The sequence below is a fragment of the Pempheris klunzingeri genome, chromosome 14 (assembly GCF_042242105.1).
Source record: "Pempheris klunzingeri isolate RE-2024b chromosome 14, fPemKlu1.hap1, whole genome shotgun sequence".
Lineage (NCBI taxonomy): Eukaryota > Metazoa > Chordata > Actinopteri > Acropomatiformes > Pempheridae > Pempheris > Pempheris klunzingeri.
In genome coordinates this window covers 17,846,553-17,912,568 of record NC_092025.1, presented here as the reverse complement: position 1 = coordinate 17,912,568, position 66,016 = coordinate 17,846,553, and the positions used below count along the sequence as shown (strand labels likewise).

Here is a 66,016-nt window from a genome sequence, read left to right as displayed (position 1 = left end):
AATTGGTACTGGAGAAAATATTTAAATTCATCTGAAGAGTTTGTGTCCTCTTTTGTTTTGGTCAAATGGAAGAAATATTAACATGCACATTTATTTTAATTAATTATTTTCATTTTTGATTAGTTTATCTTCTGTTTTATATTATGCATTTTATGGATTCTATTTCGCTTTTATGGTAATTTTAGGTCTTTTTTCGTGTGAAGCACTTGATGCATGTTATTCCTTTGTTCTAAAGCACTTTGCATTTCGTGTATGAAAGGTGCTACACAAATAAAGTTTATTGCTATTATTACATTTACTCATTTCACATATCAGCATTTCAAGACCAGGGTAAATGCATCAAAGGTTTAGTTTGCCAGGCTGGTGAGAGCATTGCTAAAAGGATAAAGATCAACAACACAGTTATCCATCAGCCAACTTGTAATTGAGCAGCCACGTTTAGTGACCACACACATGCACACTGACCAGATGCTAGCGATGAATATTTAATGTGGTGCTGAAGCAGTACTGTTGTTTGAATAACTAACAGATGTGGCTAGGTCTTCAAGCACCGTCCATTGATAAGAGAAGTTTTCACTCACCAAGAGGCGGTGTGCTTATGTGTGTTTAGACAAACCACCCATCATTGAGTTAAATAACAAGATAATTTTATTTCATTATGTTTTATGAAATACAATTTCTACAAGTGCTTATAAACGATTCTTGTAGCATGCATGTACAGTAACTGACTGTGAGAACTTCTCTCTCTAAGCATTTGACCACTGACTGAAAAACTGTCATAACTACAGCTGGAACAGTAGAGAGTCGCAAAGGAAGTCGGACATCACTGGAAACTGCAAAACATTCACAGACATAGACTGATCCCATTCTGTGTTTGGCTTGAAGGACAGGAACTGGATCTGCTCATTAAGTTTGGATAGCAGATTTTTCCTATAACACTGCCGAAGAATAACATTTTCCAGACACGTGCTTGCCGTAAAGAAGCATGAAGAGGCACAGTGCAGTAGGTGGTATGTGGACATGTGTTCTCGGGGTGTTTGCATGTGTCTAAAACATGGCTGTTATATAGTTTTTGCTGTGTGTCACATCTCATCTGGGGCCCAGCATTCCTGTATGGAGAAGTGGCAGACCTGTCTACATTATGTGTATATAGTAAAAATTCAAGACAGGTGAGTTCCTTATGAAAGATTTATAATTTTTTAGGGGATTTAAAAAAAAAAAAGACATGTTGTGAGTGTTAATTGTGTCTTTTTATAGAGCACAAACTACACCTGGAGGTAATACTGTCTTTGCAGCTTACTGACCAGTTTTATGCTATAAAGCAGGGGTGTCCAAACTTTTTTCACTGAGGGCCACATACAGAAAAACATACAAAAGGGCTCGGCCAAGCACTAGAAGTGAGCTATATTGCTAACTAGGTAAATTCCGCTTGATAACTGAATATGATTCAAGGAAAAAAACAGCCTTTCCATTAGTGGGCTTTCATTTATTAGTTGTGGTACAAGCTGGTCTTTGCCTTGTATGCTCTTGTTCAGTGTGTTAAGGTGATCAGTGAGATCCACTAAAAATGCCAACCAGAGAGGGTCACTGAGTTCATGAAGAGGTCCTTCTCTCTTCAACCCATTTCTGATCTCAGGGAATAAAAATGACAGCACCAGCACCAGCATCAGCATCAGAAAGGGAAGCTTGAAATAGTCTGTGCTAGAGCCCTGGTGCCAACAGCCTTACCTCCACTTTCTTGCCCCTCGGCGGACACCGTAGAGGCCCTTCCTTTGAGTTCGCCTGTTCCAGCTGGAGCCCCATTTCCTGCAGGCCAGACATATTTGCATTGCATACATTTGCAGACATATTGCAGCATGCCACGTCAATAGGCCCTCAGTTGATCTGCATAAGAACTTTAAAAAGCAGTGTTTGTTTTGTAATCATATAGTGGAACAAGCTAACTTTGTATTGTAACAACTAAACGTTCTAAAATGCATCTTTAGTTGCTTGTGGGATCTTATCTCACAGCGAAGACAAACTGTGACTTCCTTATTTTCTCACGCTTCTCTCATTCTTACACGCACTCTTTCTTTCTAATTCCACCGCTCACAGAGTATCTAATTAAGCTCCCCAGGATGAATCATCAAACCATTTCCACCAAACCACCCTCTAAAAACCTAAACAAGCTATAGATAACTTCTCTCCAGTGTCACAAACAAAATCCCACATTGACACCAAGCCCCTTTATTATACCAGTAAGTGAGCCAAATCTGATGCTGTTGCCAGTTCTGTCCTCTCTTATAAACAATCTATGTAACATGAGCAATCACTGGACAGGCCCACGACAGCAGGAGTGGCATGAGGAACGTATGTGGGGGTAGAAACCCACAACTTCTCTTTTTCTCAATAAAAACTGTATAATAAAAAGGACTTCTCTCGTGCTGTCTTCATGCAGTCAGGAGAAATGGGTCGTTATGATGGAGAAACATGAAGAATATAAAAGCTTTTGTTGCAAATAAGGCAAGACTGGAATGCTGGCAGAATAAGTTAAAATATTTATTTTACTACTCAATGCACCCTCAAATGCCTATAAGGCATCTCAATAAGTGCTTTTAGGTCAGACTCTGTCCTATAACGAAGGATATGTGTGGACTAGTTTTTGACCAAATCAAAGTGAAGTGAATTTTACTGATTGAATATCATCTGAGATAAATATCATACCAATTTTCTAATATTAGCTGCAATAATAGCAGTGTAAAACAGACCTGTCAGCAAATCAGGACCAAGAATAATCCAAAGTGGTAGATGGTTGCTGCCTTCATCATTCTTTTAGTGTATGGATGAAGTGCTGTGTAACATTGGTTTGCGTGTGTGATCAGATTTTTTGCACAAACAGCTGATTGCATGTTGGTTCCCATGACAACTCTATGCATACAGTTTGTGCTGCTTTGACTTTGTGCGGTGGCTTTAGTAATGTACTCTTCAACAAGCTTGCATAAATGACACGTTCCCTCAGCTAAGAATTGGCATCACCTGCAGAGAATATTGTTAGGGGAAAAGAGGGTGACACTTTTTTTGACACTGAAAACTCAACTCTCTGCTCTCGCTCAAAGAATTGCTATATATGGAGATCAAAGAAAACCATCACAGTGTTCATCAGAATCATGACAATACATATGACTGACTAGAACAACACTATCTTAACCTGTATTAGCCTATTCTTAACTTTACTTCATTTGTGAAGTTGATTGCATCGATTGGCTAAAAGGAAATCGTTGAGTCAGAATGTCAGTGGATGAATAGGTCAAAAAAGGTTAAATAAAGTCTTTGGGGAGCCAAAATGTGTTTGCTTCATTGAATCTACTGCCATGTACAGGATGGGATGTGGATACAACTACCTTACCGTCAACGAAAAGTTGGTCTTGAGCTTGTTTCTCGCTTCCGACCAACAGTCAGCTTTGCTTCCTTTTAACCATGACCACATTTGTTCTCTCACCATAGCCATGTGGTTATAACTGTAAGCATGATGATGAAGCTCTCCTGTCCTTAACAAAGTCATGGTAACCCAACTGCAATAATTTCCTAAACTTAATCAGGATGTTTTTGTACCTAAACCCAACCAAACCATAACCGCAGCATTGTAACATAATCAAACTGATTTATTTTGCAGCAGTGATTTGTCACAGTTCTGGTCAAAATACATATTTTGTCATATTCGTTGGAAAACTTATAGATGTATACTGGATCTTTAGTTTGGCTGTTTGTTAGATCTGAACAGCATGTGTGGCCAGGTTTCTGGAGATGATTCTGAACCAATAGATTTAGCACATCTGGTAACAAACTAGCCACACTCAGGATAAAACTTTACAACTTGTTTTCAGATTGTATGTGCCAAAAAAAAAAAAAATCATCACAATTGCATTTCCATGTGAAAGATGTCTGCCTCATGAATATAACTTTTCATTGTGCCGATCTTCATTTGTTTAACAGATAGAAAATAAGAAACCAATAAATGAATACCAGGATCTGAACCCCTGCTGCTACATGGAATTTAAATGAAGGGAGATGATGTTCCAGGCTTTGACTTTGGCTTTGGAAGTATGTGATTTCCATCCAGATCTAAATGAATCATTACTAAATACCCCCCCACACCCCAGACACACACACACACACACACACACACACACACACACACACACACACACACACAGATATTACCCCAGATCAACACTGCAACAATGCATTCTTTGTCCTGATGTGCTGGATGTTTCTGACCTGGGAAAGACACACAAATGTTTCCCACTCTTACACATGCCGGCTGCTGACAACTGAGTTCAGCACATTCACCGCTTTGTGTGTGTTTCCAGTTGATGTACAATACCACAGAGCTGAAGGCCATCACTGCTGCTGCCAGCTGGCTCTTGTATGTGACTGCTTGTCTGTCTTTATCCATATTTGGCAAGCGCTCTAATGTTGACACATATGCAAATACATAAAACACGAATGATTTCAAATCAATGACCCAACTGTGTAGTAAACAAACATGTGTCATTACACCTGTAGAATATTGCCTATGTTGTGTTGCATGCATTTTAATAGAAAGTTTGCATGTTAGCCAAGCACATATTCTTCTTAATTTCTACAAAAGCCACAGGTTTAATCCAAGCCAAAGACATACTTATTGCAAGTTTTGGACTGTTTCGACACAATACTTCTCAGAACAAATCACACAGCAGAACGCCCACAGTAGCAAATGTGGAAAGTATCAAAGTTGCTCAAGTACTTAAGCTCAAAGGTCAAAAGGGTACACTGTAAGCTGAACTAGATGTAATATTCCCATACTTTTACCCTCACTTTTACCTGTCCAAAAACAACCAGCAAAAAACATACTGCTAACTAGCCTCTCATGGTATCAACCATGTAGTTCATCTTTTTATTCCTCCAGTTTTCATCTTGTCGGTCTCTTAAATTTCTGCCTCTACCAAAATACAATAGAATCTAGATGATTCATAGATTTCAGTGTGCTCTTTTCAAAGATAAAATTTCTTTGGTGCTGGGTGCACCACAAATGCAATCCCATTCACCTGCATTGAATTGGGGTTTGAGGCAGACATCACTGAGACAAAGCCTGGAGCAATAAACCAAACCACATGGCTTCATACTACTAAGGGTAAGTAAGAAAATATGTCGATGAGCTGAAGATTTAAGTAAACATTTTTAGTGCAACACTTTTGATTTGTCTTCCAACTTTCACTTCTTCCACCGCTCCATACTGTAGTAGTGCCATTACATGAGGTATTTTACCGTGGCTGTGTGTTTGCATCCCTAAGTAGTAAATAGGTCTTAAGGGTTTTAACAAGCTCAGTTCTCTGTGGTCCCACTGTCTGTTAATTGTGGTAAGTAATTGGAAACTTCTTTGTTGGTTATGGGAATGATACGAAGCTCACTCTGTAGCTGTGTGCTGTATACTGGGTCTGAAGTCTCGTTTGCCCATAAAACTGGGCTTGTAACATGGATAGTGAAATCTAAATGAGTACACAGAGTTGCGCAGTGTTCACCCCACAATACATAAAATGACGGTTTTTTTTTTCTACTGTGAGAAAGCGTGTTCCCTGCAGTAAAATCCACATTGGCATTCACTTTGCCTTACTTCAAAGGATGAGCACAAAACCACCAAACACCACTATCTTTGACTCTGAGGCCTCACACGAGGAACAGGTGGTGTGATGCAGAGCTGAAAGATTACACACAACCGAAGGGGAAGTCCCTGACACATGAGTCATACAAGGCGGTCATAAATAAACTGCTGAAGAGATGACAGAGACGACAGCAGGAGGATTGAAACGTCATATGAAAGCATTTGTTGTTTTTGTGAGAGGACAAATTAATATAAAGAGAACTGTTGTAGCCAAAAAGTAAATGAACTACATTGTTTAGATTTTGGCGTTTGTCTTGGAAATTGGTTGCATCATTCATCTAGGGTGTGACATTAGTTGGGCTACCTGAAAGATAAAAAAAAAAATCCTGCATCATTCATGACCATGGATGTTTTTTTATGTTTACAGCACGGTGGCCCACTCAGCCACCTGAGCACTTTCTCTCAATTTGACTACCAGGAGAGTCTGATTTCAACACGACACCGGTACAGCTCAGCCACCTGTAGACACATGACCACCCACAACACACCGGCAAATGCACACACACACACATGCACATGCTTGCACTTCAAATGCACACATGATATAATGCATCAGCATCAAGGGGTTTTGTCGGACAGGTCTGGTCCTGAATTGAGACAAGCAATTATATGGTAGGCTTAACAACAAGACCAATAGGGAGGAGTACAACTTTCACAGGGACACGCAAGAAAAGTGTCCATCCACACGCGCACACACACACACACACACTGACAAAGGGTTTGTGTTACCTTGCAGGCACAGACATAACGGCCGTCAATGACCTAAAGCAATTCCTATGCAGCTTCAGGACAGTGATGACAAGTTAATCTTTCGGTGCTTAAAACCAACTGATTAATGCTTTCTATATCAGCCTATGAGGCCCAATAATTTAGACGAACACTGTCCTTTAAACCTGCATCTCTTAATTGAAACAAAACTATCCTCAGATTAGGTTTAACAGACTCTGAGCTTTGGAAATGTAATATGGGTTTGTCTTTAATTTTGATATATTTAGCTTGACAACGAGGTTTTGGTTGATTGTGTTAAATATTTTATGAGTCTTAACAGTTCTGTCAGGATCTGTCGGCCCAATTATCTGATTTATCAATTTGTTATTTTCTTAGCAATCCCCAAGAACTTAATGAATGCAAACGCTTGCAAGTTATACCAATATATTTTGAAAAATCTAAGTACAATAGCCATTTTACAGGATCACTGTATGGTTATTGTTCATAAGTAAGGTATTTTACACTATAATCAGTAAGTGTGCTTCCAAATTGTGACAAAAACTCACAAACAAACAACTGAAACTTTTGATTGATTCATATGCTATGTTAATATTACAATCATTTAAAGCAGATTCCTACAACAAATTCTAATTTTTGGATACAATGTTTTCCTGAGAGGGTCGCATTTATGTCTGTGTGTTACACAGTCTGAGACTGAACTCTGGCTTGACCTTCTTTGGGCCTGTAGTGGAAACCAGGAGTATTTCCCATAAGGCTCCTAAATCACTTTGATTTTAAGGTACAGTCACTAGTATGTTTAGCAGGAGCAGTGTCCACATCATGAGAGCACAGTGTTCCTCCGTGAGGAGCTCTGGAACATGGGATGAATTACAGCTACTGGTAAGCAGCTGCTGTTAAAGGTCTTCACCACATACACACATATGCACCCTAACAAGGAGACAACACACACTAACAAGTAGACCAGTTAAAGCACTCTGGGAGTCCTCGTTCAGACAGGGTGTAATGTCACAGTTAAAGAGTCTTGGCCTCCCATTAAAAACATCCCAACAAAAACACGTGAAAAAGAGAAAAAGAAAAGTACTTATGAGGGTTTGGAAGACACAAGTAGAATTTAAAATGGCTTAGATAAAAATGATTATATAAACAATTCTATTTTCTTTTTTCTATTCCCTATCCCTCCTGTTGTCCCCCTTTATCCTGTCTAGAGACGTTGGTCTAGCCCTGTACAGGAATGTCAAACAGCACTTTGAGAACGAAACCTAAAAGGGACTACCACACAGGACACACACACACACACACACACACACACACACACACACACACACACACATACACCCCCACCTTCTCACAAAAAAAACTTCTACAGCCACCCACTCACACACTCTCAGGAAATTACCCAGTGTCTGGTTTTTGTTTCATTTAACTTCTTGAGGGCTTGTTTACCTGCCTTCCTCTCTTTGCACCAAAAGCATTAGCTGAACTAAACAGTCACCCCAATCACTTTAGCAATAATGTGAAAAATGTCATACCGTACACACTTGTGTTTCATGTTGTGTTTCATGTTGTGTTTCACATTGTGTCATCATGTCATCACTAGTAGAGGATAAAAATCTTAGATGATGCACTTTCATTTGAAAAAGAAATCCTAAAGCTCTGCTCCAACTGTTGTTTCTCTGCTCCAAAAATGTGTTTGGAATAAACTTCTTTTTTTTTTTTAAAAACACAATTAAAGTCATCAAGGTTTTTCATATTCAAGAATCCCATCCAAACACAGGATGAAAAGCAGATCGGCTTCATCCCCTTATCTTTTCACTATTACCAGCTGTGAGTCCCACTTGTCACTTCACCGATGCACTGATGTACTGTTTGGACGAGGGGGGCTGAACATTTCTGAGACATCTCTAAAGAATGCTCTTAGAACCTGTTTACAGCCTTCTGGAGGATTCAGGGACTTCAGTGGCTTTAGGGGGACTAAAAGAGGGAGAGTTTAACCTCCTTTGCATGATGACTTCCAGACTATCGCGTGTTGATTCTCTTTTATGCTGCATACCCCTGTCAGAGTCCATCATCGAGTTCAGCCCCCTGTGAAACTAACTTTTTATGGTGTGGATTTAGACTTTGACTGATTTACATCTCAGACAAAACTACTTGGCCAAACTGAGACATTCAAACAACTTTTATTCGTGATATTTGCTTCCATGCTGGATCAGCGAAACAGAGCATGCACGCTGGATTTACAATCTGTCAGTGAAAATTTGATGGAGGTCAGAGGCATGGAAAGCAAAAAAAGACCTGCGTGTTTAAATCTTATCAGCAACTGAATATCTAACTGTGGAATTTACCAATTTACTTTGAAATACATGAATGGGTTTGTTCAGTTGATTGTTTTCTGATCTAAAATCAGGGTTAAGTGAAGAAAATTAAGTTGCTTTAACTGGATCTGTGAAATTCAGACAACAAAATTCAGTCATTCTGCCTGGTGAGGATTAGCAGTGAATGGAATAGATCAGACCCCTGTGTTATCATCTTGGTTCAGCCATATGATCCAAGACAGAGAAGTTCACACCAGCTACTGGAAACCCTGAAGCCTTTATGAGCCCTCAGAAAAAGGTTTTCGACATCGCAAATTTGAAATCACCCTCCAGATATTTAAGTGCAATTAATTCCGTAGGATGGTTTTCGCATTAATGTGCTTCCATGCAGGATGTGTTTCCCTTTTTGACTGAATAGGTCAGCGTTTTGTCAGTATTAGTCAGGAGTTAAAATGGGTCAGCTGAGTTTGGGTTTCGTGGCTGATCCCCACCTGCCAAGAGTAACAACATGTTTTCATTACACCAGCTCCCACTAGGGATGAAACTTTTCAAATTTAGGTCAGCTCCGGTTAAGTCTTACTTAAATAAAACTTATTTTCAAAGGACGTTTTTTACAAAATAGGTTAATCTCAAAAGTGCTTCATACATAAAACAACAAGGACAGAAATAGACCTAAAGGGGCCACACAGGCTGAAAATATTTAAGAAACCTCTCACTAGCTGAGCCTCAACAATCAGGCCACTGTGGGCCTGCCGCAGTCGCTAACTGGGCTTCTACTGAGATGTAATCATGTAATTGAATCTCCACTCCTTCTACCTTGAAGACCTAATTTGATTACAGGTGCCGTTTGGGGGGTTATTTCTTTTTCGCTACTTCAGATGGATCTGCTGATGCCAGTGACATCATGTCTGGTCAGAATATGTTTTAAATCTTTGCCTGGAACAACAACAAAAGAAAAAAAACTTCCACAGATGGACATGATATTTTCAGTTGTGTTTTGAAAGATCTACAGAATTAGATAAATAGAAAGTCCCTAAAATATGACTAACCAGTTCTTCTCGGTTTGACTGGCGCTGCTCCAAGCGTTTTCTTTCTCATTCTCTTTCCGCTTCTGTTTCTATCCGTGTCATTCTCCCAGGAATCGGCCCTGCTTCCTTTAACATGCAGTGGTTTTGAGACGCATGCGGTTTTGGGCCTGAAGTGATCATGTGTGATTCTGTATGAAATTGGAAGAAGACCTGAGGGCCTTCACTCCCTCTCTATCTCTCTCTATCTCTCTCTATCTCTCTCTATCTCTCTCTATCTCTCTCTATCTCCCTCTCTCTGTCTCTCTCTCGCTGTCTAAGCTCTTCTTTGAAAGGTTGCCATCCTCCCTCGGCTCCTTGATTGCTTCAGCACATGTCTGAGGGAGTGTATTTTTCTATGCCTCCCCGTGCTGTTACCAGTCAACCACCCTCTCCAAATGAGAACAAAGTGCTCTGAACGTCAATGTAATTTGACAGCGAGCAGCAGCACTACAAACCCAAGGTCACGCAAAACTATGCTTTTGTGGATTTGGAGGGCTCATAATTTACACAGCAAAGATGATTTGACCTCCTTCCTTACTGGGAACCTTTTGACTGCCAAACTGTGAGTCAGGTTTAGTCGTGTAGCCTGAAATCACAGAGGAGGTCTCGTAGGACTTTGTAGTTTACATATCATGAAACAATTCATGATGTAAAATGTGGTCAAACAACAGCTAAATGTTGAAAATAAAAAAAAAAAAGCAAACCAGACTAATGGAACAGACACATTAATAATGCACGAGTATAAGAGGCAACACAGCCAACTGTGTCATGGAGCACCACCATCCCTCACTACCAGGAGAGGAGGGAAAGCAGTTAGCCAGCGTCTGCTAATCTGCCTTTCTCATTTGCGTCTTTTATTGCTGTGGGAACTACTGTAACAGCAGACAGGAGGGAGGTTTCCAGTCCTTGTGCGGTATGAAGTCCACAACCACCACGACCCTCTCCGGACCGAGAGCAGCTCTCTCTGGAGACACAACCTCCAGGGTCGTGTTTGTAAAGGTTCTTGCTCTCGCTTGGCCTTTTGCCCCCCCGAGTGTCTGTCCTGTTTGTGTTATAAGCCAACTTGAGGCCAGTTCTTGGAAAGTGTTGGTTTCACTGTCTCTCAGATCATAATAGATGATGAATAGGTGGAGGTGACCTTGTCAGTGATCCTGGACTGTAAACTCTGACTCCAGTACTTCAGGTGAAAATAAACTCTGAAATGAAGTCGTAGATGTCATATGTTTTACACTTCCCTATTTTATGCATTACTCATATTTTGGGCTCCAACAAATTATTATCTTTTTCGTTGAATAGATTAATTATTGGTCTAAAAAAATTACAGAAAGTAATGATGTCCTTATCAGACTTACAGTCCAAAGCTAAAGATAAGATAGATAAAGTTTTGCATTTTTTCCAGGAAAAATCTTGGAAATAATTCATTGATTTTTAATATAAATACTGATTAGATTCTGTCTTTGTTTTTCACTCTTCTAAACAAACATCATTTCAAATTGTTAAACATCACTTTACAAATATTCAGTTCTATTTTTGGGTGCAGTTTCTCTTAACTGTAAGATCAGCAACCTTTGTATGGTACCACATGTATCATCGAGAGAGGATATGTCACAAATTCCCCAGTTTCTTTGAGACAAATGACCAGCTTGGGCCTGGCAGGTCAGGGACGAGCCTCACCCGCGTCCTTCCTTCTGTATTTCACAACCATAATAGGCTGCGACCTGTTTGTGCATCTGCTGGAGCTGCCTGGTCGTTCACTAGAAAGAGCTGTGTCAATATTGGTGAAGCCGTAACTCACTGATATGTTGAATGGTTAGATAATGCCCCGGTGACAGGAGCCTTTAGTCAAATGAGGTGTGTGCAAACAGATATACTTCCGCACAGTCACTCACAAACACACATGTACTTACATGCTTGTACACGCAATAAAAGAAGGGGAAAGGCTTATTGGAAAGAAACAAAGGACGAACCTACAGCAATTCACCATTACACTATTCTATTTACTGCAGTGATGACCCCAAGTAATAAGAGAATATGTAGAAAAACAAGGGATAGCCTTAAAAAGTCGGGAACAGTTCTGGGAATTTGAGCACAAGTTGTTTTTTTATTTTCAGCTTTTCTCCTGAATTTTCAAGATTATTTAAGACTTTGGCAGTTATGCCAGTTTTCCTTGGCTTTTGGAGGTTGCTTCAAGGTTTTCTTGAAACCTGAAACCGGCTTTTCAGGGTGGTTCCCAACTTTTGAAAAAACTTTTGCCAAAATTTCAAAGTTGTTTTCCTAAATGTATAGATTATTTTAGACTTTTCAGAGTTATTAACGTATTTCATGGTCATTCTAAACATTTAGGGATATTTTTCAGACTATTCTCTGATTTCTCCCGTTAGTCAGACGTTTTTGTGTTACACCATTAGACCGTTATTATGCAGTTGTTTGATTTTTTTATTGATCACTCTTGGACTGGAAGTCATGGTGACTCAGTGGTTGGCACAGTTAACACACTCCACACAGGTGGTTAGATGAATAAGTGACTCTAAATTGCTCATAGCTGTTAATGTTTGAATGGCTGTCTGTCTGTCAGTGTCAGCCTTTGATAGACTGACCTGTCCAGGGCAGGTTCAGAAAAATGGATGGATTCACGTGCTGTCAGAGAGGTCGACAGTATCACACCAATCAAGCAAACTTAACAATGCATTCCTGTGATTTCTACAGGTATCTGGTGTCAAACGCCACCCATTTGGGGGTCCAGCTTCCCTAAAACAAATGTGAAGGATTACTTTTAAATAGTATTTGACATCAGCGTGGCGTGAACAACATTTTGTCTCTTCTGTCCCGAGGGGGCTCATTTGGTCTGTGCTGACAGACAGCTCATGTAACCCAATCCTCAGGTACTGCAGCCAGTCCTGAGTCATTACTCTGCACTGGAATTACACATATATGGTCACACACCCACAGACCACAAGAAAACATGCCATGTGTGCTTCACAGAAATGTTAATGCTTTATTTGAATCCACTGATGGTTTGAGGACATTTTAAGCTGGAACAAAAAGCTGACAGAACAGAAAAACACACACAGAAAACACACTCATGGGAACGCTCCCTCTCACATCGCAGACAGCAAGAGCTGTCCTCTGTTCCTTTAATGTCTTCTTTCTGCCTCATTACCTGGTCACAGTCACTGGACCAGACACACACACACTGAATTGTTCTCTCTGTGTCTTACTGTGTTGTTTAAACTCCCACAACGGTGGAATAAATGGCACAGAGGTTGGAGTCACTGTCAAGCCCCTAACCTCCGCTGATGAGGTTTGATTTAAGTGGCTGAAACCTTAAACGTGCTCTGTGTGTGTTCACTTTCAATCACTCAGGCTCAAGCAAGCAAGCAAAAGGTCAGATATTACCGAAGAGAGACACACACAACAACTCATATACACGTGTACTTTACTGTCTCTGGTGTGTGTGTGTCCTCTCTAAATCACCTCTGGAAAACAAGTGAGCATCTTTGACCTTGTGACCTTTCTGATGCATGGCTTACCAGCCTGAGCCAAGTGCAGGAGGAGGCTTAACGTAAGGAAGCCCTCGAAACATCTGGAAAACCTTAACCTCAACTAAATGAATGGGTGGAAGTAGACGCTTGGTTTTTGTGTAGTCATTTTGTCGTCATGTGACACTCAGAAAACATGATGCCGCTGATTCCAAACGGAGCCAGAAAACATATTTTGCGTGCGGAGGTCACACTCACTAAAGGAGGTCTCCGACACGGAACATCAAAGATGTGCAACACATTCCTCAACCTCGGTTTACTATTTGTTTTCCACTCTCTGATTGGTTTCTGTGCGTCGGACGTGTGACATGCCAGACATTCAGTTCTGTATGTGTAATTACAAAATCATAGTCTCACGGCCAACAAAGCTTCTGCTCAGGTGTGAAAAGCACCTGATGGTTGGCTTGTTATCTCTCAAACTTGACAGCAAGGCAAGCAAAATACCTTTGTGTTTAGCTAAGAACTGAGACGCCCTGTTGTGTCAACAAGGCCAGATTTATGATAGGATCCATTATCTGCATCATCGAGGTAATTGTGGGAAAGGTGCAGATATGCAACAAACAAACACATAAGCTGTTTCATCTGTGTTTTACTGGCAAATGTAACAGACAATGTGGGATAAATATGACTTTTGATGCACTGTAAATAATCACAGTGTGAAATGTGCAGTGGGTGAAGAGCGACACCTGTTGACCAAAACATAAACAGCAATGAAAACAGTTTGTGGGTAACTCTCAAATCTTGTAAACTATCTTGCCATCCCTTAAGGGGGTTCTGACCCCCAGATTGGGAGCACATTAGTGAAGTGCATTAAAAAGTGCTTGTTTTGTTGTTAAGCCACATTAGTCAGACTACACTCACTTCAGGAAAACTTCTTCATACAACCCCATCAGTCTTGTGAAGAAAGCAGGAATGTTTCCCTGGAAAACAAACTCTATAAACAGGGAGCATTGTATGTTACTCCATTAAAAACAAGCAGATTCTTTGGAAAAATCCCATATTAATACACAATCCAAGTAAAAACTGTGTCACATGCATCAACAGAAATAATTCAGAGATTTCATTGAGCATCTTGATGCAAATCACTGTTTCAATGACAAACATAATGCCTAAAGATGGTGCTTTGTCCTTTATCCACTGAACACAGCTGAGTGTCTGACATCAGTGAACAGTGTGGCCATACACTTCCTCATCAGTAGCTTAAAATCCCAGGGTAAAACAAATCATAACATCATCCTGGAAGAGGAAAAGGAGCCTCATCTTGTTTCCAACACTGGCAAAAGTGAATAAAAAAAGTTGAATAAATGTGAATGTGGAAATACCTTTAAAATTGCCGAACTTAACTGTGTGATCAGTTTTTCAATTATCTCACCCTTTTTAACACACATTTTTTCCCATCTCAGATGTTGTCGATATCATTGTATGTATATTAGTCATCGGTCTGTTTAACACAGGGGTGTCCAAACTTTTTTCACTGAGGGCCACATACAGAAAAACATACAAAGGGCTGGGCCACTCACTAGAAGTGAGCTATAGTGCTAACTTTAATCCACTAGAGGTGATGTATATCGCCTCACCTCTAGTGGATTAAAGTTGGCAAAATCAATCAAATGTAGGTAAATTCTGCTTGATAACTGAATATGATTCAAGAAAAAAAACAGTCTTTCCATTAGTGGGCTTTCATTTATTAGTTGTGGTACAAGCTGGTCTTTGCCTTGTATGCTCTTGTTCAGTGTGTTAAGGTGATCAGTGAGACCCACTAAAAATAACAACCAGAGAGGGTCACTGAGCTCATGAAGAGGTCCTTCTCTCTTCAAAACTGAAACTATGATCTCAGGGAATAAAACCGCTGCAGCGCAGAGCCACGACTTAGCCAGCACATATGAGAATGGTAGAGCAGCCCCCCCCCCCCCAGCACCAGCATCAGCATCAGAGAGGGAAGCTTGAAATAGTCTGTGCTAGAGCCCTGGTGCTCGAATCAACAGCCTTACCTCCACTTTCTTGACCCTCGGCGGACACCATAGAGGCCTTCACGTTCGCCTGTTCCAGCTGGAGCCCCATCCGTTGTACCTCCAAACAGCTCGTCCCATTTAAGTCCCATCATGCCAACTGCATCTGGCACAGCTTCAAGAACATCCTCACCCATCGTGGTGTTCTTTAGACTGCTAACATCCAGCAGCTCCTCCGTAATGCAAAAGTGATGGTCATTAGTTATTAGCTGTGCTCTCATCGCACACCGCGTCTGAAACTTTCTACATTCACTTACTCTCTTATGTTTCCATAATTCTGCCATTTTGGGTCACCTGTAGCACATTTCTTCTTCTGTTACTCATTTTATAGATGAAGCTGCCTTGTTCAAGACAGTTACTCCACCTAGTGGTGAGACTAAGAAGTACAATACAGTCCAGCTTAAGTTCCATGTGTGGGCCGTGTTACAATACATTTTTAGAATTTTATTTCCCAAATGTTATACGTGTGAAAATAATGATAATAATAATAACAAATGTTATTTTGCTTATTTGATCATAGTAACAAAATGTGAATATGATCTTAAAGCACTGTTCTTGAAATACGTTGTGTTATGTTACATGGACAATTAATGAAGAAATATATATTCATTTTGAAGTAGTGGTAGTATGTTATCCTAAATAGTAATGTGACCTCTATATTTGCATCAATTATACTCCAGAATGTTATGCTTTTCTACTCCAGACTTCTGAAACATGTCAGTTTAATATAATCATGTTCATACAAAATTCTCTCAAAATAGGAAAAGTCAGTCAATGTCAGTCAGGCAGTCAGGCAATGTTAAATATATTTTTGAGCTGTTGAAGAAGGTTCAAGGTCTTCAGGACTCCCTGTTTTCATTAAATACATCTTGCCTCCTCTCATCATGAGTAACGATGACTCATGATGAGAAGAACATTCAAGCCTTCAGAAAAACGTGGCATGGATTGCAGGAGAGGGTTTACATTCCTGAGTTTAAGTGTGGAAATATAAGGAAAGAGCATGAAGAGAGTTGAAATAAATGCAAACGCATGATATATAACCTGGTCTGGGATTCTTGTGTTGACCCACAGTGACCCCTGCAGGTCAAACTTCTTTACAAGCGTCATCATGTACAAGATTTTCAACAATGTAAATCTATTAATTAAAATGCTAATCAGAAACCAGATAAATCTTAAAAGCCTACAATAAATGATATTTTTAACAGCCGAAAAACAACATGAATAATTCGCCAAATTATGCATAACTAGACTTTTAATCAGATAATCAAAAAATGCAAATCTCTAACTGACCAATGGGCCATTTTAAGAAAAACAGTGAAGCTAAACAGTTGTTTCTCTCCCCATTATTCTCAGCTACACATCACAGTGTCCACTGAAGAGACTATGCAATTGTATACTGCAATCACAAGGAGTGTTTCATCACATGGGCCTCAGCCTGCCACATGTGCAACAGCATATTGCTCTATCCAAGCAAAGGCCTTTTCTTTCCCTCACTAGCTTTAATTATAATATCTTAAATCTTCATCGCATAATCAAGGACTGAACAGAGCCCCATTTCTCCCATTGATGGCCAGTTTTACACACAGAATCATCAGAGACAGGGACAACACAGAAACTTCAAGAACAGCAGATAATTGAGAAACCATGTCCAAGTGTGTTTTTTTTTTTTTCCTTTTCCACATGGTGTAGAGTCTGTCCAGAGAACAAGCTCAGGAACTGAACATCTGAACTGTGAACGTGACGGACTGCATGGATTGCAGTACCGTAAATATGCTAAAAGATGGAACTGTACAGGCTAAAATGCTTTTGATTGTCTTCTTTCTTTTATGCAAGAAGCCTTAGTTGACAAATCCAAAAGATACTTAGAGACTGAGGATACATCAGAAAAGCCTTTTGGTGCTATGTTTTTTTTTGTCAGTTCATAACTTGACAAATAAATATCAACTGGAGCATGTAATGTCTTTCAGAAATTACCCAAGGCCATGATTGTCTTATCACACAAACAGCATGCTATGCAGAGAACCTGCACTGTGCCGTGTCAAGTGTGTTTTAGTTCCCTTTCAGACTCATATTCTCATAAACTGTGAATCTTAGCTGTTGGCACAGTTAATTCTTGTGCGTTTGTTTGGTGTTAAAACCAACAACAACTCCAGCGCCTTTGAAATCAGTTTTGTCCCTACAATCTTTGTTGTGTTTCAGACATACTGACATCAGGTTGTGGGCAAAACTATGTTTTCTGATTGTCGGTCATGAAGAGCTCTAGAGTGCTCCACAGTTTATATTGCAAAACACACCATAACTTGCACGTTTAGATGTGAACTGCAGGCCTTGGCTGATGGAAGTGTAGGTATATTTAAGTACTACAATTCTCTGGTTACACTTTTTACTCCAGCTTTGGTCATTGGCTATATTACAGGTGAAGGTTTTCCTTTCAAAATAAATCAGATAACACATGATGCATTTTTATTGACTGAACTGCCCAGTAGTGTATTTAAATTACCCCTAACTCAACCGGACAAAACATTCAAATCAGTCTTGCATGCTCACAGTATTAATCACAATGCACAATTGCCAAACAATCTGAAGGGGCCAGTTCTGCTGAATGAGTATTTTTGATTTTGCAAAGTGCATTCTTGGGGTATTTTTACACTTTTAAACTGTGAGGATTGAAGTACTTCTTCCAACGCTGGCTGGTAAAGCACTGATAGGTCTGGTTTCCAAGTCTTTATTCTTAATTCCTGATTCAAAATACAACACAGCACAACACGTGGACGCATCATTTTGTTTAATTACAAGCAAATCTGCCGCCCCAAACAGCAGCGTCCCTGTGAAGCAGGAGTTTACGAGGCAACACGGTATGACGCGATATTTTAAAGTTCGTGCGCCTCTTTTCGAAGCATTACGGTCAGTCCTGCGGGTGGTTCTGTACGTGGCAGCGACCAAAGCCCCTCTTGTCCTGCTCACAACCCCAGGGGTGCCAGCAGAGACTGCGTCCACATACCGAAGCGTGACGTTACTCTTTCAGACGCAAGAGCGTAGAGGTAAGATGACATGAAACACTGCACGCAGTTATCCACAAAACCCTCATTTTCATCCGCGGAAGGGGGCTGAATCGTCGGGCTCGCGTGCCCGCCGAACATGCTGGGATGGTTGTCAACAACTGGGTCCAACAGGTTCTTTTAGGAAGGGAGCAGCGTTACCAGATACTCCTGACGTTTTGGTGCCAAGATAAAGGAGCGACGGCTCGTTAGTCTGTGAGGTCTGTGTTTATTTCCGACATGTTGGTTACATTGTAGTGTAAGTGTGTCTCGGTGTCAGTGTCTCCCAGCGAAATGGGGAGAAAGTTTTGAAACTTTGTGGCAAAAGCACACCAGGCGGTGTTTTCTACGTGATACCGTTTGTTGCGCACATACCTTGAAACGGGCACTAGCACGGTTTTTTTATTTATTTATTTATTTATTTTAAAATGTTGGCGCAGTAAATAGCCTCCACCACAGGCTGCAGGACGTTCACGGACCCTGGGAGCTCAAGTGTTGGGAGTTTCTAGAAACAATTGTGACGTCACCAGGAGAGCTCGTGTCCAGCTGGAGATGATGGTGGTGGTGGTGGTGATGATGATGAGGAGGAACAGACTCCTCTGCCTCACACTTTGTGGTATTAGTGCTGCTCACACTCTATTTTAACTACAGCTACGGTTCACTAAAAGCCAGGCAATTCTTTCATTACAGCAACTGCCGTCTACAAAAGAAATAGGCCCAATAAAAAAAAAAGGTGCAGGAGTGAGGTCTCAGAGTAATGGAAAAAGAGATGCTGCTGTTATATTTACATGAAGTGTAGTTACCACAGCAGGGTGCTCCATAAAGGAAATGTGAAATCTTGGAGGTGGTCGTCTCAAAACCAGTGCAGTATAAGCAAAACTATTTGTTATACATATTAATATACACATGAGGTGAATGGTCCTATTTAGGGGAACCTACTAGTGCTGCAGCTCATGATTATTTCCATTAATGGTTTGTTTGTCAGTTATTGTCTTGATCAATTGTTTGCTCTATAAAGTGTCAGAAAACAGTAAAAAAAACAAACAAACCTGGATTAGGTTTGTTTGTTTGTTTGTTTGTCGGCCAGTGCAAATCTTAAATTATAGGCCTTCTTGTCACATAAGACAAAGAAAAGCAGCAAATCCTCACTCTGGAGAAGTTGGAGCCAGTGAAGGTTGGGTATTTTTGTTTGGAAATTGACAAAAACTGTGGGTTCAAAAGGTTAATTCATTGATTAATGAGCTCCAAAAAAAAAGATATTTGCTTTATCCACCTTTGGCAAACGGCCACCAAATGTCACTGTGCACATAGTCCCAACATAAAGGGTTGTGAGCACGCTAAGTGAGCGATGCCCCGCAGTGATTTATATGCAGTACAATGGCAATAATTGGATGTGGCAGCCATTAGATTGTGAGTAAATGGAAGGCAACAAATGGAGGGATGTCATTAATCTGTCAGCAGTAATGTGGCTGTAAGGCAGGTGACCTGTTCTCTGAGGAGGATGATGTTTTGCTAGATGCAGCTGAAATACAGAAGTGCTTTATGTGATCTCCCCATTTCTATGTCTATCCTCTTTTTCCTGTATAAGTTGCAGCCAGTGTCCAAGTCTGGTTGTTTATTTATCATTAATGTCTTGAAACAATGTCTGTCTGAATGCCTGGGTGATTTATATTTATTGCAACATTCAGATTTTCTCTTTATTAAACATTATATATGAGTTGCTGGTGTTTACATACCAGAAAAGGCTTTTGGAAGTGGATCATGTGTGTGTCCATACGGAGGCCTACTTACGTAAACTAATGCATGCAACTTTGTGTCAGTAGATGGTTTAACGTTAGTCACACCATATAAACAAGTGACCCTGTGCTATAATGCATGAGCTCTTCTACCAGGCAGAGATAAACCTCTTTGCGACACAGCAATTTGATAACCGTTTAACGGTGCTGCCACAGCCTAGCTGCCATGTTAGAACTTTAGTCACATTTGGGGCCAGGGGAGAACATTTAGCAGTGGTTGTCTTCACAGTAAAATGGATCTAGTCTATATTTAGTTGCCACGTGGCTGCAGAAGTTTTTTTTTTTTTCCAACTCTCATTGCATCTGCAACAAATTTGCCCTAATGTCAGCCACACATGGTCAGCAGAAATGTTGAATTTGAATTTGGAAAACTGTTTAACCCTTTGCCATATAGTCAAGAGATTTTCTACACTGTCCTCCCTGATGTTGTCTACAAAACATTACATGACATTCGTTCAGCTGACGAATGTCGTGTAATGCATTGTGGACAAAGCAAAATACAGTACGTACATTGAACTCAAAAGGAACAAGAGCTATATGTTGTCTAGTTTACAGGGTCAACTAAAGCCAGTTGGAAATGCTCACTTCTGTTGCCTCAGAGTATCGAGAGACTGAAATGTCAATATAAGTAGTATTTCTGTTGCCCGACTGTATTAAGTTGCAAAATTGCTCCTAAATGAGAAATGACATTTCTCACCCCTCAAGCGATGTTTTGTGGAAGTGAAAGTCAAAGCAGTTTTTTTTTTGTGCTCTTAGTTTGACTCTGCAGAAACATCAGGTGGAGAAACCAACCATTCAGGACACGTCTGATTTAAAAAAAAAAAAAAAAAAGAATGTAAATTTCTTTATCCTGTCAGCAAAGCCAAAGAATTTGAATATCACAGTACCTGTAACAGATTTTTTTTTACAGGCGTTGAAAATAGTCTAACTTCTTATTCTACCGACATGCACCAGAGCAACGTCAATTACAGGTTTCAAGTTTGAATCTGAAATAGTTTTCTTTGCTAGTGTTGATCTCAACTGTCTGACAGGTAAGGATTGTCTGAGCATGTTCACAGCCTGTGAATACTGTGTGCATGTGCTTATACCGTATGCAATGCATTATGTAACATACATATATCACTCTACACATGTGTGTGTGTGTGTGTGTGTGCGTGGGTTGGGGGATGGGGAGTCAGAAACATACCTGTTTAGCATCAACCATTGGTTGTTTATGTTAGTGCACCACTTACAGGCTTCACAGCGTGGAAGAAGTTAGCAAGCATCTCGTCTATCGTAAGAGGACTAGAAATACAGATTGCTGCGATCTTACTCCTCACAAGTCTTATCACAATACTGGAATTTGGTCTTTGCTGCCAAAATGTAATGTAGATAAAATGTGACCTGCCTTGATCCCTCTGCAAGCAAGAAAAGCCACCATGCACAATGTTTTAGGGATCAGTTTGAAGGTCTGGCTTCGTTGGCTCTGCGAGTTAAAATAATTCTATATTTTGCTCTGGGTGCCAGGTGTACAGTAAAAATCATGTTTGTTTAAAATACTAGTCGGTGGATTCTGTTGAATTTTGCATTGAGACTTGTAGCCCCCTCAATAGCCAGGTTACAGTTAAATCTTTCCTCATTTTTTAGCTTTCTCATGTGTCTCAGCCTCCTCTTTATCTTAATCTTCTTCATTTAGCTATCCCACTTTCTTTGCCCAATAAACCTATTCTGTAGAACACCTTTCCTAAATTATTTCTGACTTTTTAAAGGTTATTAAACTATTGCCTCAGTTGTGTTGATGATCCTCTCCTACTCTCGTCCACCCTTGTACTTTTTGCTTTTGCTCTTGTGAACATTTCTTACGAAATGTTTTTGTTCAGGGGAAAAAATAATGAGAAAGATCAGATTTATTGTTGATTAGTTTTCAGAAATATATTTTATGTGTGATTTCAATCTGCTCTCCCACACAACTGCAAAAGTATTTTAATAACTTCTCCAGTTGGCCTAAGACAGCTGTTGCTCAGACCAGCCAGGTTTTCCTCTGTAAATTTGTCATCAAGTGAGGACTAGCAGGAAAGAAGTACAATACAACTACAGATGTTGAAAATGTTACTTTCTGAGGAAGTGGTCTCTCCTAAGAAACCCCGACCCCACTGCAGACCTTGGATCCTGACTGCTCTGCCTGTTGGGTTTCTTATCTCTCTCATAGAGCCACACCCCCATGTAAAAGACCAAAAGTGTGGAGAAACTTGAATCCAGTTGTTGGCTGTAGCTGAGTCCCTGTGGTTTTTGTCGTCATTCACTGCAGTCAAAACTTTTGCTACAGCAGAGCTTAACACTTGTACTCACTTGTAAACCAATGAAAGAACAACAAAAGCGGTTAGAGTCACTGTCAAAGAGCAAGCAAGCATAGCAAATCAGAGCAGAATTATTTTGCATATCACTGGATCAACCTTTAATCGCTCGGAGCCCCTACTGGTGTTGGTCCAGCATGGCTGTGTTATCTCAAATTTTAATATTTTTTGCTGACCTCCATTTTGTCTAATTTTGTTTCTTGTTGCCTTTATAGCTTGGAACACCGGTCTTGTTGCACTGTAGAGCTGCAACAATTACACCAACACTGAATATTTTCATAATTGATAAATCAGAAGCCTATTTTTAAAGAAATTTTACTCTTATCGTCTCCAAGTAAATTTAGATATTTTTTGGTGTCTTAACTCCTGTGACAGTAAACTGAATATCTTTTTGGGTTGTGGACAAAGCAACACATTTGAGGATGTCATCTATGGTTTTGGGAAACGCTGATTGCCATTTTTCACCACTTTTTTTTGACATTTTATAGACAAAACAACTTGAAACAATCAAGAAAATAATTGACACATGAATCAATAATGAAAATAGTCATTAGTTGCAGCCTCCTACACTGTACAGGTGTATCTTCAAGATACGGCTGTCTGGTCCTGTCTTCTAATGACCTTTCATATCATATCCTGTCCTCCTCTCAGTGCTATTCCATACATTTGCCAGAAATGCGTGGCAAGGGTCAGGACTTGGGAGCGTGGGGTGGTAAATGTAACAGGCCTCCTTCCAGGAATGTGACCTGAGTGTTTCAGCTTGCACCAGCAGACAGGACTGTGTTTGGGGTCATCACACAGGTTGTAAATAACAAGGAGAGGGATTTGGTCCTTTCATTTTTAGTTTAGGACAAAAGGTGGTAAAGGTTTTCACTCCTTAAAGTAAACCATCCAACAAACAAACGCGCTACTTGTAAGAGTGATATCACTGTTTTACATGATGAAATCTGTAACTAACTTTACAGTGTAAAGTCAAATGTGTCACTTGTTCAAAAGTAAAGACTTCAAATAGTTCACAAACACATGCTAATCTTAATGCTAATTTTGTATTTATTGTATAGGAAGCCCTAAATATTGAAATGTTTTTGCAACACAGATAATTTAGGCAATGCTTTGGCACTGATGTGGTCTGCCTTCATCGTCCATGTCCACCAATGGACTGACCACAAGAATCACGAATGCATTACCAATATGTGTTTTGTCTTTTCAATAATCATGTTAGGTGGTGGAAAATTATTCAGTGTGCATGGTTAAGGAGCTCGTTCCATTTTGTGGCTGTGGTTTCTTCTGTTAAATTTGCAGGGATTTTTTTAAGTGTAGTTTTGTATATAAAAGAAGGCATCCCCGATACAATTATTCAAATGATGCTCAAAACCATTAAATATCTCCAAGGTGGCTCGATTTTATTTTAAATGTAGTGTTCTTTAGTAACTACGTGTGGAGTTTTTAAGTGTGTTTGTCCTATCGCTCCCCACCAGCTGGATACTCTCAACAAGTTTGGACAGCTCTGCAGCTCTCCTACATCATGGAGAAGACAGAACGACTTGTCTGTGTTGAGAAAACTGATAAAATACTTTAACTTCTAAGCCAAAACGCAAGACTAAATATGTGCTGCTCTGTGAATCTTGATTCTGAAATATTTGATAAACAAACACTGACTTATATACCTACAGTACAGCCACTGTGGTACATTCCAGCAAAATGACTATAATTGTAAATGCTAAAACTGGGTTTAAAGAAAAGCGAGTGAGAAAAGTGAGAGTGCTGTAAACTTCATGTCCTTAACAGCAAGGTTGTTGATCAAAATGCATCTGACCTTTTTTTGTTGTTTTTTTTCTTCTTCTTCATAATACTCATCAGACTGTTATTAAAACATTTAGCTCAGGATTGATCAATTTATGTTGAGTTTGTCCCAGATTTCTTATAGGGTATGCAGGGCTGAAACATATGGGAAAGTTAAATTCACAGTCACTTGCTGTACGTTTTTAAGCCATTTGACAGCCCTTCACCAACACCTACTGTTGACTAGTACCATATGGCGGGGCTGTCTGGATGTTTGCCTCATTAAAAGGATCAGTTTGTCACAAATAAGCCAAATTCCTTTTTGTTTTACATAGGACTTTACAAAGGATCCACTGAAGACTTATTATACAGTGGCAGACGGATGCTGTCTTTTCCCTTGAAGTGCGACATTTTGTCCTAGAAATATGTTCTTTTAGGTATTGATGCCTTACTTCCTCTCGAGCATGATGTTGGTGTCATAATGTCTCTTTGGCCTCAGGGCTGTGTAATACTTAATTAAATTTGTCAAGACTTATTTTGGCAACAAGAGAAAGTCTGCCTGTATTTTGTCCGCAGGCGTCATGTAAGTGAAATGATTTTAACCTAAAGCAGATTCCTCACAAAGTTTTACTACACTAACAATTGAGGTGCCAATTTTCTGCTTCAGAAGATCTGTATTGCTAAACCCTTGATGAGATGGTGGTGGCAGACAGAAGTGTGTGTGTGTGTGTGTGTGTGTGTGTGTGTGTGTGTGTGTGTGTGTGTGTGTGTGTGTGTGTGTGTGTGTGTGTGTGTGTGTGTGTGTGTGTGTGTGTGTGTGTGTGTGTGTGTGTGTGTGTGTGTGTGTGTGTGTGTGTGTGTGTGTGTGTGCTTAGATGTGCTGACATTTGAAGTGTGGATGTATGTGCATGTTTTACACAGGCAACAGCAAACATTCAGCACTGAGTGATGTGGTTAAGCAGAATTAGATGGAATCCAAGAGGAGAAAGTGGAGGAGGGTCTTTTTCTTTTTTCAAAGCAAATCCCAAACAAAGTTGCTCTCAGTGCTTGAAAGAACAGAGAGTCTCTGGCAGGTGATACATCACTGTTTAGTCCTGCTTTTTTAACTTTGGCTCTGTTGCTGGCTCTACAGTAGCAGCAAGTGCACACAGCTAATGTTACTTTGCCCTAGATAACACCGTTTATCTAATAGGACCATTATTAGGGAAAGAAATGTGGCTTTATACAGAACATAAACTGCCTGCCTAATTAAAACAATCTAACCTGATGTTTAGTATATATTTGTTTGGTATTTTTTACTTTATTATGTCAGTTCTTGGGCTTCAACAATTATTTTCATTATCAATTAATCTGACATTGTTTAGTCTTTCAAATGTCATAAAATGGTAAATGTCCTCCAGTCAGAAGTCAGGTCTTCAAATGTCATGTTTTGTCTGACTAACGGAACATAACCCAAAGGTATTCAGTTCAGTCATGTGCAACAGAAAGAAGCTGAAAATTGGAGAGGTTGAAATCTACAATAAAACATGTAATATTAGAACAAAACAATATATTTTTGTAATTTTTGCTTGAAAAATTATTTAGAATAAAAATATAGATAATGCACCACATGACAGTGTGAAAACAATGTGACAAGGGTTGATCTTAGAGATGAACCAAAACCAGACTTTTCCGATTTTTCTTGGTGTTTTGGTTCAATCTCACTGCCCCAATACTTATATTTTTTACTAATCTTTTTCAATAGTCAGTGTTTGAAGTGAAACAGCAGAAAAACAGCTTGTGAACATAAAAGAGAGTGAATATTGGATTTACATGTCAGGTGGCCAGAAACACGATTCCAAATTAATGTTAACGTTGCCTCATAATTGTGGTTGAGGTTGGGAATGCTGTTATTGCAGGTTTAAAGAATTGATCAATTATCAAAACAGCTCTAGCCAAATAAGTCTTAAGTTTCTGTTCAGCATTTGAAAGATTGATTTCGGGTTACCATTTTAAAAGTGGGTTGCTTGAGTATCTTCGTGGAATTAATGTTGAACTGAGTCGAAAAGGAAAATTAACTTATTTTGACCTTGTTTGCATGTGAAAACAAAAAAACCCTGTTCTTTTTCCACATTGTCCTTCCTTATTCTGTTTTAATGGCAAAATAATGGAGGCTATTATGACAGCATGCCTCCCACCAGGGATTAGTGACTCATTTGTAGGAAACGTACTGGAAACTATGAATATTGTTAAGCCATCGTCTAATTCAATGCAGAGACACAGCATCATCAGCATAAACGGCTGAATCTGGGTAATACAAACTGCAAGTCGATTGATATGCGTGGTTTAAGAATAAGAAGAACAATTTGTGACTGAAATACTGTGTGCCAGTTTTTAGTAGCCAATATGAAAACAAAGCACAGTGCTAATGATGGATGGAGACAACATGAAATAGTGGAACAGCTGGACTTTTCCACAGTTTGTGTTGAATGGTGTTTGAGAACAAGAGTACAAATTGTACAAAACTCCCCATGTTTTTGTCTGGCACAATTTATTAAATAATTATGAAGAACTTCAGGATGTTTCTCTAAAAAGGAGTATTTTGCAACATGAAAATTACTTCTGATTGTGTAACACTGACATTATCATGTTTGTCCTTGCAGGTTATTGAATGAGACAGAATGGGAAAGTTCCTGTCGTACATCTTTTGGGCTGTGCTCAGCTGCTGCTGCTGCTGGACAACGCAGGCAGAGATCTTCACTTCCATAAGTAGGTTTTTTCCCTCTTGTTACTATTGTTAGATTCAAATTTACCATTAATCTGCTTCCAGCTTTCACTTGGTCCACTGTGAGAGTTTCTGAAGTCAGTTAGCCACAAAAAATCCCCTTTGATACATTCTTTCTTTACACATTAAATGTCACTTTGAGGCCACAAACTACAAATTGTCACTGTGTGGTTGGATTTATTTATGATCCATTGACAGAGAACACCGATTAGACTAAGATATATTTTTTACATTTACATTTTTTTCTTCACATTGAGTCTGAATACACTTCACAGCATAGAGGTCAATGCTATTTTGGGAAATAATCTAATGATTTATTTCTGACTTAATCCAGGCCCACCTACTAATGGTTTACTGCTCATAATCCAAACCTTGTATCTTCAGCCACAATACTACAAAAAATCTATCAGCATGGTAATGTGGCTCTAACCCTAACCCTTGTATTACTTCAAGGACACACCAGGACTTATTTTTGACGTCCAAACGTGTTGAATGCATTTCCTACCTCAAAACATATCCAAAGCCATGTCTACTTGCTTGCAGTCTTCTCTGCCTTTGTAGGCACATTGCCGTGTGTCTAGGTGCGTTACCACCATCTCTAGGTCAGAGTGTAATAATGTTAAACCACTGACAGGACTATATATCATGCTATCCATGTGCATGTCCGGCCTCATGCCTTTGCACATTAACAAAACTGAGAACCACTCTTAAAAAAGCTGCTCCATAGCACCACTAGAGGTCAAGAACTCTACATGGTTTAAATAGGCTGTTAATTATCCATAATAAGGAAGCCGAAGTGTGTTTTGTTACACCCTGTGGAATTAGCCCTGAATCAGCAGGTTGCCACATGTAGAAGAGAAGTGAGTTTTGAGAAATGCCTGTCTTTACTTTACCATAAAAAAGCTTTTAGATAGAGGAAGTGGCTAGGAGGCCAGTAAAGTCCTAGTTTATTTTGAGGCACCCTAAGTAACCTGAGATAGATCACTGTGTTCACTTACCTTCCTTTGTCTAATAAGTGAGAAGAGGATCACTGATGTACACAAGCTGCTTTTGATATACAGTAGGCATCACATCACTCAGCAGGCTGCCTCTCATGAGACACTACAGTCATTTAGATCACGCTGATCTACTGCACTTGGCTGTTTAGTTATACTGGTTGCACGCAAGAAACAAATGTTTCATTATTTCCCTTCCCTGGCAGCCAATCTGAATAAATCACAGATCACCGTTTCCATGGAATTGTTTATGATGCATGCTACGCCCCAGTAGTCCCCTCAAATGCTCATGGATGACTTCCCTTTCTGAGTAATTCTATGCAATCAAAGCCTCGCAATTTGTGGCTGAGGATTTATTTTTACCTCAGTGTCTGTGGCAACCAGTGTCACCAGAAATACATTTAAGAGGCCTTTAAATCAAAGCACAACAGAGGTAAAAGTTGTAAAAGTTGGCAGTACTAGCAACTCTTTCACATTACAGGATGTTTTTTGATTAAATGTTAGAACATATTAGAAAATAGAAAATGAAATATCATTTAAATTAGAAAACAACAGATTTACCCTTGAAATACTAAACGTGCACATGACCTGTTTGTAAGCAGGAATATAGGAATGCTGTAGCTTTTTTGACACTTTTTTAATGGAAATTAAAAGGTGACACATCTTTTTGTGAGAGTGGTGATGCTAATTTTATTTTCAGGGACACCTCTCACTCATCTGAAGTATCTGTCTCTCTCTGCAGGCCAAATGACAGACCTGATCTACACAGAAAAAGAGTTGGTCCAGTCTCTGAGGGATTACATAAAAGCAGAGGAGTCCAAGCTTGCTGCTGTCAAAAGGTACATTCAAACCCTGTGACCTAATAACAGCCAATAACAACCCCTTTTTTCGTGTCTACATGGGGCTTTTTGTCAAGTTTCAGATGTCCATGAATCGTTAGCGGTTCCCCCAAAGAGACACTTCCCCCTCTAAACTTCTCAGATGGTTTAATTTAAATAACTGTGTGGAAGCCAAAGAGAAATATCCATTATGTTATGAAAAAGATTGAAAACAGGAAAATGTATATAAATGGCCTTTGGTATCAACAGGCTGGGGCATATGTTGGCAGTTTGAAACCAGCTCTTCACTGCTATCCACATTTTGTTTCATTTGTGTTCTGTTGTAAAACAAACAATGGTAATAGTCTGGTGTCAAAATCATCTCAGTAGCACTGATGCATACAATACATATTAATAATATCTGTTTTCTTTCACTAACAAACTGTTGTGCCAACATAGAGACTTGTTAATGTTAACGGTCCTTTAACCAGGCCCTGCTCAGTGTTTCGGTCTACTATTACCCTGCCTATTATCCTGCCATATAACATTTTTTTCTTTATTTGCACAGTGTGTGGTTTACATAGTGTAGCACAGTCTCTTTTCCATTTGACTGAAAAAGAGAGCAACATTTTCTTTTACTTTTGCAGGTCAAGTCATTGTGAAGTAATATGTCAAATGAATGCGATGCCCATATAATGGATCTATCTGCATAACAGGAGCTGTTGCAGTAGTAACAACACTGTCTGTCTGTCTGTCTCTCAGCTGGGCCAACAAACTTGATGATCTGACCAGAGTGTCCACCTCTGACCCAGAGGGCTACCTGGCCCACCCAGTTAATGCCTACAAACTGATGAAGAGACTCAACACCGAGTGGTCTGAACTGGAAAGCCTGGTGCTGCAGAACCCCTCTGATGGTAAGGAAGGGAAAGGAAGAAAAGAGAGAATTGATGAATGAAGGGGGGAAGGAGTAGAGTTGGATAAGAATGGTGTGATTTCGCTCTGCTTGGAGCGTTGATGTTCTGTCTTTGATCTGTATAATAACACTTCATCTTATGAGCTATCTGGATTGAGATAGGGCAGGAATCAATTTTTGGTATTGCTTTAATTTAGTCAGTGAGCCTCTGGTTTTTGGCCGCATGCAGCTATTAGCCTTGACTGGCTGACTGAGAGTATACAGATATTTGCTGTAATAACGCGCACCGACAATGTACGTGAACTGTGTCTGCCTTTGTGCAACACCCCAGACCATGGCGTACAGAGAAACCTCTTTTATTTTCATCCAGAATAGTTCCTTTTTCTCCTTTCTCTTTGCATACATTTGTGATACATCTGGAAACGACTGTAAATTTTGCTCAAGTTGAAACACATTCAACAGTTCAGCACTAGTTCATGCAGCCTTGGCCAAATCTGCATCCGTCCTGATTCTTGCCTTTCTGTTGACATGTATACATTTGTTCCCTGTCTAAACATCTCTTTACATTGTATAATATAAACATTCACCACTTTTTCTCTCTGCATGAGCAGAGAACGAATGGCAAGTGGCAAATATATAACACCCAGAGCGGATGCAAGCTCCATGATTACAGCTTTGACTGCACAGTGGAAATTTCTGCTGAGCGGCTCTGCTCAAATACTCCACCAGTGATCAGCAAGATAACAGAGGCTGCCATGTTTTAGCTACAGCTGTTTCTCATCTCATATTTTGGCCATGTTCTGTGTGTGTGTGTGTGTTTGTATGTGTGTGAGACAGATAAAATCTGTCATACGAGTGAGTCTGTATACGTGGCCATGAGTCAGAGAGAGAGAGAGAGCGAGGGGATGTGGACAGACTGGATGTTGGAGGAAAGTTGGAATTTGGACCTTTTTGTACATTATATCAAGTATAGGCTAATTTATTTAAAGGTGCCTTTGCTGAATATGACGGAGAGAAGCAAATGTCCCATCTGCCCTCAGGAGTTTCTCTTTTATTTTCTCAGACTTTACTGAGCAGCAGGTGTTGATGGAGTGTAGGTGGTGAGCAACAGGTGGTGAAACATGATAGCATGTCTCCAAAAAATAGCACTTGTGGGTAGTCAGCATTAACCACACACAGGGGACTGAACTAAATTTGATTAATTGGCATTGGCAACATGAAAAGGAAAATACTGGTCTCTCACAACAGAGGTTCTTATAAGGCTTCCAAGCCTCAGTACATCAAAGATTATGGCAATAGCTAATGTTTACCTCTGTTTTCATTACCAATTGACTACTGTAAACACACACTGACACAAGGTGAGAGAGATGAGGAAAGGAAAGAGGAGAACTTTAAGACAAAAGCTCAGTCAAAGCAAGGGGATCATTTGTGGTTTTATTGTTTTAATATATTTAAATTTTTTTCACTTTGTAAGAGGAACATTGACTCAAATCATTTATAATATGGTGGTGTGCATGCTCTCCCATCATGTTTGTTTTCAAATCACACCTCCCAAGACCCCTTTTGTGACTACACTGTGTTTAGACATGGCCTTGAGTGCTTAACAGAAAGTTCAACAGCGGCGCATTGAATCAAATCAATTTCGTTTCATTTCAAAGCTGACGATTTAAAAAATATGAAAATTCAAGTTATTCCGTATTTATCTCCAAGAATTTACTGTTCTGTTTCTGTAAATTGTTTTAGTATCAGATTGCTATTATTACATGGTTGAACACTGAAGGATAACTCAGTTTTTCAACAGCAATCTTAAGAGTTATCTTTTAACACGCTAGGTGTCATCCTTGGTTTAATTTGGTGGGTCTCAATTTGTTTTTTTCATTCTCATAAACATCCTAACCTTCCCAACCTAATGTTTGCTTACTTTTTCTCCAGGGTTTATTTCCAACATGTCCACACACAGACAGTACTTCCCAGATGAAGAGGATGAGACGGGTGCAGCCAAGGCGTTGATGCGCCTTCAGGACACGTATCAACTGGATTCTGAGGCTTTTTCCAGAGGAAAGCTGCCAGGTAACCAAGAAGTGCACAGTGATCATTTGAGAGAGCATGAATATATTAAGAGAGGTAGTGTGTACATATAGAGAGGAAGGCCAACTAAACAAACCCACACATTCTGATTTTTTTTTTTTTTTACTTGTGCGTATGTGTTTATACTGCTCTCCTTCAGAAAAGCAATTTAAGTTTTGGACCTCCGGACAGAGTACATTTTTGTGAAATTAGGTCATGTTGACCTAGTCCTCACTCCTTCAGGCATCAAGTTCAGCTTTATTTGTTAACACAGCCCTTCAGCGTAGTACGATTTTATACGACTTCACAGATCTCAGGACCTAGACCTAGCAGCACGCGCTACTGTCTGCATCATGGCCTTGTTTTATACTACTACCAGGAGTTATCATAGTCAGAAATCCTCCAATTGTTCACATAATCCTTTAAAATCAAACTGGTACGTGTCGGAGTTCAGTTAATAAAGCAAAAATATATGTATTATTTATATATATATAAATGTATATTTGTGTATCTGCCAGTTGACTCTGCCTTTCATGCTGAGCTAGGAATCACTAATCTTGGGTGACAGAGTCTGCATGTCTCCACCTGCTCACCAACAAACAATTTGAAACCAACATATAATGAATAACCTAGAGCGACAGATCAGATGTTTACAAACAAGAAAAAAACCCAACCTTTGAGGGAGGCTGTTATTTGCATATTCCAATGCATAGATCAGTACATAAATTGATCTCAAATAAAACTGTAATTGATGGATAATATCTGTACACTGAACATTCATTCTTTTTTGCAGCTGAAAACCAAGAATTACATTATCATTACATTATTTTACGTGCAATCTTTCACAGTCTGTAGTGGCCTGAGTTTCAAACCTAGAGTGAATATACTGGTATCATATGAAACTAGATGACCTACGGCATCCTTTGGTACCATGTCATGCCAACTTGTTGGGAAGGGAGGTAAATAATGCACCAAAGCTAGGCTAAATGTTGGCAAAGGAAAGACTGGCATAGCTATCTTTAAAGGGGTTCCTTCACCTCCCACCTCAAGATATCTGAATGGAAATTGATACATTTATTAGTTTGTATGTAGGTGAGAGTAAGTAAAAAATACCAATCTTTATTGAAGATGAAACAAATAAAAACAAAGATAATCGAAATGCATTAGCACTCATTCAAATCACTGATGGAGTGTTAAGAAATGCTTGGTCATGTTTCTACATTCAGAATTGTTGGATGAGTATATTTTGTGTGTTCAGTAAAATTTGATGAAAATTCCTGACAGAATTTCAATACTTTTGTCAATTATTATGGCTTCTCGACTTTATGTAACCTTTTAGTGTAGGCTTTATAGTTTTTAGGGCTATGAAGGTATGAAGATGTAGGCACCGGCAGAGAGTTTAAAAGGGTTAATACAAAAATGACATTTGAGAGACTGGAATCAAGTGGTGGGTGTTTCTGCCGAAATGAAAGATCCACCACACGAATATATCTACTGATATTATCACCTTTCATATGCTGTATATTGGCTATTAAGAAACAGGATAATAGCCATACTGCATTACTTAAACTAAACTAAGGGGATCTTCATCAAATGTTATGTTTTAGATTATGTGCTCATGGAAAAAAAACTGATACAATCTTATGGCACAATATTTAAGCTCTTAAATACTGTAGCATCAGTTGTGCTCCACTGCAGATAATGGTCATAATAAATTGGGGTCAGTATGTCTTGAAAAGAAAACATGATGGTTAGTTTTTGAACTTAATGAATCCTGTTCCAGGTATGCACTCCAGTGCTCTGCTGACAGTGGACGACTGCTATGACATGGGAAAGACGGCTTATAATGATGCAGACTATTACCATGCTGTGCTGTGGATGCAGCAGGCCTTGAAGCAGCTGGATGCCGGGGAGGAAGCTGTGGTTTCCAAAGCAGACATTTTGGACTACCTCAGCTACTCTGTTTACCAGATGGGAGACTTGCCTCGAGCCATTGAACTAACTCGCCGGCTTGTGGCTATTGGTAAGGTGCAGCATGCGTAAGTGTATGGACAAAAGTTAAAAGCTCAAATCTGTGTGCACACTAATACACATCTCACATACCATCCCATTCATTTATCTCAGTCAGTTTGATCATACTGCATGTCTTTCCTGCAGCCAGACAGGATGGGTGAATGGGTTCATGTCTTTCAGGATAAGTGTTGAATTTTTCAGTTGCCTCCCAGAACACGTACAGGCGCCATTTAGCTGACCAATATAAACACAGTCCTCTGCTGTGGGGTAACTGGTGGGTTTGTCTACTTGCTGTGTCACACATCTCTATAGCTCTCACTGCAGTAGTGCTTCTTGCTTGCCAGAGCAGCAGGGTGGAGTCCATCCAAACTAAAGGCCCGTGGTTTGTAACTCTTATTTTAGTCTCTGCACTAAGGGCTGTGTTGGAAGCTGCAGCCCATGTCTTTCTAGCGCTGCGGTATGCTTGTGAAGCTGTCAAATGCTATTAATTAAGGTAGAGCAGATTTAGCAGATGTAGTCCTACTTTGCGCCATCAAGTGCTATGGAAGAAATTCATTTTGCATTAATCAAAAAGAGATGCTGAAGTAACAGTCAAAAAGTTAGTAAGAAAGAACATACAGAGTCACAGAATAGGCACATGTACATGGGAAACAACTAGGCTAGACATTGCAAATAAGATGACATGATGAAAGATTGTGTTACTGTCTCATCACTCACATAAATTTTTTTTATATATATATATGTGTGTGTGTGTGTGTGTGTATATGTGTATATGTATATATATATAGTGTCAGTTAAATTCATCAGTCACAGTTCTTGATGGTTTTCTCTAGTAGGTCTACATTAGTAGGAAACTGTTGACATAGCAGGCATCTGCCACGGCTGAATTTGTGTTACTAAGTCAGTGTACTACAGCACTATTTTAAAGGGCATACATACTCATTTGTGTACATCTCAGCAATTTGACTCCCTAGTAAGAAGTATAAATTAGCTCCAGCAAAATGTTTAACTGCTCATTTTCTTCCTGAAAGATCCTTAACCAAGTCACTACTTGGTATACACTTTGTTGTTAATGTTCATCTAATAGTGGTATAAAAGGCGGCTTTGCTTCTACAAGGAGGCAGATTGCCTCGCTCAATGAGGATTCCTCAAAACTCCACAAGGGGGTGTGCTCTCTCCTCCGTTATCACCTCAAACACTAACTAAAGTACAATTATTATTATTATTATTATAAAATACTCTAGTACAAGCCAAAGTCCTGCATTAAAAGTGTTGGTTAACATAATGACTTTTAACTTTTTTTTAAATTTATTTGTGCTAAAAACTAATTTGCCTCGTCTCAAAAAATTATTGTTTGCAACAAATGTACAAACATTCATACAGCATCTCCTCCACCCCATAGGTTATTCCACCTGTCAGCTGTTATTTTAGCCACCATCAATATACATTTTCTTGTACTGACAGATCCAAGCCACCAGAGGGCAGGAGGAAACCTCCGGTATTTTGAGCGGCTACTGTTCAAGCAGCTCAATGAGATGAACCAGGCCTACCAGCCTGCCTCTGAGGAGCCCATCCAGCTGGGGACATACAGCAGACCTAAAGACCATCTCCCAGAGAGAGAGGTCTACGAGGCCCTCTGCAGAGGAGAAGGGCTCCAACTGGTGAGATGTTAAGAGAAATATAAAGGCGTGTTGAGAATTAGGCAGGATGTAATGTGAAAACCTGTAGCAGTTGGGCAGCTAAAATACTTTTGTTTTATTGTACATGCGTTTAGTTTGATTAAATGCTGTGTCAAGGCTAAGTTTTGGCCAAAAGGCCGCAGAGGGCAGTCAAAACAAAATCCAAATCGAGTTACTCAAACTCAAAGCTCTCGTAATATGAAAGACATTCTTCATTCTGCTCTTAATACTGCTTGGATTCAAATGAAACATTGTGTACAAATGAGACAAAGGGTTTGTTATTTTCTGTGTATCTTCTATATTTTACCAGAATGAAGCGAAGCGTAGCCGCTTGTTCTGTCGCTACCACGATGGTAAGAGGAACCCCCGTCTTCTGCTGAAGCCCATGAAAGAGGAGGATGAGTGGAACAGCCCCCACATCGTACGCTACCTGGATGTCCTGTCACACGAGGAGATTGAGAAGATTAAGGAGCTGGCTAGACCCAGGGTGAGATGATGATGATGAGAATAATAAACATAAGACATAACACAAGACATGAAAAAAATGCATCTGTATTATTATTATTATTATTATTATGATGATGTAGCCGACCTACAACAATTGGCTGTGACCTTTCAGTCACAAGGTAGCGCTTTCGTTTCTCTTTTCAACAAACATCTTTCACCTTTGCTGCTACATTTTAGGTTTTATGTGTATGTGAGACTAGGAAAATTAACAGATGATTGCTGGAGATGTTTCTCATATCTGTCCACACTAAAAGAAGAAGCGCAGTACAAGGTGGCTGATTGGGTTTAAAAAGGGTCAATTTATTTTTAACCACACATGTTTACTCTGAACAAAGACAAGCCTGTGCATCTTACCTCAAATTCTTCCTGCACCACTGCAGTTGCAGGCTGGCCTCTAAGATAACATAAGATAAGATCAGCTTCATTGATCCCGAAGGAAATTATTTTGCCAGAGTACAATACAAAAGTTGAAGCATATACACAATTACAGAAAGGAATTAAATAAAAATCAAAATAAGTATACAAAGTACAAAGTGTAAAGTGTGTAAGTGAAAATGCAGAGAAATAGTGCCTAACAAAATAGGTACAAAATGTAAACAAGAAGCGGATAAATAAAGTGAAATTGAGGGCAAACAGTAAACCTTTATACATCAGTCGCTATGTGTGTGTGTGCAAAATATATATGGGGTATTCCTCTAACAACTTGCACTTGTGAATATCTACTGTGTTTATCACTTACATGTACATACAGCTCAGGGCTCAGAACTAGAACATCATCACTCTTCAAACAACAAACTATTTAGTTAATCAGGAACTAAGAAAGACCAGTATAGAGCAAAACAATCCTTTGTCAATGAACTTTATATCACTTTAATATACCATATCAGGCACTGGTGCTGATAAAGTGCACTTTCTCTGTACTAAAGACACATTCAAAATATAAAGTATAGACCAGTCATGATTATGTTCTGAACGTATTAAAAGCAGTTCTCTTAGAGAATTCTCTGAATCTGCAAATAAAATAATGAATACATAGATTCTTGTGAACTCTTCAGCACGATAAATGTGTTGGAGAGAATGAAAAGACTTTTGTGGCATATCTTAGTTAAACCTAGAGTGTATTAACAGTGATATGTAATATTAATAATGACAAACACTTATTTTATTTTCTCTGTGGGTTGTTTTTGTTTTTTAAGCTTGCCAGAGCTACCGTCCGTGACCCCAAAACAGGCGTCCTCACCACAGCCAACTACAGAGTATCAAAAAGGTAACTGATTCAAAAAGGCTCCTTTTGGTACTTTATTGTAGATTTCAGTTGTTAGTAAAAACTGATAATGATGAGCTCTACCCATGCACTATGTATTATTAATGCCATTTGCAGTGTAAACCAAGGTACTCCAACCATGTACTGCATTACTCTTGTAGTTATTTTGAGGGATTCTCGAGCTTTGGCCTTTTAGCTCAGTTATTTCTTCACTCTTTATTACCAGCAACATTTCAGGTGATCGTAGCCCTTGCTACAAGGATACCCACTTCAGTGAAATTTTTGTTCTTTGAGCAGTAAATGTGTCCTTTTTTGGGTGTGCTTTAACATATTTAGTCCTTTTTAAAGAAAGAACCATTTTTGTTTTTTTGTTAAAAATTGTAAGAAGTGAAAATGCTGAGCCTCATACAAAACACAGGCCTCTGATAAAATTGCAATTTGTTGCAATGACGAGCTAAATGGACTGCAGGTCCAGGTTGGAGAACTGACAGTAAGGACATTAACAAGTCAGCAAAAGGTGATCAAGTTTCTGGCAAGTTAATAGGAATTGGAATGAACCACTAAAGCCCCAAAACAAAATAGACAATCTTGCCACTAGCTGTAACAAGACTGTCTGCCTTAAATACTAAAACTGTTTGCTGATGAAGAGCAGGTGAGGAATGACAGAAACTAGAAGGTCCAATCCCCAGTGTCCTCCCCGAACACTAAGCACTAAACACTCAAAGACTTTTTTTTTAACATCAACTGTGTCTTTGGCAAAAATGGTTGAATTAAAAGGCTCAAAACATTATTTCTAAGAAACGGCGCACTACTTTTTATGGCGTTCCATGTTCATGCAGCAGAGGAAGTCAAAGTAAAAAAAAAAAATTAAATAAGTTCAGTGTTTAAAGTGTAAGTTTGTGTATGTGTGTGTGCACATTTTTGTTTTTTTTAAGTGCATGGTTGGAAGGAGAGGATGACCCAGTCATTGCAAGAGTCAATCAGAGAATAGAAGACATCACAGGCCTTACAGTAGGCACTGCAGAGTTACTACAGGTAATGTAATACATACTACAATTACATGAATTACTAATTACTAAATTATTAATCAATATCCATTCCTCTCTTTTTCTATATATATCAAAAGTTGTAATATTCAGACTAATAATAATGAAAGTGATTTTAGCTTGATTTAGCATTCCTGAGTCCACACAACATGTACATGCATTATAGTTTGCCAGTTATTATTAATATATTAATTTTACATACATTTCCTTTGTCAATCTGACTAGGTTGCTAACTATGGAGTTGGAGGACAGTATGAGCCACATTACGACTTCTCAAGGGTGAGTTCACTTTGTGGGTGAAAGTGTGTGTGTGTGAGAAAGTCTAAGTGACATAAGTTGAGTTGCATGAAGTCAGGTCTAATCAGACACTTCCTCCCACTGTTTATTAAATGTAATATCCCAGATACGAGCGCTGCCATATTGCGCTGTTGACATCATTTGGAGCCAGAGTTTGCACAGAAGTGACGGGGGGGGGGGGGGGGGGTGAAGCCCCCATACACCAGTCCCCTTAAATTTCTGTCAATACACTCTGTTGAAAAACCATCTGTCTAATTATCATGTTTTTATAAACATAGTAAGAGAGTAGTCAGTCCCTACTGTCAAGACCAGTTTCCTGCTAATACTTAGAAACTTAAGAAAGTTCGATTGAACTTTACAAATTGATCACCATTCCAGTCCCTTCATAACAGCCACTTCATAATGTGCTATGTTCTCCAGCAAATAACTTTTCCAGTATTTCCAGCAGGGATTGTAAACGTGTGCAATGTTGATATTACCATACTTTGTCCATACTTGAGTTACTATGAATTCCAGGTCTGGCCCTTTTCCCAGAACTCCCTTGCTTCTGAGGAGCCCCCCATCCTTTATCTGATACTCATCAACTGGTTTACCTGTGATCACTCCAGAACTTTTCTCTCTCTAACTAAAGCACTTTGGTCACTTTCATAACTACTTGTTCTCCTAGTGAACGCTGTTGGACTCATCCTCATTTGCTCATCTTCTTTCTTGATAAAAGAAAGAAGATGAGCCTTCCTTCGAACAACCCTATCATGTCTTAACTTTGTTTCATACCAACCATTCACACACTCCTCTTCCTAAAGTATCCTTAAATACCCCTGACTTGTAGCTATAGCTATGAACTATTTTCCCTCTGTGTGTGTTACATCTGGCAGCCAGTCAATGTATGGCATAATCTATAGCTGTATAGATGTAAGGGCCATTGCCTCCTGTTGTTATGTCACTCAGTTGAGGTTAAGAATGTACGAAAAGATGAGTGGTTAAAGACATTTGTTTTGTATGGATGTGACTTCACACCTGTATGAGAAATTATTACATGCTACATGTTATCTTTATATTCTAATGTACATTATGTGCTTTTAAGACTATCATTAATTTTAACCAAGATGAAAAATGTAATTCAGTTGTGATTCAGTAATGTTTTTATGACAGAAAGCAGAGTAGCTTTTATTTGATGTGAGTGTAGTTAGTGCCCTTAGTGGCAGGCTCCTAGTGTGGGTCTTTTCAGTAATGGGTTAAACATTGTAAACATCTGTTGCAGCGCCCTTTTGACAGCACCCTCAAAGTCCATGGAAATAGACTTGCTACCTTCCTAAACTACGTAAGTACATGTGTGCGCGAGTGAGCAGCGTTTCCATCATGTATTTTGATTTCTGAATTTTATCTTTGTAGAAAGATGAGCCTGATGCTTTCAAAAGATTAGGCACTGGAAATCGTGTGGCAACTTTTTTGAACTACGTAAGTACGTGCATCCAGCCGCCGTTGATTGAAGGCTGGTCGCGGTAGCCTGCTGAACCCTGCACTCCATTCGTCTTTTGTTTCATCTTATTGGGCATAATGCATAAGCTCTGGTTCAATCTTGGACTTGGATTGATTGACTTTCATATAGGGCCATTAATTGGCCTATAGTGGCATTACAGAATTCATTTGATGTAATGGGGAAAGAGGTAGTAATATTTCTACAGGTTCTGCTGAATAAATATCTCATCACCTTGATGACTGAGAAACTTTGTAGACAAAGTATCTAAAGATAAAGTTTTTCTGTCAATCACTTCCGGTGCATATTGTGGAGAGTTTTGTTGGCCATTCCCCATTAACACGTGGTGTAGAAGCCACTCTTTATTTTACCCTTGCTAACACTGGATTATACAAAATAAAATTTTATGAAGTACAAGTTTATTCTTGAGTTAGACATGCACTTATTATTTTCCCCACAAAACCCATGATCGATCGAAGATCACTATCACTGATACTCGATGTTGATGTGATTTAGTATATTATCAATCTCTATCATAAATGTTTAAGTTGATCATTAGGGATGGTGAGGATAAAACAATGCAAAACAATGAAATCTGGGGAGTTACGGCCGGGTCACAGCAAATACTACCGAAATAAGATAAAGCAGTTAGATGAATGCGTCAGAACATTACAGAACACATTAGGAAAAAAAGTTAAATTGGAATAGAAACAGTTCAAGAACAGTCCATAGATTACTTTGTATACCACCTAAGCATATAGTTGAAGGAAAACACCTCACAAAGTGTCAGCACAATGTATATTTTAGATAACAGATGATCACCTCAGATCCATTAACTAATAGATGTTCTATGGGACACAACTGATCATCACCACGTACTATGATGTAAGTTAATTTTCTAATCAAGCAATGTGATGAAGTTGTGTTTGGAACAACTAGTGGGTGGGTTTTTCTCGTCTTTCTTGTCTTCCCTCACTGTAGTGTACTGTAGCATCTTTCTTATGCTCCATTGTTGTGTGAAGATGTGTCATCTGTCATTTTGTGCACCCCATTTCCAGCAAGACCTTCATAGAAGCTTGTTTTTTATTGTGTGCCACTCATCGAGCAATAAATTGTAGGATTTTTGTAATGAAATGACGTAAAAGCTTTTAACATTGAATTTGTCCGTTACATGGCATAGCATGGATGTGAACAGGTATTCTCAAAAAGGATATTATTATCATTATTACACGTCACTTTAAAGCAAGATACCGTATGGAGTGCAAATCTTCATAGCAACATGTGTTTTGTATTTTGACATGTTACATGTTGTTTTGAATACTAGAACAGAGGTGTGCTTTCTTTAGTCCTTAACACACACAGAAAAATGCATCCTTTGAGGATTGTTGAATACCAAAGTGTATTATTTATGGAAGTCACAGAAAAAGGCCCCAACCAGTTTGTTGTCTTTTCTCAGATGACAGATGTTGAGGCAGGAGGTGCCACAGTCTTCCCTGACTTTGGAGCAGCAATCTGGCCCAGAAAGGTGAGAACAGCAGGGACTGTGTTCCTCTGTGCGCATGTGAGTGGATTCGTGTGAGGAAATACTGTGACACACACCATTTTAGCGCCATCATGAATGTGTTTACTTTACACTGCTAATGTCCCTTATGGGACACAAATGTAATCCGAACAGTGTTTGTGTCAGTTCAGTGATGGATGTACTGAGACTTCTTAAGTTATTTTGCAAGTCTCTTGGCAGAATGAATGAAGATCTCATTGTGTGCGGTATTTTGTTTTTAGCCTAGTTTTTACAGGTTGATTTGGCTATATATGTTATATGTAATTTTTTTTATTAGCTAGTGAACAGAGCAGTGGCGATATAGACCCACAGCCCACAGATTCCACCAGCGATAGCTTGATAGCAACTCGAAGATCCTGTGGTCCTCAATATATTGCTGCAATAAACCACTCAGTTTGAAGCCATTTGTGCTCCAGATCTTTGATCTCTCATGTGCACATTGAATTTCACCATCGTTTTTGCACTTGTTCCATTTCTCCACAGGGAACGGCCGTGTTCTGGTATAATCTGTTCAAGAGCGGAGAGGGAGACTATAGGACCAGGCATGCAGCCTGTCCTGTCTTAGTAGGAAGTAAATGGGGTGAGTCTCCTCTTCACTGCTCTATTGAATGAATGTGAAAATGACTAAAAAAGAAAAGAAAGCGGCTACCTCCTGACAGTGAGCTAATAAAATGTGTTATTTGGTAAGAAGATAAACATAATGAAATTGGCAATATGACTCAACTCAAAGTCTGATTTTGTTATGTTGTGATGATATATCACTTTAAGAAATGCTGTGATGTAAATTAATGATTCAAAGCAAATTGCCATTAAAAACTGAGTACATAGAAAGTCAGTGAAAAATAAGGTGTTACTCTATTTGTTCCTCTAAATAGAAGCCATGGCAGCATGGCGTCTTAGTGCTACTTGTCTTCAGCTGATGAATATCCTTAAGTGTTTTAGTTCTCATTAATGAATTAATTAATGAATGTAATAAAAATCAACTATGAGTTCGACTCCCTGAAAGCAAAAAAGAAAGAATTGTTTTCACACTCATTTTAATCACTTAATCTTTATATTAGTATTAAAAATACACTGATACATGGCTGATAAATGGCCACATTTTAATGCAAATCACATCAATGGGCTCTACAGGCATTTGATAAAACCAGCTCTAGCAGGATAATAAGTGGGTCAGCGATCCTTTCAGCCCTGATGTCTGGATTCTTGTGTTGCCAGACAGATTTGATTGGTGTTGAGCATACACATCCACCCACGTTAATCTCGGAAACGTCTTGTGCGGTTTCTTTATCTATAATTTCAGCATGTTACAGATATAACGGACATTTACGGCATGCAAACTTTTGGTCTTCTTGCAATCATTATCATTCTTCCCAGCTTAGGCAAGATGTTGTGATGTTGTGTGTCTTCTTTCCTCATCTTCAACAAAGGAATATTGCCAGCTAGAAAAGAAGGGAAAGACTGGGTGGGAATGTGAGTGATCTTAGAGATGAATAGTGCCTTAGTTACGACACAGTCCAACAGAAGGAGGCAAGTTTAGTAAACAGTGCTGCCTGTGGGTAAAACAGTTCAGTCTGGGCTATTGCTAAGGTGCAACACATTCACTCAACATTTGTACCAAAAGTGGGAAGCACATGCTCTAATATTATGCTTCTGTTCGTTAATTTACATGTGCACAAAACTTCCTGTGGCCTCAAGTTAACTGCAGCAGCGTTTGGGGAAAAATACAAATTTCACAATGTAACGTCAATAATATGACTTGTAAGGAGGCTGATTCAAATTTTTAACTTAAACATACTCATACAAGCTTACAGTTCCTAAAACAACAATGTGAAATGTATTGATTTATTTTCTAGAAATACAAATTGTGCCATTGTACAACAGCCAAAATATTACAGCAAATACAAGATTTGTATGTTTAGTATTCAAAAATAATTACAGAAGAGGATCACTTTTCTCTAGGTATCACCAAAAGAGGCATTAATAGGTCATTTCAACTAATTCACAAAATACCCATAGTGTACTCTTAGTGGTGTCTAGCCATCAGTAGTTTTGTATTTATGCATGAAGGTTTTGAGAAATCAGCCCCTGAGATTCTACCACCACATCAGTAATGAAACTATTTCTGACGCTCAGTGTTGAGATGTGTAATCATCAGGTGCAGAAACAAAATACATGTTAAAGCACAGACTTCTTGTCTATTGGAGAAATCGCGGCACTGAATATGCACTTCTACATTTAAAGATCATTACATGGAGTTTCATTTAAATAAATGTGAAAGCATTTTTTTTCTGTTTTCAGGAGTACTAATCATCAGATTAACGTGGCAAGAGAAGGCTTTCCTAAAATATGTGTCAAAAATGTAATACAAAGAACAAGGAAAGCTGCCAAACTCTGCAGCTTTATCATAAGAATGGGGCTAATTACTGGGTGCAGTTGCAACCAGCCATCATATCACATTGTTTTTAACATGAGTGGATCAACTCCTGCTGCTCTGAGGTGATTTAAAAATAACAATGCAAAGAGATTCAAGATCTTCATATTTTAGGTGAAATTAGGAACACACTAAAACCTGTCCCGGGGGATGCTTTTACAACATGTTGACATGGAACATTTTGGCAGAGAGTGCTCACAATTTTTCTTTATTCTATGTACACAGGTTCTCCCTAACTGGCTAAGCTATTTATGGTCCTCGTGGTTTTTCTGTTTTGTTTTTTCAGTGTCAAACAAGTGGATTCATGAGAGAGGACAAGAGTTCAGGAGACCCTGTGGCCTGACAGAAGTGGATTGAAGTTAGATCCACATTCACTAGAGAACATGCAAAAACATTCACAGACACCGCCTCAGTAGTGCCTTAAATCTGGCAATGACGCAACTCCCAGGCACATTGTACGACACTTTGGCTACATATGTGTTCTCTCCCTCAATTTGTCCACATGATTAAGAATTGTTTTAGAAATTATGACACTGATTTGTGGGATCTGGCAGGATAATTTTCTTTTCTTTTCTATTTTTTGATCTGAAGATGCAGAACTCGGTTATCTGTCATGCATCCCCACACCACCCTCAGTTAATGAAAAATATGAATTGAGTTAAAAATTTAATAAAAGCATGTACTGTAAATAGAATTTACAAATGAGAATTGAATCTGATTCAGTGAATCAGCTGAATCAGTGCAATCTTGCTTTGCCAATGTACACCCATTTTATGGTCAATTTTATATACTGGTAGATCCAAATGTGTGAGCCCTTCACCAGATCTGCCAGAATCACCATTGATGCCAAAAAATACTTTCAGGTAACTATTGAGTTTTCACATTTGTGGTGATACAGCCACACCTTTATTTAGCTAATACAACACCAAAACATACAGGAGGTGTTATGAAAGCCATATCAAATGGTATCAGAGCTGGTTTATTTCAATTTACGCATTTCTGAAGGAGACACAATTTTGATTTCCATACATTGCATACAAAGTAAAGCTGAACATCTTTCTGTTGGTTATTTGAAATGAAAAAAAAAAAGTATTTGTAGGGAATAATGCTTGCAAAAACAGTCCAAGTTACATTAATCTTTGAGACACTAGAAACTTCCAGACAGTTGAACATTCTTTTAATATAACAATGACAAACAATACTTACAATTACTTAACGTGGCTACAATGGCTTAGCATGAATACAATGGGAACCTGGACGCTTGGACAGGACAAGACGATCTGGCACAGGACAAAGGGAGACGCAGACTATTTATACATGAGGTAATGGGAAACAGGTGGAAACAATCAGGGCGGGGCAGACAATCACAAAGGAAGTCAAACGGCCTGAAACGAGAGGAGAGTTAGTTTTCACAATAAGACAGGAAGTGAGAGACAAGACTAGACACGAGTGAACTAGACAAACTTCACAGATACGACGAGACATAACAGACACTAATTGGCTTTATTGTACTTCATTGCTACCAGCTTTATTTTGAGACTTGAAATCTTTATCATTTGCACCCAAAGTGTTTTATTCTCCTTCATATCTGACCGAAAAAAACATTTCCTCCAAATCATGTCCATGATGTCTTTATTTATATAGTGTTTAAGTTATTACACTGTTACAATCTTTTTTGTATAAGGTGGCAAAAAAGCAAGTCAATAAACGGTGTCTTTTATTAAAATGTTTTGTGTGTTTGTTCGCTGTTTTACAAGGTTTTTCTCTCTGTCGTCAAAATGTTCTTATTACCTAAGACGCCTTTTCAGACAGCATTGTCTTATGAATCTGCCGGTCTGTGTTGAAGCTAAGTGGTTGTATTGGTTTTTAAAGGACCAAACCGGTGAGTTTGCAAGTTTACATGCAATACAGCAAGTAAGTAAAGTAAGTAATATACAGCAAGTAAGTAAAACATGAGCATAGCACGAAGCATAGAAGTGAGTGTGGCTCTTCATCATGCGAGCATTGTAGAAGTTTTAAAGCACTACTGTCAAATCAATGTGTGTATGAAGACAATTCACAGATATATAGACGTGTAGAGAAAAAGAGAGAGAAGGAATTGAACTGTACACTTTGTGGGTGGATAATATGTGACAAGAGGAGAAGGTAGGCTACACTGAGACATTTATTGTCACTGAAACCTCAGTTTTGGATGTAAGTCAAACAACACTGCACCATTTTATCTCCAGAATACAAACATCCTGTGAGTCAATTTTGGTAGAGATTGAATTATGCTTTTGGAGTTAATTGTCAACTTAATTTTAGAAAATATATTTCAAAAATATCTTTTTAAAGAAGCTTTTTGATTAAAACACATTGTGTGTAACAGTTGTCTAATAATCATATAAAAATCACATGATTTGTATAAAAATCATGTGATTTTGTCTCATCCTGCCATCTGCTATCCACTTTTAGAAGGTGGAAAGGAAGGTAATGTGAATCTAACTTCACTGTTGAACATCCAGGTCTGTCCTGCAGGAACCTGCAGTTGCATGTTTTTTTTTTTAAGTCAACACAGGTCATATTTAATGACAATAATTGTGTGGTTATTAGCTGTCAAAAACACCCTTTTTCACACGGTGTTTTCTCACACACTGACTTGCCATACTGAATCCTGCTTGGCTCTGGCACTAGTAACTTAGTCATCATTTAACATAATTTTTCTTTTATTCTTTGTCACTGTGTCAATCACTGTCTATAAGGATTAATCAGGTCTTTACATTTCATTTGTTGTAATGATGTAGAAGATGTTTCTGTCATCAACTGCTGCTGTTTTCCTTGGTCTACCCGTTCGACGTCTGTTACTTAGTACACCAGTGGTTTCTTTCTTCAGGACATTCCAAATGGTTGTACTGGCTATGGCCAATGTTTGTGCAATGATTGATTTTCCATCTTCTCTCAGCTTCACAATTGCTTGTTTTTCACCCATGGACAGCTCTCTGGTAATCTGAAACTGAACGTAGACATCCAGCACTATTTATTGTTTGAATAATCAATGTAACAGGACACACCAGGGCAACAAAACACACCTGTCAGTCACATGTTCCAATACTTTTGCTCACATGAAAAATGGGTGGGTTCAAACAAAAGGTGCTAACTTCTAAGTTGTGTATCAGATCCAGATGTAAATACCTGGAAATAAAAGCTGAAATGTTGATCTCTTGTCTCATATTCATCTTTTGATGTCAAACCCAAATGTTTTCAGTCTACAGCAAAAATAAAGGAACTGGCCTCACTGTTCCAATACTTTTGGAGGGGAGTGTATGTGCAAGATGTGACTCGCAGTAAATCCATTAATGAGGTGATAACACTTCATAGTGATTCTTTCATGTTAAACAGATGTTGAAAAGACTTATTCCCAACACTGGAGGACGACAGATCTTAGACAGACCTAATGCAGGGACGGCCTGGAATGAAAACTTTTCTTATTTCTTTTTCACATTGTTTTTCCCATTTCTTTTGTTCTGAAGTATATCCAAACTAAAATGGGCTGAATAAGTTGGGTGAGAGACTGAACTTTGTATCAAAAAATAAATAGTGGAGGCTCTTTGTGGCCCCTTTCATCCTTACACAGAAAGTAAAACAACTGCTAACTGACTTCTTCTGAAAGAAAGATAAGAACAATGATGGATTCAGAGTTTATCATATCAAATGTTTATCCATTATTGTTAATGTAACTATAATGCAGACTTATATTACTTTTGGCAAACTATTGTAACTGTTTATGCATTACATCTACCTGTTAGCTGCAGAGGTAATGATGGTATAGGTTGGCTATAGGTTAATCACAATACCGTAAATCTGCCATGCATGCATCTTTATTCCCAGCTGAGTGTATATATCCCAATGATTGAGTGAGTACACACAGTGCAGTGTGGGTCCTCAATTCCTTGGCCCAAATGAACCTGCACATGTTGTTATTGCTTGTCGGCTAATGGATGTGCTGAAACAATATTTCATTTACCACCAAGACCACCATAGTACAGTTAAAAACAACACAACAAAAATCAATCAAAACATATTATTGGAAAATACAATATGCTTTCTGTTTACCATCTTTCTCTTATTCCCCTATTGCTGCACCTCTCTTGTTATAACACTTGTTTGCTAACATTTGCTAAACAAGTATCTTATTAGAGAATCTTTTTATGATTATTTCAGGTTGACTGTTTTTTCAACTACTTATCCTTTACTTTTAGCCAATTTAATTATCTATCCATCATACCTCACTATTTCAACCATTAGCCATTACTTTTAAACTTGGACTACCACACAATGTTATTGTACTGTTGACAAAAATAAAGATATGTCCACTGTGGTGGATTACCTGCTTTCTTATCCCAGGCTTTGCTGCTGTATGATTTAGTAGTATCTGATATCCAAACTAGAAAAATTGCAATTCCTGAAGAAATTGAAGTGTGAATGCTGCCCTGCTGCTCCCACACTGCCCTGCTGCTGACATGTTGCCCTGCTGCTGCCCTGCTGCTGACATGTTGCCTTGCTGCTGCCCTGCTGCTGACATGTTGCCCTGCTGCTGCCCTGCTGCTGACATGTTGCCCTGTTGCTGCCATGTTGCCCTGCTGCTGCCCTGCTGCTGACATGTTGCCCTGCTGCTGACACGCTCCTCTGCTGCCATCTGGTGGCTCAAACGTCACTAATGAGCTGCTGCTCATCAGCTGTCAGGTTGCCGTGGTGACGGTCCGTGCCGAGCCACACGCTTTTCATTAAGATTACCGATGTGACACACCTCTGAAAATCCAGGTTTTACTCAAAACGGTACCTGTCACAGCCATAACGTGCAGACCAGTGGAGAGAAGAGGGTCTGCTGAACACGTACATGTAATTTAAGGTCTCTATCTTGTGAAATGAGAGCGCCGGAGCAGGTAAGCAAAGTCTTTGTCTCTGCTTTCCTCCTCCGCTTTGGTCTCTCAGTTAACACGGCAGTCAATGAGGCAGTCGGTCGGCACTCCCGTCGCTCCGAGGCTCGTGGCGGGAGCTGCGTACGTTTCTGTGTGTTCTGAGTCACATCACTGCGTCGGCAAGGAGTTTTCCTACGTTTTGATGCATAAATTGTGACTGTGGGTGAAACGGTTCGGCCGTCAGAGCGAGTTAAAGACAAAAGTTTCAGGCGATTTTTCCGCTCCTCTCCGCTCTAGCGATGACGTCACCCACTCTAGCGCGGCCACATACACACTCATGTAAAATGAGAAAAAGGAGGGTGTCGTATCTTCTCTGATGATGATGATATGCAGTTGATGAAAGGAAACTTCCGCTGACAACGACTTAGTGAATAAAATAGGTTTATTGCAAAAAGGTCAGTTGTCTAACAGGCACCATGGAAGCCTGGGAAAACGTTCAGCCAATTCTAGGAACAGACAGTGTAACCCCCGGCCGAATCTGCTGTCTCTCTGTCCTCGTCTTCCTCGAGCCACCTCTCTGGTCACTTCTTTATACCCCCTTTGACCATACATCCCAACATCTGGTTTTCATCCATATAACAGTTCTATTCTTTGTTTTAGGGGTACAAGGATATATTAGAAGGACACCATCCCCCAGTATCTAGTGAGGGGGAGCAAAGGTCAGATCTCCACTGCCAGGTCAAGCAATTCCCAGTCTCTCTGTCTCCAGATAATCGATCACAGATCCAAAACAGAGAAACACTGACCACTACCAACATCATATGCCCTAAAGGCACATACCAAACACTACATTCATATTTATACTCACTAAAGGCACATATCAGACACTACAAGGGAGAACGGCATAAAACTAAAACTGTGATTTTGTCCAAACAGTGGATCATAGAGCTGAACCGACACCACCATGAGCAGCAGAAGACTCTGCTGAAGATGAAGATGTGTTTGTTTGGATAAAGTTGAAAAATGACCTCAATGTCACAGTTTTAAAACTTTGTGGGTTTGGTCAAAGATTTCAGAGCCAAAATAACATTAGAGTGAATGAGGGAGATGAAGTGGTTTCCCGGTGTTTTGGGGCCGGCTTTCAAAAACCGTGAGTCCGACAGCTGAAATGGTTACATGCTCTTAAAGAAGACAAATTTATCTACGTTTTGATGCATAAATTGTGACTGTGGGCGAAGCGGTTCGACTGTCAGAGCGACTTAAAGACAAAAGTTTCTCCACATACACACATTATAAAACGTGAGAAGGAGGGAGAACGGCATAAAACTAAAAGGGAAAGGGAATGTACCGCGTTAATCGGCTTATATGTTCGCCACAATACGGGCAAAAGACCGCTTGACTGCCGTCCATCATGGGTCGCCATGAACTCCTTATCACTTCCGGTTCTACTCGACAGTTGGTACATTCCCTTTCCGGTTGAAAAAGTTACTTGTAAATTTGTTTCGGCCGCTTGTAAAAGTGTTTCGTCACTTGTAAATTTGTCTCGGCATTTGTAAAAGTGTTTCACGTCTTGTAAATTTGTTTTCTAAAATGTAAATTTGTCTCAGGACTTGTAAATGTGTCATGGCAATGTAATTTTGTTTTCTGATTTGTAAAAATGTTTTCTAAAATGTAAATTTGTCTCCAGCTTTGTAAAAGTGTTTCTTGTATTGTAAAATTGTTTTGCACCTCCCGGCCACCGTACAAGACCCATGTTTCAGTTGTAAATTGCTATGTTTTCTGCATTTGGTTATCAGGGAAACAAGCAGAGAGGAAATAAGACGAAAACAACAAAATACCAGGTTCCTTTTAAAAAAAAAAAAAGAATCAGATTCCTTGAGAGAACACCTTTAATCTCCATGCATAGCAGTGTCATCGTCGGTTATCTGATTTGTGGCTGAGAACAAGAATCAATTTTCAGTAGTTTTGATATAATGCCCCTGAGCCACACCAGGAGCCTTTCTCATGAAGCTTACTGTGCTCATTTCAAGTTCAAGTAATTTTAAGCTCAGACCTGTCTACATGAAATAGGTGAGGCAGCAATGTGTCATGTGTGTCACGTAGCAGCCCCATCTTTAATCTGGAAAACATGAGAACCACCAAATTGCACGTTCCTATCAAATGACTTAAAGAACATAGTCCCTTGGCTATCTTTAATTGTGCTCGTCAAGTTGATTTTAAATCACCCCTTGCAATGCTGTCATAACTCTCTTTCATGGCTTGAGGTCCCTTGTGAATTCCTAAGGTCATACAGCAGTCCTTAACTAATACCTTAATTGAGAACTTGAGTCGGACCATAGTGTAAGTCACATGACTTAACTGAGTCACACGCATGAAGTACTGAATTTGTGTAAAACTACCTGAGAAGTGATGCCAAATGTCAGCAAGGAAATTTAGAGGAACGTGGGGGAGTTGGACCTGAAGAGGTCAGGAACCCTAGTACTCGACAGGGGCCTGAAACATGCCTGGGATTGTACTGAGGGTATTACCTTTGTGTAGTTGAACTCTGATCCACATTGTGCTATCAGGATGAATGACAGTAATCAAAACTCGGTGCTTTCACACTGTGATGTGTGTTTCTGTAACGTCATATTGTGATGGGTTGGGGTATAACATATATAAAAACAGTTTCTCTGCCAATTGGACACAAGCTCTCCCTCTGCACCTTGTGACATGACATGATATGTTTCAGGTCAGGAGTTTGAAGTGTAAGATGTGAGGCATGGGAAGCTAAATTCATGTTTCAATGCTGCAGTGGTAAAGAAGAGCACATTAATGTAAACACAGTGTCAACCTTATAGTAGGAAAAAATATTCTATATAGCCGATATGATACCCAATTCTGGGTCAGTTATATTTAAGATGAATTCCCCCTTTTCTGTGAAACAGTATCACTTATTTTCTTGTCTGTAAGATGACGACCATACAGTCAACAAAAACAATACAATAGCAGATTGCAGAGATATCCTAATGGTTGCTAAAGATAACTGAAATGGGGATTTTTTTTTTTCACGTTTATTCATGTGCATAAATTCAGTAGATCAAAACATATCAGATATGGAATTAATCTGCAGACTCTCCAATCCAAAATGAGACCAGAATTTCCTACGGATGTTAGTTTGTGAGCCACAACAAAAGCTAAAATGTGGCCAGCAACATAATAGCTAAAACTTGTTTTTAGCTTTGCCAATTGCCTTTTGCTAAGTGGTGTCAAACTGAAGTACAGTTGTGTTCAAAATAATAGCAGTGTGTTTAAAAAAGTGAGTAAAGCTCAAAATCCTTATAATAGCTTATATTTCCATACACGCAAGTGCATTGGGAACACTGCACATTCTATACCAAATCAAAACATGGAGAAAAATGCATCAAATTTGTCATTACTTTACAGAAAGTGAAGCAGTGTCTGCATTTTTCTTTACAAACTCAAACATTTATTGAAAAATGCTTGAAGATTTGGCTTTCCTGGGAATCACTGAACTAATATTTAGTTGTATAACCATTGTTTCTGAGAACTGCTTCACATCTGTGTTGCATGGAGTCAACCAACTTCTGGCACCTGTGAACAGGTATTCCAGCCCAGGACGATTGGACTACATTCCACAATTCCTCTGCATTTCTTGGTTTTGCCTCAGAAACAGCATTTTTGATGTCACCCCACAAGTTTTCTATTGGATTAAGGTCCGGGGATTGGGCTGGCCACTCCACAACGTTAATCTTGTTGGTCTGGAACCAAGATGCTGCTCGCTTACTGGTGTGTTTGGGGTCGTTGTCTTGTTGAAACACCAATTTCAAGGGCATTTCCTCTTCGGCATAAGGCAACATGACCTCTTCAAGTATTCTGATGTATTCAAACTTATCCATGATCCCTGATATGCGATAAATAGGCCCGACACCACAGTATGTGAAACATCCCCATATCATGATGCTTGCGCCACTATGTTTCACTGTCTTCACAGTGTACTGTGGCTGGAATTCAGTGTTTGGGGGTCGTCTGACAAACTGTCTGCGGCCCCTCGACCCAAAAAGAATAATCTTGCTTTCATCAGTCCACAAAATGTTGCGCCATTTCTCTTTAGGCCAGTCAATGTGTTATTTGGCAAATTGTAACCTCTTCAGCACGTCATTTTTGCAACAATGGGACTTTGCAGGGGCTTCTTGCAGGTAGCTTGGCTTCACATAGGCGTCTTCTAATTGTTGCAGTACTCACAGGTAACTTTGGACCTTCTTTGATCTCCCTGGAGCTGATCATTGGCTGAGTCTTTGCCATTTTGGCTATTCTTTGATCCATTCAAATTTTTCCGTTTTCTTCCACGTCTTTCTGGTTTTGGTTGCCATTTTAAAGCATTTGAGATCATTTTAGCTTAGCTTAGCATTTTCTGCACTTTTTTATATTTTCCCCTCTCCAATCAACTTTTTAATTAAAGTACGCTGTTCTTCTGAACAATGTCTGGAACGACCCATTTTACTCAGATTTCCAGAGAGAAATACACTTTAACCAGCATGTACAATGTTTGCTGCCTTTGTCCTTAAAAATGGCCCACCTGTGTAACACCTGTTTTTTCACAGAATGAATGATCTCACTAAGTAGTATGTGAGATTAGCTGCGCACAGACAGGCACACACACACAAACACATGATCCCCTCCAGGCTTATGCCTTGTGCCTCCCAAATCACTTGTGGAAAACACACGGCAAAGAAAAGCACCAGATCTCTGTGTAAATGATGTTAAAAGACATTTATTGTTGACCAATAGCCAATTATACATGGCTAAATATGGGTTGAAACACATGTTCAATATCCTATGCTGTAGATATACAAACCTTAAGTTACAGGACTGTATATCAAGGTGAAATAAAAACATAGGCACTTTAGTTGTACTGTAGTTTTAAGAGGTACAATTTTACAAAAATTGGGATTTCACTGACTTTGCCCTATATGATTACATATGACAAACAAATTTGATATATATATATATATATAGATAGATATTTATGTGTGCGTGTGTATATGTGTGTGTGTATATATATATATCAGCTTACCTTTTTTATCTATTCTAGTAATACTCCTGCATTTTTTTTTTTATAAAAACAAGATCTGTTCAACAAAAAACAATATATATGTGTATATATATATATATATATATATATATATATACCTGATATACAGTATAGTGCATACATTCCACGAGTGATATTTAGAAATGCTGCAGTATTATACAGAAGTTCACCAACATTGAATGATTAAAATAAGCCAGCCAGTAAATGTTCTAAAATAGGACATGAGCTAATGTATCATGCATAACAAAACATTTAGTGCTATTTTCATCAGTATCTCACTGAAGTTACAAAAATAGGATGAAATACATAAAAATAAAAACACGTTAAAGTGAAACACATCAGAAAGTGATCAACAAACTGACATTTGTGATCTCAGCATGTGTGTAGGCTTTAAATGGTGCATATATTGTATGACAGAATACATTTACAGCTATAAATCCTGGCACGTGGTGCAAGAATGCACCCTTTGGGAATGACTTTACAATATATCATGATGAACTATTTGTAGCAATGTAAGTAATTCAAAATCTAGTAGTTTTAACCAGGTGCTTGTAGTTGTGAGCTGCCTTTTTTACATTTCCACTTGTTATCGTGTACCATCTGGTATACCATCTCTACCGGCAGCAGAGTCTTTTCCCTGCTTCACTTTGATAAACAGGTCCTGTTCTTCACTTGTAGCAAATACTTTTCTACTCCTAAATTGCCTGTTTTGGAAGTATTGTTATACTTGTTAAGTATGTGTTATTCTTAGGAAGCTGGTGGATATGAGCCCAGGAGACCACATAGTACAGTACATCTCACAGCTGAACAACTTATCTGTGTTCACTGAGTGAGTCCCCAGTGTGGGTTGAAGGTTTGAGCTCCATGTGGGTAGTGTTGCAGTTGGTCTCCAGTGTAGGAAGAAATTTTTGTTCCATTGGGAGGTCGTCCACAGGCTGGCACAGCAACAGGAATCGCTGAGGAAAAAGGAGATATGAGGCTGAAATTAAATTCACTGTGTAGCTGAGGATAAACATATTCACATATGTACAGAATGATGATAGTGCACATTAATATCTGTAAGTTTATTATGCATTTTTTATTTATTCTATTCCTAAATTTTTTGCAGTATGTTGTAATGACACTATGCTTACAATGGCAATAAAGTTAAAATTAGTATAATACAACCAATCAAGCAGGAAGTAGGAAAAAGCTTCCTACATTCAATTCAATTCAAATTGTATGCAAGTAATATAAATGCATGAGTGTTTTCTGAAATCCTAACTATGTATGTGAAATAGTTCCCAAGAAGTCCAGCTGGGAAAATCTAGAGAAAGGCCAGTAATCTTATCCTATAAACCAAGCTGTACTTAAACAACCCCTGCACAAAAAAATCCCCAGTTCTTTTGCTACAGCCAAGAGTTTAGTGAGGCCAACATGAATACATTCAGCTGTGTCAGTCATGTAGACCACAGAGCTCTTTATGAACAGTGAAACACTTAACTGAAAAACCTTTTAACAAAACCTATTCTTTAACACTGTTTACTCAATAAACGTATCCCTTACAGTAGCACAATCATTACCATATCATCTTAGTCGGCTTTGGATCAGAATTTACTAAATATTACTTTAAAGATTCAGAGAAAAACGAAGACAATCGTGCTCACCTGTCGAAGAGTGCCTTTTCCCTGCATTACTTTATGTAACACAAACAGCGGGATGAGGGACAGGGAGAATGTGGCAATGAACCAGCCCAAGATGTTGGCCCAGAGTGGATAAACATAAGAGTTGCTGAACTTCAGCGGGGAGTATTTGACAATAGAGAAGATGAATGTGCCCTGTGAATGGATCAGACGAAGTGCGTAAATGTTACGGTCTGTAATTATGTAACTGTGAATACTTAATACATAATAGGCATCTTAAAATGGAACACATAGAACCACCTGGAGTTGAACTGTGACTGTTGCAACCGTGTGACATGCACTGTAACCATTACTCTATGGAGAGGCTGCCACAGTAGCTGATGCGAGCTGTTTGAGATGTAAAGTTCATTTTATCTTCAAGAGTCAAAAGGGGAAGAGTTTTACACTGGATATACTGTGTACAATACAATAAATCCACTGTGTATTCACCACTGCGTGCTTTGCCTGTGGATAAGCTGCACATAATTCTCACTGGGGTGGTGCTTGGGTGCTCTAACGAATGTGCACGTTACATATTACGTCATACACCACACGGTAAAAAGACGTGAGAAACATAGCAAACACACATGGAGGAACCAAATGAATCACAGGACAGTGAAAAAAAAAACTGAACTCTTACAAAACAGATGAAGGGAGTGATGTAGCGCCAGCTGTACTTCATCAGTGGATATGGACGATAGCCAATCATGTTTGTGATGTTGCCATAGAAACGGTCAGCACCTTTAGGGGAAGGGAAGCAGTATAGAGTTAGTTTGTTAAAATAACTGTAACCCAAATTTCTCATAACCCGAAGAGGAGTTTTGTCTGTTTTGTCAACAAAGTATAGACTTACTGTGGTTGGTTGGATTGTCTTTGACTTACCGTACACCCAGGCGATGCTGACGGACTGACAGAGGGAGAGGAGGAGCAGGGTGGTGCCGCTGCAGACATGATGGTCCAACAGCTGGAGCAGGTATATCCCTCCCTAAAAATAGGGACAGAAGTAACAATGCTAATCAATATAAACAATGATAAGAATGACTAAGGGTAGTTTTATTGTTTCAAATAAATTTTTTTCTGAGACTGCTCCTACACCAAAATCAACACCTGCATATCAGCCAGTGCCCTGCAACACAAGATTTAAAACATGGGGATGAGCTCCAAATGGTCTTTTTATGATCAGAATTGATCAGAATTGCCTGTTGTTTAAATAAAAACTGATAAAATAATAATAGTAATGATAAGCCGGGTTATGACCCCACCCAAATCCTCACAACAATGATAAACAATCAATGATCACATTATCATTATTATGACACACCAGTAATGCAATTACTATCAGCATCAACATCAGCGAACATATTATCAACAAAAGCTTTACTCAAAGGTTTTCTCCATCATCTAAGACAGACACTGATCCTCTCATCAAATCGAATTTGAGTGGGAAATACCGGCTATGAGACGAAACACTTTGACAGCTCAGGACACTTGTCTTGTCATTTGTCACTTGTTTAAGTGACACAGACCTCAAAAAGCTGGCAAGAAAGATCCTGTTGGAGGGTTTGGCGGGCTTTCCTGGAACAGAGCAATTTAGGGGTTGGATTGTGTCCGAGATCACTTTCTTTTTTGTGTGTGTAAACTAGTGTGTAGTTGATTGGGTGCCTTTGCTTTCACAACAACATGGCTGCATTGAAGGTTTACTAGTCACTGTGAGAACAGTAGCCACTGTGTTTGGCTGAGAAACAGGTGTCTAATGCGACACTGTGACCAAACAGTAAAATCTTCCTCATTTTCTGTGGATTTTCTTACCTTCAGATAGAGCCAGGCTATTTCCACTCTTTCTTATTATTTCTTATTTGGGTGGATCTACTTTGTTAGTTTTCAGCTGCTTTTATGCATCTTACGCTGACTTATCTGCTTTGTTTTCTGTGTATTTCACTAGTCTCTAAAGCCCATTAAGTGCTGCATGAGTAATACGGTAGAAACAACAATAAATAATATGGTAGAAACATTGAGGATGGCTTTTTCTCATCGTCCAGCTAATAGTGTACTGTACAAACCTCAGTGACTAGGGAGAATCCCAGCAAACAGCAGGCACTGCAGATAGCCAGCAGAACCAGCTCCCGCCTACAGCCTTGGCGCAGGTACGTTGGGAACAGATCAACAAGTGACGTCATGAGACACTCCAGACCGACAAACTAGAATGAACCAGAGTGAGGAAAGAGAGTCAGGGCTTCATTCGTTCATTCAATCGCTCATTCATTCAGAGAGGTTTGGCCGGTACCTGACTGTCCAATCCAAGCAGAATGATCATGAGAAAGAAGCACACCGACCACACCTGAGGCATGGGCATCATGGCTACAGCACGTGGGAAGACAATGAATGCCAACCCTGGACCTACACACACACACACACACACACACACACACACACACACACACACACAGAATGTAAGACAATATAATAGAAACATAAGTTGAAGGCAACAGACAACAATGTCACTTGTGTGGATCCACAGTTTATTGTGTTTATTGAGGAATTTCTTTCTTAAATGTGTGACTTCCACGAGCTTGTGAGTGAAGAAAGACCCTGCAGAAGAACTGGGAATGCCTAGAATGCAGAATCAATATTCTGCAAAAATGTAATTTTGATCTGATGGCACCAGTGTAGTTACCTCAGTGACTACAATCCATCCTAAGGGTGTCATGAATGTGCGTACCACATGTCATGGCAACCAATCCCCTAGTTGCTGGGATATTTCATATTGCAATTATACATTGCTGGCAGAATGGAGAGAGCTGGACAAACACCCTTTATTCTGAATAGAGTGTTTACACTAGATTTCCAGAGTGGTTAGCTCCCTTTACCAAACAGCATACATAAGCTACTGAGTTTTATTTTGATGCAACTGCCAGCGGTAGTGTGTTTGCCACCACTTTGCAACAGACTGTAGGCATGAGTTTGTGGCATGAGTGTGAAATTTTATCAGTTGTTCCCAATCAGCTGCTCATAATTACTATTTCAACGATATGACTTGATAAGTCTGGACCAAGTGAACCCACTGGCAGACCGACACTGACATCCATAGAGCCATGCTTCTAGTATACTAGTATACTAGGAGCATGGCTCCATGGCTCCATGGCTCCATGGCTCCATGGCTCTATTTTCCAACTGCAAGCAACAAAACCAGTCAAAGCAGTTGAGCTCCATAAAGCAAAAGTGTATGTTAAGTGTGTTTTGGTTGTTTGTTTCAAAAGATAATCAGTGATGTTGACGTCTAGACTTGTGGTCTGCAATGCAGTTCAGCGGCAAATGTCTAGTGGTTGGAAAAAAGTCAACATAACTCACATTTTATCTCATGATTCCTATAATGTATGTAATGATTAATGTCAAAATTAACTCCATAATCTTTATCTTTAGCTCTGCATTCCTACTGTTCGCTTGTTAGCAGTAATCATACTCACATGAAACTTAACAGATGTTATATTCATTCACTTTTTCTCTCTCTCTCACCCTCCTTTCCCACTTTTTTCTTAATCAGCTGACTCTGGGCTTAATATCACATTTTGCCACGATCTCCGTCGGCCAATCACATAGTTGCTGACCAAATTTTAAAACCAAATTCGCTGCAACTCTCCTATATCCTATTCAACTCATCACATCCAGCTGCCAGGCTCCTCACCGCATCCATGCAGATCTTCAGCCATTCTCATCATCACTTCACCACCGCCTCCACCAGTGTCTAGACTCCGTCAGGGCCTATTTTTTGCTGTTTGTGGCTTCACTCGTCCCTTAAAATATATTGACGATCACGACGGTGTCTAATCGCAAAAGACTCTTGGCATTTCTCGTCTCTATAGTGTACGTCAATAAAATATTGGTTCATTCATAATGAAGTCTCTCCTGACTGAACTGAACTGAGCTTATGTCAGAAAGATAAGTGGATAAGGATAAAGAAACATCACATGATTTGGCACAATTTCCAGATAGGGTGATGGGATAGTGTCTATATAGGGTGCAATATCCAACAAGTGCCCCTTAAAAGAATCCAAGGAAATGTATTAAATCAGTTTGGTACTCTAATGCCCACTAATTGAACTTAAATGAGACAGTACTTGCCTGATTCAGCTACTTCAGAAATATCCACTCCTTGTTCATAGGTCATGAAACCCAGAACAGAGAAAATGGCGAAGCCTGACACAATGCTGGTGGCACTGTTCAGCAAACACAAGTAGAAACAGTCCCTGGAAGAAAAAATGAATAAAGAAAGCATGCATGTATGCAGTTGAGAAAGTTGATAGTGTTGCAGAAGTGGATGCTCATTTTACTAGCCCCAGAACTAATTTAACTTCATTTTTATTTCCTTCAGAAGAAATTCTTGGCTTTGCAGAATAAAATTTCACTTGAAATTATGAAAAAAGCGTTGGCAAAGGTGTCAAGGTCTCAAATAAGTGTGCAGAAAAATTACATAAAAGACAAAAAGACAGACAGATCAGCCCTGTGCTTACTTGTAGCAGTCATTGTTGTAAGTGTTGTAACTCCCAAGAGAGGTTAGGAACCCAAGGCCAATGGCATAAGAGAAGAAGATCTGAGTGCCGGCATCCATCCACACCTGAAAATGTCCAAAAACTATGTGTGTGAGTATATGCATGTCTCTGCATAGAGGAAAAAATGTCTTTCACCAAAGATTGTTTGTGTGTTCTTACCTGGGGATCTGAAAGGCGAGAGATGTCAGGGTAGAGGTAGTAAATGATTCCATCCATTGCTCCCGGTAGGGTGACACCACGGATGAGCAAAACGAACAGCATAATGTAGGGGAAGGTGGCTGTGAAGTAGGCTGCCTGAAAGGAAAGCGGAAACAGACAAAGCAGGACCCAGCTGAAACCATACAATGGTATGAAACATCTGCAATATCTGGGGTGCAGTGCTGCAACTAATCTGTTGTTTAAATTAATTGATTAGTCCATAAAATGTCACACAACGGTGAAAAATGTCCATCCCAGTTTCTATGACGTCTTCAAATGTCTGTTTTTTTTTCAACCAATGGTTAAAAACCCAAAGCTGTTCAGTATAAATGTGATATAAACAGGGTCATCAGATGGACACTCTCTCTTTAACTGGTGTTTGATTGCATTGGGTCAATGACAGTGAGAAGGCTCAACAGGGTGTTCCAGCGTCCAAGAACCACCGCCATCTTTTCACCTACACACTTAACACAACCCTCTGTAAGCAGGTTATTTTCACTTTTGTTTACAATATCACCAGCTAAAAGTGTCTTGCCTTTTGCCTGCCAGCTGATGGTGCATCCAACCCAAATACCTATCCCTGTGGGTGGTGGGCTCACAGGCCGGTGGCTCCAAATAGTTCTTTGGGCCTGTGCCGCATGGATCAAGGCCCATGATCACTGGTGAGTTCAAGTGCGGTAAAGCTAAAATGTGTGGACTTGAATGCTCCCCTTTTGCTTACCACGTTTACAGTTGTATATGCAATTAGTAGAGTATGATTCGTGTCTTGTCTGAAAGAGTGGGAACCACATTTAATCAATTGATATCTTAAACAGTTTGAAATTCAGTTCAGCTATACTGCTGAACACATAACTAAACAGCAGTTTAGGGAGATTTTTATTAAAAAAAAATCAGCGAAACCAATGTCTAAGCAGCTAACCTTTCCTGTCGACTTGATGCCCTTCCAAACGCAAAAGTAGCAGATGACCCAGGCCAGGATGAGACACAAGACCAGTTCCCACCTCAAGCTGCCCACCTCCTCAATACCACCAGACATTTTCAAAACCCGGTGCCTGGACAGAGGAGGGGAGTGATGACGTGGATGAGAGGGAGAGCAAAAATGAACGACATGTGAAAGGCATGGAAATTATAATGTAGCCAGCAGGGAAAATGTGCCTCCAAAGCCACCATAGTTCCAGCCAGATCACTAGCAGCTCCCAATTCCGTGTTCAAGATTTATTCTTTTGTTGCAGTGTGTGTGTGATAGGTAGCCTTTATCAGCATTTTCCTCTACCAAAAACATCTGATGCTTAAGTTTTCTTCCTCATTTCTTTTCATTGTGGATTTGATCTTTACTATTTTTATCATTCAGTCCTCTCCATCTTTGATTGACAGCCAAATGTGTCGTTTTTGAATCTGTAAGATTTAGCTGGTTTGTGGTTGGCTCTTTAAGTTTAAGGGAACAATGTTATTGAAAATTCCTAACTAAATATAAGCCTAACCAGGGCCTTGCCACAATTGGATGAGTGTCGGGGTGAGAGGGATGAGTGACAGGAAGGGAGTGGAGAAAATCAGAGGTGGGCAAAAACAGGAGGAGAGGGTCTGTACAAACAGCAATGGTTGAGGAAAGAGAAGGAGGTGGGATAAAGGGCAGGGATTGAAAGAAAAATTGCATTAAATTAAACGTGTGTCCGCTACATGCTTACTGCCAGAACTCCACAACAGGGAGAGTGGTGTTCAGTCTGGAAGACATGCTGAGGCTCAGATTTGGATGGTTGAAGTCCAAGCATGAGTCTAGCACAGGAAAATAAAACAATGGGAATGTAAAAAATGTTTCATTCAAAGGTGCACTAACATGCTTCAGAAATAACTACATGCAAATAAAATTATTTTTGTTACTTTTCCCTGTTACTGTAGAGGTGACCCATGAAATCCCCATTATTTGGACTTAATGCAATGAAATGAGTCACCAAATCTGTATTTGCATCTCAGCTGAAAACAAGGTCTTCAGGCCACATTTTGTTGATTTCATAAATAATATTTTGCACCCACAGGCTTATGAAGCCTGAAAACGCTGCAGGACAGCCTACCTGTGTTCCAGTAGTGTCCACATTCGGCCCAGGGCAAATCCGCACTGAAGGATGCGAACAGGTAAAAGAATGCCCATGCAAGGATTATAATATAGGAGGTGGCACTGAATGCAATAATTAAATGACTGGCATAGCCCATGCCTGTAAGAAAAAGAAAAGTACAAAATAAGTAAGCGGGGCTGTTTTTCGCTGTATTATATTATGTATTATACACTGTTGCCCATAAAGTTGGAATAAAATGTTTTTTACCTCTTCTCATGAAATGATTGTGACAATGTGATTTATTTATTTATTTATTTATTATAACCAACTGCAATGACCCACCTAACCACTAGGGGGCCCTGTGTGGTACTATTTCTTTACATTTTTATACATGCATACAATTTTATCACACTGTGTATATTGGAATATTGCTTATGTGCTTTGATCATACTCTTGACATTTCCAAAGCTGGTGTTGGCAAGATAACAACAATGGTGGACAGTGAAGTGAATTCAGATTTTCTGTGGGCAAGGTTGTCAGCCTGCTGAGAGGCTGAAGGAGGTCAAATGTTCAGCAAATCCTTGCATGTGGCGTCAGAAGAGGAGACAAATATCTTGGCTGTATCAATATATCTATATATCTATACATCTATATCTATCTGTGTATGTGTGTGTGTGTGTGTATATAGATAGAAAGATAGATGTGCATTGTGTGCACTGAAAAAAGTATTTACGTGGACATTCGAGTCATTGATACATACATTCTGAAATACATATGTGAATCCTTTCAAGCACTAATATTGAAACTGATTGGACTCTACTACTTTTCTCCTGTTGGGGCAGTTACACTGCCTGCTGTGGCACTTAGTCCAGCTGGTCTGGCTGGATGTCAGGAGATGCAGTGGGCGGAGATCATCTGAAGGTTAGCTGACCCTAATTCAAACTGCATGCTTCATTGTCTGATGTGTATTTCTATGTTTTTTTATGGTTTCTGAGGGACTAAAATGCAGCCTACATTTGTTTTTATCCAAAAGCAACACACCCATGACAGTTCCATGTAGCTGCTTTAAACATTTTCATGTAAGTAGTTATTTATTGTTTTCCTATAGTGCTTTATTTAAAAGCTATACTGTGTATATAGTATGCTAAATCACTCATTTTCAATCAGGGACAGTGGTGGTGCGGTTTGTGGGGGGTGGGGGTCACAGTGTTAACTGAGGTTAAAAAAAACAAACCTCCAAACCACTGACAAACTATGATAAGGTCGAAGGAAGCACATCGTGCGTAATCACATGTGCCATTTACATCCCAAGTTGACAAATATGACAAAAACCAATTGTGGGGAAAACATGCTCTTTAACTTGCCTTGGAAAAGTGGACAAATCTTTTTCCAGCACGTAACTCCTCCCTGGTTGGTGTATTGGCCCAAAGCAGTCTCAAGGAAAAATAAGGGGATTCCGCATGAAAGCATGAATAAAATGTATGGGATGAAGAACACACCTGCCAACAAGAACAACAACAACCACAAAATACAGCTGGTCTCTAACTCAGAATTAAACAAGATGACATGTGGTACAGTAGAAAAGAAATCCCCAACAGCCCCCCCAATACTGACAGTTTCTAGAGATGACAAACTGAGCGCACCAGTTGCTGAGTTAAATCACTCACCGCCGCCGTTTCTGTAGCACAGGTAGGGGAACCTCCATATGTTTCCAGGTCCGATGATCGCTCCCATCACAGTCAGGATGTACTCTGCTTTGGTTCCCCAGTATCCGCGTCCCTCCAACTCTGCAGGCAGCTGGTATCCTTTTGGCGCAGAAGCTGTGCCGGTGCCATTATTTCCGCTCAGGGCCATCTTTTCCCCCCTTTAAATCACTCAACCAAACTGGGCCTACTTTCCTCTGTATCCACATAAGATGTTGTGCGTACTGGCCACTACTTCACCAACTGCTGACACAGACTGCAAGCGGATGCGAAGTTAAAAATGTGTTGGGGTTTGTTGTAGATGTCTGTAGCTCTGGTGGACCAGTCACTGTGAATGGTGTTGGACACGACAGCACCTTTTTAACTTGCTGCTAGATAACCTAGATGTGTGTGTGTGTGGTGATGGGGGCGGGGGCGGTGGCTGGGGGAGGGTAACTTTAAAGTTGCATTCAAAGAAGCCTGGAGACAGTGCCCAAAGGACGGTACAAATCCACTGTTGCGTCTAATTCATCTGACGCCGCGGCAAAATAAAGACGTGAGGTTAAAAACTTAATTGTGCCAAAAAAAAAACAAACAAACAAAAAAACCTGTTTAATTATTTTGTTTTATTTTGTTTATTTTAAACGTGAAACATGAGCCACACATAATGTCTCCAGCCTAAATCAGAAATAGCTCAACGAACATTGGCTGGATGGTGATGGACTAAAATGGCTCAAGGTCAGACGCCAAAAACTGCGCAGATCCAGTTGATGTAGTTAATAAGCGGCCGGCCAGATGGCGGCGTTGTTTCCATGTCCAGTAGAAGTCCAGTCAGACCCTCCCTCACAAACAAGGAAATACTGATTGTATTATTACTATGAAAACGTTTTTTTAAATACAATGGCTGGGCTGGAGCCAATCCCAACTGACTTTGGGTGAGAGGCGGGGTGTACCCTGGGGTGGTCTCCAGTGAATCACAGGGCTGACACTCAGAGACAGGCCGTCACTGACCCTCCTGTCGTGTTCGGGTCAAATTTGACCGATTTACAACTTTAATCAATCATAAATATTGTGTTTTACATCTGATTGCCTCAAGGCCTTATGATATCCTCCACACTGGGCATTTGCACATATAGAATTGCTGATCTCCACTTTCAATGAATTTTGAGTGGCGTTCCCGGTCAAAAGTGACCGCCATAGGAAATGAATGAGGAACACTGGATTATGTCCATTCATCAGATTGAAATCTGCCCCATATACACCCACACATCCACAACATGTTCATATCTTCTCACTTCCCCCTATATAAACCTTTATTTGTGCCTTGCTCTCATTTTACTCTGTGAACACAGTGAGTAGGTGACCAATGAGGCGATTTTCTGTCAGAGAGGCTCTGGACCTAATTTTTGAACCAGATGAAGAGGAGATTGAACCGGAGATAGAGGAAGATGTCTCAGAAATTGAAGAAAACATTGATCCTGATTTCGATCCGGACTATTATGAGACTGATCAGTCAACAGATGGCGAGGAAGTGGCATCTGAGGAAGAGGCACCAGAGGAACAGGCACCCGAGGTGATATTCCAGTCCAAGGGTGGCAACTTGCTCTGGTATTCATCCTCCCAGGACAGAGGAGGCAGAGCGAGAGTTAAAAACATAATAAAGTTGATGGCAGGGCCAACACGATATGCAACATCTCGTGTCGATGACATCAAGTCCAGCTTCCAACTCTTTATAACAGAGTCCATTGAGGGTATTATACTGGA

At 39.5% G+C, this 66,016-nt stretch overlaps 2 protein-coding genes across 4 annotated transcripts; one reads left to right on the top strand and one right to left on the bottom strand.

Annotated features, from left to right (window-relative positions):
* Positions 1–18,296: 18,296 nt before the first annotated feature.
* Positions 18,297–45,827, top strand: LOC139213229 (prolyl 4-hydroxylase subunit alpha-2-like). Of its 3 annotated transcripts, XM_070843880.1 has the most exons (16): positions 18,297–18,377; positions 26,928–27,033; positions 28,787–28,883; positions 29,625–29,776; positions 31,708–31,845; positions 33,626–33,865; positions 35,320–35,516; positions 35,845–36,021; positions 37,238–37,308; positions 38,241–38,340; positions 38,577–38,630; positions 39,910–39,969; positions 40,041–40,106; positions 41,582–41,650; positions 42,170–42,266; positions 44,407–45,827. In XM_070843880.1, exons 2-16 carry the CDS (start codon positions 26,946–26,948, stop codon positions 44,475–44,477), a joined length of 1,677 nt encoding a protein of 558 aa, XP_070699981.1. In that variant the 5' UTR covers positions 18,297–18,377; positions 26,928–26,945; the 3' UTR covers positions 44,478–45,827. The 3 variants fall into 3 exon arrangements, with proteins under 3 accessions (XP_070699981.1, XP_070699982.1, XP_070699983.1); XM_070843881.1 differs by lacking the exon at positions 39,910–39,969; XM_070843882.1 differs by lacking the exon at positions 40,041–40,106.
* A 9,023-nt stretch (positions 45,828–54,850) lies between these two features.
* Positions 54,851–64,424, bottom strand: LOC139212702 (sodium- and chloride-dependent GABA transporter 2-like). Its single transcript, XM_070843208.1, has 14 exons — positions 64,238–64,424; positions 63,935–64,069; positions 62,589–62,729; positions 62,205–62,292; positions 61,439–61,571; positions 60,481–60,615; positions 60,283–60,386; positions 59,894–60,018; positions 58,059–58,171; positions 57,835–57,972; positions 56,657–56,759; positions 56,415–56,515; positions 55,760–55,930; positions 54,851–55,069 (listed from the first exon to the last, which is right to left on the bottom strand). Exons 1-14 carry the CDS (start codon positions 64,422–64,424, stop codon positions 54,926–54,928), a joined length of 1,818 nt encoding a protein of 605 aa, XP_070699309.1. The 3' UTR covers positions 54,851–54,925.
* Between the last annotated feature and the right edge of the window lie 1,592 nt (positions 64,425–66,016).

What these genes read in the sequence shown, in the direction of transcription:
- LOC139212702 (XM_070843208.1), bottom strand. Translation starts at nt 64,424, where the DNA reads ATGGCCCTGAGCGGAAATAATGGCACCGGCACAGCTTCTGCGCCAAAA. An exon ending in GCATCAAGTCGACAGGAAAG is followed by an intron (nt 60,616 to 61,438) that starts GTTAGCTGCTTA and finishes CTTTCCTTTCAG; the next exon opens with GCAGCCTACTTCACAGCCAC. An exon ending in CAGCATCGCCTGGGTGTACG is followed by an intron (nt 56,516 to 56,656) that starts GTAAGTCAAAGA and finishes CTTCCCCTAAAG; the next exon opens with GTGCTGACCGTTTCTATGGC.
- LOC139213229 (XM_070843880.1), top strand. Translation starts at nt 26,946, where the DNA reads ATGGGAAAGTTCCTGTCGTACATCTTTTGGGCTGTGCTCAGCTGCTGC. An exon ending in GCTGCAGAACCCCTCTGATG is followed by an intron (nt 29,777 to 31,707) that starts GTAAGGAAGGGA and finishes CTTTTTCTCCAG; the next exon opens with GGTTTATTTCCAACATGTCC. An exon ending in GAGGAGAAGGGCTCCAACTG is followed by an intron (nt 35,517 to 35,844) that starts GTGAGATGTTAA and finishes ATATTTTACCAG; the next exon opens with AATGAAGCGAAGCGTAGCCG.